The sequence below is a fragment of the Struthio camelus genome, chromosome 3 (assembly GCF_040807025.1).
Source record: "Struthio camelus isolate bStrCam1 chromosome 3, bStrCam1.hap1, whole genome shotgun sequence".
NCBI classification, from domain to species: Eukaryota; Metazoa; Chordata; class Aves; order Struthioniformes; family Struthionidae; genus Struthio; species Struthio camelus.
The window spans coordinates 8,126,967-8,196,736 of record NC_090944.1 but is presented as its reverse complement, the minus strand read 5'-3'; the positions used below and the strand labels follow the sequence as shown (position 1 = coordinate 8,196,736).

The following is a 69,770-nucleotide window of genomic DNA, read 5'->3' as shown; positions in this document are numbered from 1 at the left end:
AACCATCGATGGGAACCAATTCTGAGAAGAAAGGAAAAGAAAACTTCTGGGATGTGAGTGTTAAAATTTTAGCCTTAACATTTCACAGAATCACAGGCTCAGAGAATGGTGGAGGTTGGAAAGGACCTCTGGAGATCCTGGAGTCCAACCCCCCCTGCTCAGCCAGGGTCCTCTGGAGCATATTGCCCAGGATTGGGCCAGGCGGCTTTTGAATATCTCCAGGGAAGGAGACTCCACAACCTCTCTGGGCGACCTGGTCGAGTGCTCCGGAACCCTCTCCGCACCCCCAAAAAAAGGCGTAGATCCCCTCAACACCCCCACGACAAGGCCCAGCACCGCCAAAACAACGCCCAGATCCCCTCAGTACCCCGAAAACAAGGCTCAGATCCCCTCAGCCCCCTTACGACAAGCCCTCACCCCAACACAAGGCCCACACCCTGAAAACAAGGCCCAGATGCCCTAAGCACCCCGAAAACAAGCCTAGTTCTCCCAAAACAACGCCCACCACACCCAACACAACACCATGACCACTCAGGACCCCCACGACAAGCCCAGCACCCCCAACACAAGGCCCACGTCCCCTAAGCACCCCCAAAACAAGACCCAGATCCCCTCTCCACCTCCATAACAAGCCCAGCAAACCCTACACAATGCCCAGCACCCCCAACACAATGCCCTGATCCCCTCAGCACCCCCATGACAAGCCCAGCACTCCCAAAACAAGGCCCAGCACCCCAAAAACAAGGCCCTGATCCCCTCTCCACCCCCACAAAAAACCCAGCACCCCCAACACAAGGCCCATCTCCTCTAAGCACCCCCACAACAACACCCAAATCCCCTCAGCACCCCCAACACAAGGTCCAGATCCCCTCTGCACCCCAAAACAAAGACCAGCACTCCAAAAACAAGGCCCTGATCCCTTCTGCACCCCCATGACAAGCCCAGCACCCCCAACACAAGGCCCACCTCCTCTAAGCACCCCCACAACAACACCCAGATCCCCTATGCACCCCCAACACAAGGTCCAGATCCCCTCTGCACCCCCCCATGACAAGACCAGCTCCCCCAACACAACGCCCCACTCCCCCCTGCACCCCTGCCACAAGCCCAGCACCAGCAGACACCCTGACCAGAAGGCTAGCCTGCGAGTTTATTGTATACATGTGTTGGGAAGTACGACTAGCATCTGAAATACAAAGGGATGAAATGAAATGCAGCTTCCAGCAGCAATGATCTCTTGCACTGCCTGCAAGGGATGCCATGGGAAATGCATCCTTTGGCAAGAAGCATTTTATTTCTTCCTCTCTGTTTGGCTCTTGCTTGAAATGTTCCAGCAGAGTGGTCTCACCAGGGAGGTTTATGTTTCGTTCTGCAGGAGGAGGTGCACTGGAAGATACTTTGTAGAGCCATTGTTTCCAGAGGCTAGCCAAGTGTTGCCTCAGCTTTTCTTCATGCAGCTCTTCCTTCTTTAGCGACAAAGCCACCAGTTGCCTTCTCTTGACAAGCTCGTGTTCACATTCTGGCTTCTTCTGATGCCCTTTGCTCGGATTCTTCTCCCGTTCAATGAACTCGGCAGACTTTCTCTGTGTCTCTTCCACAAGTGCTTCTCTCAGATCTTGCGGTTGATTTTCAATGCTTGCTTTCCGCTGAATCAAAAGCCCACTGGCGTCATCTTCCCTGAAATACGGTTCCAAGTCTTTCCAGAGGGTCTCCTATTTATCTTGCACTTCCTCCATAAGGCTTCTTCGGGTCACATGCGGAACGTCTCCCTTTCTAATCCGATTGTTCCGTTTCATTTGCAAGTCTAGGATGTGGCTCCCCAGCTGCCAGGTCCACTGGCTGTCGGTTGTTCCTAAGCTGTTGTCTGCAGCAATTTCCCGAGTGTTTTGGAAAGGGAAAACAAACTTTTCATTCAGCAGAGCCTTCCACAAGTCACTCATACGAACTTTCAAGCTCGAGAGCCTTGAAATAGTGCCCTGCGATCCCTTCTTGGCAGCTTGGAGAATTGTGCTCTTTAACTGCTGCACGTGCTGGCTGTGTGTGGGGTTGGGTGGGGCCCTGGGTGGGTTTCCTTGCCACCCAGAGGTGAGCAAAGTAGTGACTGTGGCTGTTCACATCAAAGCGGATGACATTGCTGAAGCAGGTGACATGGCAGAATGCCTGCTGGGCGGCTGGGCGGCTGTCCCTGCCATTTCCTCCAGCTTTTCCTGCAGGCGTCTTTGTGCTTGCATGTTTTGTTCCTGGGCAGTTATTTCTCCAACATTGTGGTGCACAAAGCAGCAGCTTGGCGAAAGATTGACTTGCTTCATCCGGAGAAAAGCCTGCCCAGCTAGCTGAAGGACATCTTGCATGTCTCCAGGATTTTCTCCCAAGATATTGATCAGAGTCATGTTGCCAATGCCAATGCCAAAGGTGGCTAGCTCATTGTCATCATTAAGTGACTGCTTATTGGCCACCTCCATGGCACAAAGTCCTCCTGTGTCAACAATCAGCCTGTAATCAAAGTCCACGGCCTCTTGGGGTTTCTCGTCCACCTGAAGCAGCTGCATAAACGCTCCCCGCGTGCCTCTCCCCGCACTGATGTTCCACTGCAGACCAAACATGGCATTCAGCAGGCTTGACTTCCCCAGGCTCTGGATGCCAAGCACTGAGAGAACAAACGCTCTTCTCTCCCCTAGCTTCTCAATTAACTTGTCAAAGATTGCCCCAAGCCATCGTCACCGTACAGACGAAGCATCACCATCCACCACTTCAAGGGCATACCCTGAAACCGTCAGATCGACTGCCACTTCAGGTAGTTTGCAAAAACATTCATCTTTTGAGTTCAAGGATTCTAGAGCTTCACGAATCTGCCCTACTTCTCTCAAAAGACGCTTGAGACCAATGGATGAATCATTGACTGCATTGGAGAGGGCTTCTAACTTATTCATCAATGCTGTTTTCAGACTGGTTTTTTCATTGCTTTTCTTTATTTCCAGGATTTGATACCATCACTGATGATATTCTTTCTGAAGTTCCTCCAAGTGCTCAGAGGACAGGTCTTCCCTAAAGACCTTCCTCCACTGCAGCAAGTATTTCTTGGTGTCTCTTGCCTGTGCCTGGAGAAAAGCGAGGACTGATTTCATCAGCTGCTTGAGGGGGAACGCTCTGTCGAGTTGCTTTCTTCGTCCTGCACACTTCTCTGGCTCAGTTTGGCTCCCATGATGTTCTATGTTCTTGTTCCTCTTTTCCTGCAAGCGGGGGAGCTCTTTCTCCTTTTTACACCATGGGTACCATAGTTGTCCTTGAAGAGGCAGTAGCTGTGATTTGATCTCAAACACAATTTCTCCTTTGTCAAGAATCCCACCAAGGTTCTTGCCTTTGCTTTGGCTCTCACACACTCTTCTGCCTCTTTAGCCACAATAAATCCACGTTGGCGAGCTGTGTCCTGACAAGCATCAAGCCTTAAAAGGTTGTTTCACCTTGCTAGCAGATCTCTGATTGTTTTTACCAGCTCCTCTACTAATTCTGCTGTGTTTCTGTTCTGGATACCTCTTTTTACATTCTGGCTAGATCGGCCACATGCAACATTCTCTTCTTCAGTGAAAAGACAAATCAAAGGCTTTTGAGACTGCCACGGGTCACGTACAATGTTCACGCCTTTCTTGTCACTCTGGTCAAACTCAGCTAACTGAGAGCCTCCTTCACAGAAGAGATCTGCTGTAAAAACGGCAATTGTTGTTCATGACCTCTAGCATCTCCATGCAGGTTACAAAAAGCAACACAGCCGTCAAAAGTGTCATCAGCACTGCCACTGGCACAGGACCAAGAGATCTCCACAACACCTGTCGTTAGAAGACAGCCTTTGGTGCTGCCTTTGCAATGTCGATGGAAGAAAGTGTCGTGTTTGTGTTTAGTCGGCAGAGCATTCAGGAGCTGAGCCTTGGAAGAGGAAGGAGAACTCCCGATCCGTATGAAGGACACGATGAGTGTGTCTGCCTGATCAATCGGTTTGTTTTTGTGCCTCTGAATTGTGGTCTGCTCCTCTGAATTGTGGTCTGCTTTCCCAATTGTTCCGTCCCTTTCCAGCTCTTTTTAACTTGGCTGAGGGAACTCTCTTGGTGCGGTGCATGGATTTGGTAGCAGGAGGGGGAGCACCAAGTGGCACAAAGCGAGGTTTGTTGAAATGTACTGGCTCGTGAAATCAGGGGCACCATGAAACATCGCCACCTGGAGGTCCATGGCATGTGTGTGTGTGTCAGACCTGCTGTAACAGAGGCATCCCCTTCTTCACGCTCAGCATTGAAAAACTGACTGTCAATATCTGAGGCACTATCTGAGCACTCAGTGCCAAGGCTTGTTGCATTCGGAGTGCTCAGAACGCCTTCTTTTGCTTTGCCATGCTCCTGGCAAACCAGATACCTTCCACGGTAGTCCAGCATCAGCAGCTTGTGCCGAAAATGGAAGGGGTATTCACTGCCAATCCTGGGCTGGCTGTCACACAGGGCAGTCTTGTCGATAACCTGAAGATCTGCCCTCCCCCTTTTCCTTGCGTAGCAATTTTCTAGTCCCGGGTGTTTGATCAAGTGGAGGACCTCTTGGCCTCTGGAACGCTCATTCCTTTTAGGATCCTCCCACTGTTCTGCTGAGGGTGATGGCTTGGATGAATCTTTCTGCTCAGCCCCCTGACCGATATCAATTCTCCCCTGTTTTACAACTTCTTTCTGCAGATCACTGTTGGAGGCTACATAGTCTCCATTCACAGGGGAATTCAGATCTTGCTCCAGAGTGCCCCCAGGATCACATCCACCGCACTTTGTAAGGATCTCACGGACTTCTTCTGACAGCCAGTTTCCTATGTGATGGTTCATCTGAGCTAAGCATTTAAACTTCTCTTCTGGAGACATGTTTTTGCATGTTGCTGCTCTACTCAGCCCTGTCAGGAGCAGGAAAGCCTGAGTTCGGGGAACGGCTGGCTTCCTAAGACTCAGGGAGCATTCCTGCGCCGCCTTCTTTTCACTTCACATGGTGTTTCACTCTCGCCTCCCGCAGAGTCTTGCTCAGAGGTTTATTGACGCTGGCCCGGAGGTGGCGAAGGCGTCTAGCTCCGCGGGCGCTGGTTACTGGCACGTCTGCCCAGGCGCGGAGCCTGCTGCTGGCCCCAATCAGCTGGCCCTTGCCTGGCGCCTCCTGAGCACTCGCCGTGGCCCTCGCAGGAAGGAGGCGCATCTGCGGAGGCCCTTGCGCAGCCCTCTGAAGGCGCCTGCAGGGCAGGCTGGGCAGGCTGGGCACAGCAGGCAGGCCAGGGCCGCTGTGCAGCCGGCGGCTGCAGCGGGAGGGGAGGGCGCCTCCGGTGGTGGGCTCCAGAGCTGCATGGTGGGCCAGCGCTGCAGGGAGGTGGCACACGCTGGCTCCTCGTCCTCTTCCTCCTCGGACTGCCCGGCGGGTGAAACTGGCCGCACTGTGCCTTCCCCTGCCAGCGGGACGGGTGCCCAGGCACAGTGCAGGATGGACCGGCGCGGGATGTGGGCTGGCCAGTCGAGGTGTGGGGCTTTGGGGAGGCAGTCCAGGAGCTCGTGACCTTCCTCGCTCAGCAACACGGTCTGGTTGCGCCCAAAGCGGACCCGCCTGCGTGGTGGGGATGGCGGGAGGGCTGTGGGCACAAGCAGCTCACCCAGCACTCCTGCAGGTGTTGGGGGAGCGTCCAGCAGGATGGAGGTTGGTGGCAGTGGGAGAGGGCCATCCAACTTCCATCCATCCGTGTCCGGCTCAGAGGTCGGCAGGAGGTGGCGAGGGGACAAGATGTCCTCGCTTGTGAGCCTGGGAGGGAGAAAGGAGGTGAGGAGGCTGCCTTGGGTGCCCCAGGGGGAAGCCCTGGTGGCAGCAGATGCTAAAGGGTGCCAGGGTGCGGGCGGAGGGGGCGCTGGGGCCAGGGCTGCAGCAGTGGGCAAGGAGCAAAGGGGCTTCCCAGTTGGTGAGCAGCAGGCATGCGGCATGTCCTGGGCATCCCGCGCGTCGACCCCAGCCCTAGCCATGCCATGCCCTGCTCTTTGGGGGGCCCAGGCCAGGCGCAGGTCCGTGGCTCTGGGCTGCATCGGGCTCTTGCCTGCGGTGGGCCTGGCCAGGGCTGTGGGGCAGCCCCCCTGCAGGCCAGGCCTCCGCTTACCCTGCCTGCCGGCTGGCTGCACAGTCCTGCGTGTCCACCGTGGGCAGCAAGGAGGCTGCTGGAAGAGGAGGCAGAGAGGCAGTGAGCGAGGGCAGCCCGTCGGCGGAGCCCCAGCTGGGGCCGAGGGCGGTGGGCGCTGGCGGCGCTGGGCTGTCTTGGCCGGGAGGCGCTGCCGAGCGTGCCTGTGCTCTGGGCCGGGGCTGCTCACCTCCGGGCTCGTCCACGCTGCCGTTGCCCAGGCTGCCAGCACTGCCGCGAGGCCCCTGCACAGCCCAAGAGAGCGCTGCCTTAGTGGCGAGCATCCACGCTGCGCCAAGAGGCCCCCTGCTCGCGGAAGGGCTGCGCGGGGCACGCAGAGCTGAGGCTGGAGGCAGGCTTGCGCGCAGCACCGTCAGGCTGCCCTTGCTGCAGGTGCTGCCGTGGCCTCAGCCCTCTCGCTGCCCGCGCCAGCTCGGGGCCATGCCCAGGCTGACTCCTACCTTGGGCCAGGGCCTTTTCCCCGCCAGCACCAACACCACCGCTATGCACAGGATCGTGAGGACGTTGACGACCGAGGGCATGTGGGCCAGGCACACCACAAAGAGGCTCAGCACCACAAACTCGCCCACGACGCTCAGCCTCCGAGGCTCCATGCCGCCACCGGAAGCGCGCCGCGAGCGTGCAGCCTGCTCAGCGCTCCGCCTCCACGTCCTGCTCCAAGAGTGCCACCCAAAACACAGCACCCACCTCTGAGCACGCCGCCCCTTGCAGCCACCCTCCCCCTCCCCGACCAAGGCAGACCAGCAGCCCCCAAAGCCCTGCTCCCCACCGCCCCTCCAACGCCCCTCCACCAACCTCCCCCGACCCTGACCGCTCCGCTCTGCTCTGCGGCTCACCCTGTGCACGCTCCTCCGCACCCCAAGATCGACAGCGTCAATCTGACACCAGGAGAAGAGCCAAAGGCCACCGAGAGCAACTCTGCAAAAAGCAGGGCACGGTGCCCTCACTCCGTCGGCCTTGCCTGGCTGCCCGCTCCCGCGGCTGCTTTCCCACGTGTGACGCGGGGACACCGGGTGGTGAGCAGCAAGGGCGCAGAATGGTGCCCGAGCGTGGCTGGGCTTCGCGGCGGGGACGTTTGCCTGATTGTGGCACTTGTGCCCACCGAGGGAGCGTGCAGCGGGTGGTGGGCGCTGGGGGGGCGACAAAGCCAGGGAGAGCGCCCCGAGGGGAGGAGAGACTGCAGAGAGACGGAAGGAGCCACCTCTTACCCCGCTGCCTCGCTCCTTCGCCCCAGCTCAACACCACGCTCTCCACCTGCTCGCGCACTCGCTCGCACACTCGCTCGCTCGCTCGCTCGCAGGCAAAGTGACAGCGGCACTTCCCCCAGCCCCACCTCCAGAAAGACCCCGGCATTGTGATGCCATGGCGACATCACTTCCACACACCTGGTCTGCCAGGGCACCCCCAGGCCCCACCTGACGCTGCTCTCACCCAAACCCTGGCTGCAAGGCCAAACACTGGAGGGCACCGAGGAGCAGCATCCCTCATCTGCTTTGCTGGAGGGTGATCCAGGCCTTGCAGCCACCACTAGAGCAGCACCCTCAGCTTTGCACAAACTCCAAGCCCAGGGTGGGGCAGAAGGAAATGCCAAGTTCTGCAGCCAGGCAGGAACAACTCCATGCACCAATACAGGCTGGGGCCAATCGACTCCAAAGCTGGAAAGGCCAACAGCATCATGAGCTGCATTAGGGAGAGCTTTACCAGCAGGTCGACGGAGGTGGTCCTTCCCCTCCACACAGCACTGCTGAGGACACACCTGGAGTACTGTGTCCAGTTCTGCACTCCCCACTACAAGAGACACACGGAGCTCCTGTAGTGAATCCAGCAAAGGGCAACGAAGATGATTAAGGCACTGGAGCATCTGTCAGACAAGGAGAGCCTGAGAGAGCTGGGACTGTTTAGCCTGGAGAGGAGAAGCCTCTGGGGGATCATCTTAGTATGTGATTGGGGAGGGGGAGTAAAGAAGAGAGAGCAAGACTCCTCTCAGTGATGCTGAATGACAGGACAAGTGGCACAAACTGAAATACAGGAAATTGCACTTAAAGATCAGAAAATACTTCTTTACTGTGAGGGTGGTTAAACACTGCAATGAGTTCCCCAGAGAGTCCGTGGCGTCTCCATTCTTGTAGAGAATACAAACTTGACTGGACATGACCATGAGCAAGCTGCTCCAGCTGGCCAAGCTTCAAGCAGCGCGGTTGCACTCGAAGATCGGCACAGGTCCCTGACCACATAAACTATTCTCGAGTCTATGGTGGCATTTAGTATATATGTCCACAGCCTAGTGGGCAAGGGGTCTCCGCCCTGGGGGGTCCAATCTGTGCTCGGGGCTGGAAGTGAACCCCCAGGGCACGTGTGGCTGGGTAACAGAGGGCAGTGGCAGACAGCAGCTCTTCTGGAAGAGCTTAAACCAACTTTTATTGACAAACCAAAACAACATCATCCTAAAAACAACCCCAAGAGCTCCCCAGGTAGTGAGTAAGGGTCTTGCACACTTGAAGCTGAGAAAGGTGGATCTTCAACAGCTTAATAGTGCAGTGGGCTGAAGAAAGAGACCTTCCCTCCCTCCCCCAATATACACAGCAAGAAAAGCCCCAGCCCCAAGAAGTAGTGGTCAGTACAAAATAAATAGGCAAACCAGCAGACCACGCTGAGCTCACACTGCACCAGAGAACGTGGCTCCATGGGAGCCTTCAGGCAAGTCCCACCACCACTGCTGCTTTCAGTGGCCTTAGAAAGATGCTTGAGCTGCTGGAAATCTGCCTTCCTGGGGATGGGGCAGCCCAGTCTGCCCCTTGCAGAGCCCAAGGGCTCTGCCAAGTCTCAACTGCTGTTGGGGCAGGGTGGCTGGCGTGCCCTGTGGTGGCATCAGCCCCTGCAGTCAGGGGCAGTGACCTTCAGGGCTAGGAGGGGGGCAGCGGCAGTGCTGGCATGGAGGCCAGGCTTTGGGGCTGCTCTGTGCCTTGTCCCCAAGCCCGAGGGGCTGGCGTGCTCCCAGCAAGCCCTGCCTGCTCTGCCCCACGTCACTGGTTCATGACCGCTTTTAACGTGTCCTGTGAACAAGCATTTAGGCAGCATTCCCACAGCTCCAGCAACGCAACCCTAGTGCTCCCTCTGCTTTCTGCTGGGGCAGAGGAGCTGAGCTGCCCAGACGGGGCACCGACCTCTGCCCCCAGTGGGTCAAGGCATCTGGGACCCACAGCACGGGTGACCCAGAGTAGCCAGCCACGCATCTCTGCCAGCCCAGGTGAGGGACACAGGACAGCCTGGGGACCAGAGGCCTTCTCCAACCCCACTGCTCTGAGAGTAAAGCCAAGAAAGGGATCCACAAAGCAGAAACGCAAAATAGGAGGCACAGCAGCAGGGAGGAGATGTCCCTCAAGGTTGCTGCAAGGCAGAGGCGAGGAGAAGGGCATGGGGCTGGGGCAGGCGGTGGCGCTGGGCTAGGCGTGTGGGGGTGGCCCCTTTGCTTCATGCTCCCAGGAGCTTCTTGACCATGTAGCCTGGCATGCTGTAAAGGAAGAGGGCCAGCAGGATGAGGAGCAGCAGGGTCAACACTATTTTGATGATGAGCCACTTGTAGCGGGTGCAGGTGAGGCATTTGATGGACTTGAGGGGGTTGAGGAACCACATGAAGGATGTGTCTGGGCGGCTGTTGGGGAAGCAAGCATCTGTCATGAATGCCATGGCCACAGAAAGGGAGGGCAGGCACAACAAGCAATACAACCAACATGTGAGCCAATGCGGCGGCAGCATTGTGTCCCACCCAGCCACTCCAGGGTGCAGCAGGCTCTCTCTGGGTTGGGGCCACAGCAACCATCCCCACCCAGATGTGGCTTTCCTGTGGCTGCCCAAGTGCATGATCCTCCCCGGCTCACCGCAGTCTGCTCGCACCCTGGCACAGCCTTGACTTTCCTTTTACAAGCCCAGCTGGCAATGGAGAGGGGCACTGTCAGAGAGCCCACGATCTCCTTCCTTGGATAACCCTTCACGCAGTGAAAGAGCCTGACCTTGAGGATCAGGAGGGTTTCCAAGAGGAGCCAGCAGAATTTGTGCCAGAAGGAGTGCAGGGACTTGAGTGGGGGGTGGAGGGAGGGGGTCCTGATGAAGCTGATGTCCTGGCAACGGGTACCAGAGGGGAGGAAGAAAAGGTGGGAGGCTGGGAAAGGGGGATGGAGCTAGGAAGGGAGGGAGAGAAGGAAGAGACTAAGGAAAGGCAGGGAAGTAAATAGAGGGCACTGGAATGAACCAGGAGAGGTGACTCTGCCCCTTTTACCCTGCCCGCAGCCCTCATTCCTACATCCCCAGATAAGTGACCCCTTTCTAACCTTCCCCTGCCTGGCTACCTCCCCGGGAACCACCCGACGCAGCATCTCCCACAAATCCAGGCATCTGCTGGGGGAGAGGCGTCTCCTACTTACTTGGGTTTCTCCAGTGGGTCAGGCTCATTGCGAGCCAGCCCAGCAGGCGATTTCTCTGCCTCCTCTGCTCTCAGGAGCTGTAGTTCAGCTTCAACTTTTCCCTGCAGGGAGCAGAGAGAGGCCTGCTGAGACATGGGCAACGCTCTCCACCGCCGGCCCCAGAGACGGTGCCAGCCAGCGACATGGTGAGCAGAGGGGGCCCCATGTAGCAGAGGCAGGCATGAAGGAGCTCTGCAAAGGGGCCTCCGTGTACACAGAGGATGCACTCCCCAGGACAGAAAATCCCCCCGCTTCTCCCCATCCTTGCCGTCATCTCCAGCTCATCGTTTTCATCCCTGGCCACAAACGGCCACCAGCCTTTCACTCGCTTCTGCTTGAAGAGGGAAACCATGGCCAGCTCTGCCTCATTTGTCCCCATCTCCATGCTGCACTGCTTTGCAGTCTTAGCTCCCCGGGGAAAGCGCTTCAGGTCCAGCTCGATTGCCCCTGGTAGGAGAGGGCGAAGGATACATGGTGGCACCCCTCAACTGTGAGTCTTTGGCTGGAGGCGGGCTGGGCCAACATTTCCTGCCCTGGCGAGCAACATTTCCTGCCCTGAGCTGTGTCCTGGCATCCTCCCACACATCTATGGCCATGCATCCTCCGATCTCTCCACTATAGCCTGCTTTTTGGGTCACGTCCCCACCTCCTCTCACCCTCTCAATCATCTGCCCACGGCTTCCAGCCACCCTGCACTCCAAAACTAGCTTGGGCATAGAGCTCCCAGACAGGCACCTAAGGGAAAAAGCTAATGCCTTTGCTACAGGAGCAGCCTTTGAACAGCAGCATGAAGACAAGGCCTCTTAGCCTAACTGCTCTTACCTGCAGCATCCAAAGGCGTTTGTAGGACACAATTGGCTTAAAGACCAGGGCTGTCCTTCCAGGATCTGTTCCTACATAAACCTTGTCTCATCCCACATGCCTTCCTGCTCCATCAGCCATGTAACCTCCCCCTATCCCTCCAGCTTCCCTGTCACTCCAGCTCAGCTGGCCCTCCCCTCTTACCGAGGAAATCGTCGGCCGAGAAGTGGTCGGCATCCCAGACCTGCAGGGTGAGGCGAGCAGGGAGCTTGTCTTCAGTCTCATCCCAGGAGAACATGGACTCCTTCTTGGAGATGACCATCTTCTTCTCTGCCATCAGGTAGTCAAAGGGAAAGGTGGAGCGCCAGCTGAAGTTGCCCTCGCCAGTGAGTGAGGGGTAAGGGACATGTGTGTCTTGCTTGTCCTCCTGCTGGCCCTTCAGCCACCTGCAGGGCCCAGAGGGATGAGAGGGGTGGCACATATTAGCAGGAGGGAGGAGAGGGCAAAGGGCCATCCTGCGCATACAGCTGGCATGTCTCCAGGCCAGCAAGGCATGGACACACTGGAAGGACTCAAGAGTAACGAGCAATGGGCTAGGGTTGCTCAAATCACCATGTCAGCCTCGCCAAGAGACAACATGGGCATGAGGGCCCTAGAGGGAACAGGCTGATTGAGGGAGCAACACGCAAGCTGGTTATCGGGGTCCTTCTCTGGGCAGGGGGATGTTCAAGAGATGGAAAGGAGCAGGCAGCACTGCTGGGAAGTCTGGAGCAGAGCTTGCTGGAAGGAGCATTATGAATGTTCCTCAGCTTCTTCGACATGACAGGACACCTCTGTTCCTCAGGGAACTCTCAGATTTGTGTGAGTCTCTTGGTCCTGAGGGGCTGCAGCCAGCAGGGACATGGGTCCGTGCTTAGACACTTAGTACAGGGTTGTTCCCCTGGCCTCTGAGCATGCTGACACTCCCGCTCCGCCCTGCAAAACACACAGGGCAAGCAATCCCACCCCAAGCACAAAGGGAAGGCCTCTCACGTTTCAGATTGAGTCATCGCAGAAAAGCCACCCATGCATAAACCACTTACTTACCGGCCTTGAAACAGACAGTGACAAGACCTTGTCCCCCTCACGCACATGTACACAGACACAAATTTCACACGCCTGCCAGTATGCAGCAACGGCATGAGAGAGCATGGGTCCTGCCAGCATGTTAAAGTTCATCGCTCCAAGGGCACCTGCCCTCTGTGCAGCATGGCACTGGGAATGCCGAGGCAGGCACTGCATGCACTGCCCTAAACAACCCTCCACTGCACTCTGAAAACAGGACCAGACATAGAAAATGGAACACGTTCTCCAAGAGCAGCATGAGGTGCAAGACAAGGAGACCTGGCCCAAAAGCTCAGGGTAGCTTTTGGGAAGCAGTGAGCAGTTTAGCAGAGCTGTGGGAAGTCACTGCATGGTGTGATGTCAGCCATCAGCCTTAGATTCTGCTACACTAATCTGACCTTCCTCCTCATGCCTCTTTGCCATGACATAGGGTTTAAGCCTTTGGAGAAAGCTTGTTTTCTTGCCTGCTGCACATTGCGCTATGATCTAGTTGCATCTTAACCTGTGCGTGTCAATTCAAAATGAATGAAAGGATCTGGGAAATCCAAATCGACTCTTGCTGAAGCAGGACAGTTCAGGCAGCTCCGCAGGGACGGGAAAGGGAAATCTGGGGACCAAATTTGGCAGAGCCCATGCTGAGGGCCAGTCTCAGAGCCCTGCTATATGAGGACAGGAGAAAAGGGACTCACAAGCACGTTAAGGTAAGTCGTAGGCCAGGGCTCACTCAGAGATGGTCCACAGGTACCATCTGCCCCATGCTGAATATGGGGAGGGTCAGTGGGGTCTGAGATCAAATAACCTTCTCCACCCACGCCCCCCCCCCACCCCCCCAGATTTAGCTGTATCCTGGCAGCTCAGGAGAGAAATGTCTTGTAAAGAATTGGTATGTGAAGGTGCGGGTTCTCTTGTCTCTAAAACAGGGGAGTTTTGGAAGCGGTGGATGAGAGAGAAGCAGAGAGAGGGTCACCACCAGGAAGCTACCTGGAATTTGGATCCAGATGCTGGAAGTGGAGGCATGTTGGGCTGAAGAGCCAACTGGGGACACCAAGACCAGAGCCAAGGGGGACGGAAGCACTGTGCCTGCCAGGAGCTATGAATGTCGGGAAGCAGACCTGAGGCACAGACGAGTAGAGGAACAGCCCGCACTCAGGTCCTGTCCAAGGGGAGAGGGGCAGAAGGGAGCAAGCAGCAAGACCTCGGCTATTACCCCCTGACATAGATGTCAGACATCTTCTCTCCCACCAGGAAAGCATCATCTTCCAAAACCACCTCATCCGTGTTCCAGATAATGACCCGCAGCTCAAAGCTGGGCAACCAGGCCAGGCAGCACAGACAGACACACACAGTACGTCAAGCAGCCAGCAAGAGAGACACAGAGGCAGAGACAGAGCACAGCACATAACAGCAGCACTGGCATCATCTGGCCCTCCCCATGGGGAAACCCTTCCTAGCTGCATCACAGAACCCCCCCTCTCCAAAACCAGCCCTGGGGCCTAAGTGAGCACCAGGACCCCACCACGAGGAGAAGTGGAAGTGGTGGCACTGGCCAGCCACATCGTACATACCCCGCTGACAAAAACGTCCCTGGATTTCTCGCCAGTCAAGTAGTCATCATCCTCCAGGATGACCTCGTCTGTGCTCCACACTATCACTCTAAGCTCATATCTGGCAGCAGGAAGGGAGACCAGGAGGTGAGGCACAGAGGGGGGAACAGAGGGAAGGGGCAGGAGGAGATGGGGTGGGCAGAAGGGAATGGGATGATGCTGCAGGAAACAGGGCGGCAGGAACGCCAACTGCAGGGCTCTCTCGCAGCCGTCTTGTCCTAGGGACCAACAGGGCAGGAACACAGAGGGAAATGGTGCCTCAACTCCAGCACATGGGGCACTACTGAGCATGGCTGCCCCTGGCTGCATTGCAGATAAACCTCTGTTTTTTCCAGGCTGCTTCAGCAACTAGAGCTTTCTCTGGCTTCAGCTTTCCTGCAGCTGCCTGCCCTGCTCTTCACATCCAAGCTACGGCCCTCGGAGATCAGAGGAAATTGTCTCCACTTTCATTGTGCTTTGGAGCCAAACACCAGTCGACTGAGCACAGGAGTGCAAGAGATTCCCACGAGGATGCAAATACGGCCTCTGCATCCCAGCCCCCGGGGACGGGCAAAAGGGGCCCAAGGACACAGTCTAGCTGGGTAAAATTGGCCTAGCATGGATGCTGAGGAACGCAATGTCTTCCTTCTGTCTAAAGGACTCCTAGAGGGGCTGAGCATCGGAGGGCAGAGGCGGAGAGGACAGGAATGGGAAGGAGAACTCTCTAGTTCACTGTCTGCTGCCTGCTCTGTCCTACCTGCCTTTACCAAGTCTCTCCCAGTGATCCGCCTGGTGCCAGGGCCCTTCCTTGCCCAGAGCCCCAGCCAGACTGGGAAACTCTCCCCTCCAGCCAAGGGCCTGTGGACGCCCTGACCTAGGCTAACCCCTGCCCCTGGGGCTGCGTTCGGGCTGGCTGCATTGGTCTGCCCCCTTCCCCATACCAGGCACTAGCTAGCAATTTGAACTCCTCGTCTAGACAGACACAGAGAGGTGAGGAGCTGCAGGGAACTGAACAGATGGGAACTGAAGCACCCTGCAAGGGCAGCTCCACAACCTGTGGGGAAGCGGAAGACAGCATTTGATGCCTCCAGTCTTGGGATCTCTGGCCATGCCAGTCTGGTTGGGGGTCCCAGGCACATGGCTGTGCTGAGCTGGGCCATGGAGAACCAGTAGAAGAGTGGGGAAGCAGGGCTCCAGCCCCAGCCACGGGTTTTCCCTGGGGTTTGTTGGCTGGCAGATTCCTTACTTCTTTGGTTTCCTGGGGGAAATATCAATGGCAGGGCCTGGTGCCAGCATATCCATGGGGAACATGTCAGGCAGGGGGGAAGCAGGGGACCCAGAGACTTCGGGGTATGAAATAGGTGCCAGCTGAAGATGAAGAGGCATTGAAGATTTAGTCAGCTGGGCTCAACAGGCCGAGTGTTAAGGACTGCTATGTCCAAGTGCCACTTTTCGTAGGCTGCCTCCCTCCCCACGACAAGGGGGGTTGCAGCTTGTCTGCCCAGCTGAGGTCTCTCCTCCCTGCTTGGAGGCTAAGCAGGCCCTGCCCTTCCCCCGGATCTTGGGCTGCGGGGACCTGTTCAATGCCCGGCTTGTCAGGGTTCAGCAATGGACGTGGCTCCACGTGCTCAGGGACCAGCCTGCAGCCTGCGTGTGGAACGTCTTCCCAGTGGTGCAGCACGGTCAGTGCTAGGCGTTCCTCTGCCTGCTTCTTCTGTCCCGTGTGGGTAAAGGGAGGACTGAGTGTGGAGAACTGGGCAGAAGAGACACCAGGGACAGCAAACAATCCCAAGCAGGACCCAACCTCCTACTGACAGCAGGACCTCCAGTCTGGCTTTGCAAACTTCTGCTGACATCCTCTTCCCCAAGGCCACACACACTGCTCCTGCTGGCTACCTCTTCCAGCTCCTACCAACTTCAAGGCAGCAGAACTGCCTAGTAGTTGCTCCTCTCCGTTTCACTGGGCCCACTTTGTTCTTGCACCAACACTCCCTAACTCCTCTTTCTCCCCTTTCTACTCCTAGGCACTCACAGAGAAGGTCCAGATCCCCTACCAGGCTGTATTTTCCCACGCTCAACAAGCTCTATATCCACCGACACTGCTGCCCCCCTCCTCTGCACCCCTCCTGGTCTGCATTCAACTGTGTTGCACATATACGAGTGATTTGGACACAACCATTGTTTGGGGATGCAGCTATATGGACAGTGGCTTCCTAAGCCCTGCAAGGGCCAGGATGGGCTATCTGCATTGGTCCTTTGCCATAAACTGCCAGCAGGAAGGTTTCAAAGGCAGCTTTGGTCATGCCATGCCGTGGATGCTCACCAGTAACTCTGACAGCAACCTGGGTCGTCTATAAGACACTGTCTAGCTGGTGACATAACGCAGGCCCCACACAAGGGGGTGGCTGGAGAGACATTGCAATGCTGCAGGGGGTGATGGGATTCAGTTCTGGATGATGAGGGGACACCCCATGCCCCTGCTCCCCTCCCCACCTTCACGCCATGGGGTGCGTACCATTTTCATCCTCCATCTCCGTGGCGCCACTGAAGACCCTCGTAGCCACTTTCACTCTTCCTCCTGGACCAAAGGGCGGCCCATCCACTTGGCCCTCTTTGCACAGCTTGCACAGCATTTGGGAAGGCTTCATGGGGTCACGCCACATGTTATACCCATGTCTGTGAACAAGAGCACAAGGTCAGACTTGGAGGAAGAAGGAATTTTTGTTTCCATCTGCCAGAAACGCAAATGTTACTGCCCCTCAGGAGCCAGGATTCATCAGGGAAGGATCTGAGGCTCCACATGTCAAACTTCAGAGCAAGGTAGGGCCATCCGTGCCCAAACTCTACGCTTTGCCGATACCTTTCCACCCCAGGCCCCTCACTCTGTGCTGACCCAGACCTGCAATCCCCAGCGCCCTCCACTTTGCTACTGATGCTCAGTTCTGCTGCTCCGGCCCAGCTGCTATTTCAGCAACCTCTTCATTTCTATATCCAGACCTACCAATGCCCCTCAGTCCCTTCCTCACCGCCCTGTGCTCCTGCTTACAACCTGCTCTCCTGCTACCCCACTGTGCTGGTCCCAAAGCCCACGTTAAGACTGAGGGCACAGCACAGATTCCCTCATCATCAGGCAATGAAAGAGGGAGATCCCTACAGGAGATCTAGGCCTAGTGCGGAAGATGAAACTGACACGGGTCCAGACACCAAGTTGCACAGGGAAAGCTTGGCTCATACATGGCATAAGGCTGTGACACCCCACAAGTAGCTCGGTGCTTGCTGTAGTAGTGGTTCTCCAGGTCAATCTTGGTCTCTCCAACGAGGTCGTCGGTCCCCACCAAGTCCCAGTCGTACACCGCCACCCTCAGCATAGACTCCATGGGAAAGGTGGCCTCAATGTCAAAGGACCTGTGGCGGGAGAAAGGGTGGAGAGGGAGAACAGGCTGTAGCCATCCAAGGGTTTGGATGGCGCTCAAGACACATGCATGGGTGAGGTGGGTCTGCTCCAGTCTCTGGACAGTGTTTAATTGCACCTCCCACTGCAGTACATTCAGCTTACGTGTTGTCACTAATTCTCTGCGCGGACTGCTTCTGAACTAGCAGCCCTAGAAGGGAGAGCGATCATGAGGATCGCTTGACGTGGATGTCCCAATAGCCCTGAAACTAAATGTGTGTGTCACTGGAGAGCCGGCGATGCTGTTACTTGGGTCCAGGCCTAGCGCTTCCTAAAGTAGGCACCTATCTTGACCAGATACGGATAGCTCTTCAACACTCTTGACAGCGTTGACGAGACTGCTGACAAAGCAGGACAGATGACTTCAATGGGGACAGCTACACTGCACCCAAGGAAAGTTCAGGGCGATCAGTCCCATCTTTCGACCCCAAGCTGGGGCTATGGGATGGGTAGGGTGCAGGCCCAAGGGCTGGTGAGCCTAGCTCACTCTTCAGGGTGAAGACAGGTAACAGGGCTGGGGCAACTCACTCACCAAAGACAGGATTCAACTGTTGGGAGATGTAGTTCTCATCTTTGATGTCTGTCTTCCCCAGCTTGATGGCAATATAAGGATCAGCTTTCCCATTGATGTCAGCTGGGGGCAGGTCTGTGGCCTGTAGGGAAAAGATAAGATAGGTCAGCCCAGTCAATGCTAGGGAACAATTCAGGGACAGTCCCTATTCTCCATCCCTGAGACCAGCTGGCCTTATCCTTGGATTTATTAGGGCCACAGGCTTCTGTAAGCAGCCCCTGTAAGCAGGGGTAAGTATCCTCAATCTCGCCAATTCAACCTCTTCCCCATCTTGGCACACAACAGCAGACACCCATGCCAGGATATGTCCAGTGATGAAGCCAGTCCTGGCTGTTGGTGGTGCTAACCAGGCTGGAAGCTACCATTTAGGGTTGGGGTCAGTGGTGCGGAGTCTAGTTGGAGGCCTCTAGCTAGCAGTGTGCCCCAGGGGTCAATACTGGGTCCAGTCTTGTTCAACTTATTCCTCAATGACCTGGATGAAAGGACAGAGTGCCTCCTCAGCAAGTTTGCTGAGGATGCTAAACTAGGAGGAGCGGCTGACACACCAGAAGGCTGTGCTGCCATTGCGAGGGACCTGGACAGGCTGGAGAGTTGGGCAGAGAGGAGCCTCATGACATTCAACAAAGGCCAGTGCAGGGTCCTGCACCTGGGGAGGAATAACCTGGTGCATGGTGCATGGGCACCAGGACAGGCTCAGGCTTGACCTCCTGGAAAGCAGCTCTGCAGAGAAGGACCTGGGAGTCCTGGTGGACAAGTTGACTATAAGCCAGCAATGTGCCCTTGTGGCCAACAAGGTCAATGGTACCCTGGGCAGCCTTAGGAAGAGTGTTGCTAGCAGGTGGAGGGAGGTGAGGGCCTCCCCCTCTCCTCAGCCCTGCTGAGACCACACCTCGGGTGGTGTGTCTAGTGCTGGGCTCCCCAGTACAAGACAGACATGGAGCTCCTGGAGTGAGTCCAGCAAAGGGCCACTAAGATGAGGAAGGGCCTGGAGCATCTCTCCTAGGACGAAAGGCTGAGAGCGCTGCTACTCTTCAGCCTGCAGAAGAGAAGACTGAGGGGAGTCTCATCAATGAGTCTAAGCATGTGAAGGGAGGGTGACAGGAAGACGGGGCCAGACTCTTCTCCATGGTGCCCAGCAACAGGACAAGAGGCAACGGGCACAACCTGAAACATAGGAAGTTCTGTCTGAACATGAGGAAACACTTCTTTCCTGGGAGGGTAACTGAGCACTGGAGCAGGTTGCCCAGAGAGGCTGTGGAGTCTCCTTCCTTGAAGATATTCAAAAGCCATCTGGACACAATTCTACGCAACATGCTGTAGGTGACCCTGGTTGAGCGGGGGGAGTTGGACTAGATGATCTCCAGAGGTCCCTTCCAACTTCAACCATTCGGTGATTTTGCAATCACAGAATCACAATCTCACCTGCTATCCCCTTCTCAGGGCAATGAGATGTAGCACTGGATGGGAAACCAGGTTAGTGGGAAACGTAGGTGAAAGTAGGTTGCATTTATAAAACAACAGGGACAAGGGGTTGGCAAAGAGCCACCCAGGTGCTTCCAGCAGGGCTGAGATTTCTCAAGATATCTTATCTTGACATAAGAATGGAGGTCAAGAAGGACTTTTTCCAGAGTGCACTCCATATAAAGAGACAGGCATTAGCTGGACCACATTGATTATCACTCGGCATGTGTCCCACAAGGTGACAGGCCCTTCAGCCAGATCTACTAATCCCTGCCTCCTCCTGGTTTGCTCAGCATATGCCTCATTGATTATCTAAAGGGGATTATGTAAAGAACCAGAATCTCGTAGTCTGGGCTGATCCAAATTCTTCTCTGAAGTTGAGCACTACAACGGACACCTCCATCCATCCTGTAGGCCAGGTGTCTGGACCTCACACAGGCTTAGTATCCCAATGGGGAGAGCACAAAGCTAGGAAGACGCCCCTTTCAAGGGCCCATCAGTGAGCTGCTTTAGTCCTCATGCTGCATCCTTGACCTTGGTGCCATCTGCTATCAGGTGGATGCTGGCACCAACAGCACCAAGAACTAAAAGTCAACTTCTCTGCAGCTTCAGCACCAGCTCTGGGTGTGAGCACTGTAAGGGAACACAGCATCACGCCTTGGCATACAACGTGGTTATACTCACCCGAACAACACAGACTCGGACCAGCACATTGATGGGGTCATTGCTGGGGATCCCCTGGAACATGCCCAAGTCGGGGTCGTATCCTGCCTCCTTGCCCATATCATCAGGGAGCGGCACTTTGTAGACACAGATGGAGCCCTAGCACAAGGGAGTGCACAGCCTCAGTAGTCCTGCTGCTCCCGAGGCTCGGAGCGAGCAGACCCATCCCAAACCACCCTTCCTGAGAGCCCACTTTCTCTCCTTGTTTCTAGCCCTGCGCTGTAGTAGACAGGCGAGGTCTGGAAGCTTCCTCTGCCTCACAAGCACCCCCTGCAGAGGATACAACCCTGAGCAGAGCAACTGGACAACGTGAAGGACACCTGCAGAGGAATCAGACTAGCAAGGTGCTCACAGGCAGGGAATTCCAGGAATACAACTGGCAGAAAACCAAGAGCAATGGAAATAAAAGGTGCTGTCAAGGCAGGGGCTGGGAAATCCAGGAACTACCACGTGAAACACAGTTCATCTCCATGCTCCCTGACCGTCTGATCACTCCCTCCAGCAAGAGTTTAACTTGCATGCATTGGTGCAACATGGCAGGCAGCCCCGTGCTATTGGTGAAAAATAGTCTGCAACGATAACTCCAGGCATGACTTATATCCACAGCGGGTGATAAAGAGGATCTGCTTTGCCCTTGGCCTTCTGTAGGAATCACAAAAGATCTGGTTGCTGCAAAGGACTGCCCTCTGCAATGCACTCTGTGAAGCCATCTGACTCCTGGGGCTATCCTTGGAGGCTTACCCTCCCTGCAAGGAGATGTGGTTGAGTCAATGCAAATTGGTCTCTCTTACATCCAACCTCCTTTCAGCTAATGCACCTTCAAGGAGAGAACCCTATAGGCAAGGCTTTCCCAAGCTGTCCCTGCCCTGACCCAACTCAGCAGCCACACTCACTCTGAACCTCCCCACTAGCCGCTCCTCTTCTGTTGCGTCGTCATCATTGTCCCCGATCTTTCCACGGAGCAGGTTGAAGGTGTGCAGCCAGTCCTCAAAGTTATCAAACTCTGTTTCCAGCTCTTTGTTGAAGACCTGTGATGACACAAAATTAGAGGGGAGCAGTTTAAAAAAAAAAAAAAAAAGAAAAGATCCAGTGGTCACCCAAGGACAATCAAAGAGATCATGGACATCACCATTCCCAGTGACTAATTCTCTAGGATGCAAAGGGATCTCCAGGTCATTGGGTTAGACCTTGATGACATAAGCACCTTCCCAAACTGATCATGTATAGGAGGGAACCTCAGCTGAATGGGCTGTGTAGCTATTCCCCTTATGTGTATAATCCGGGTTCAAATTCCTTCTCAGGCCCAGAGTCACAGATTCTATAGTAAAGTCCATGGACCACTAACCTGAACCAGGGCCCTTTCCTGCACTGAGTCTTGGCCAGGCTAGCTATGGCCCACAGGAAGCTCTCCCCCACCCAGGGCCCATCCAAACTGCCCATGGGATAGCCTTGCCCCAGGCTATTCCCTGCCCCTGCCCAGCAGTGGGATGGGGCTGGGCACATTGGCCTGGAGCCCTGGCACCAGGCCTGGCGCCAGGGTCCTGGTTTGGGTTGCTGATGGGCAATGCCTGGCCCTGATCCATCTCCTACTATAGCTGTAGACTCTGATTCCACCGTGGGGAGGGTGTTCTCACCAACTTAGAACTTCTTCCTCCACTCTCAAGACCAAGTTGATGCCTTTCTCATACTACTCATTAAGCTACACGATTGCCTGATCCTTCAGTGCAGTTACAGAGAGCAAATCATAGCTCCCCCCACCTTTGGTTTTTTTTCTCCCCTGTAATTCCTGCAAGTACTTCTGGTTCCAGCTGCATTGTGTGGGACAAACCCCTCCAAGAACTACATACAGTGATGGCTGTGATTCCTGCTGCCATGAGGCATGTTGGGTTTCAGCCCCACATACAGCAGCTGGTTGGGCACTCAGGATGCCAGTCACCTCAGGAGCTTTAGACATCCACTGGCTGAACATGGGAGCTGCCTGATCAAATGGGGGCATCTCTGGATGGGCAAATCATACAGTCATATGGGAACTGAGGTGGGAAGGGACCACTGGCATTCAAAGTTAGAGAAGCTTGCCCAGGGTCAAGCTCCCATGTCTCCAAGGACTGAGAGCTCTGCAAAGTTGCAGCACACTCATGATGAATCAGTTCATTGTAGGAAACAAATGATGCTTTATGTCCAACAGGAATTTCCTTTGCTGCATCTTGCGTCCATTTCCTTCTGCACTCTCCTTTGTCCTCTGCCATATCCCCCTGCCATGTACCATCAGGTACCTGAAGATGACAATTCAATCCCCCATTCACCTTCTCCTCTCCAAGCTGAACAAACCCAGCTCTCAGCCTCTTCCTCTTCTTGTATGCCACGTCCTCCAGACCTGTGACCAGCCTGGTGGCTTCCACCACTGGACTCACTGCAGTAGGTCAGTGTCTTCCTTGTGCTGGGGAGCACCAGTCAGGACAGAGAAGCCAGAAGGGATCTGACAAGTGCCAGAAAGAGGGGAAGAATCCCTCCCCTCAACTCGCTGGCCAACTCTTGCTAACACAGCCCAGCATGCACTTGGCCTTCACTGCTAGAAGGGTTCACTGCTGACTTTTCCTGTCCCCAAGATCCCAGGTCCTTTCCTGCAAAGCTAGTTACCCTGAACTCTCCGTCTATGCAGAGAATTTGACAGTCCCAAGGCACATCTCACCCAGTGCTAGATACCCCTCACACAGGTGAGATGCATCCAGCAGGGGTGTTTTCCACTGTGTTTTCCACATGGCTAGGATCCGACTTCCATCCTGCTGCTGAGCAGGCAGAGCCGCCTCCTCCTCCCCCTGCCAACACACATACCTTCAGTTCATCAATCTTCAGCTTGTTCTGCTTCTCAGGAAGCTCAGCGGCTCACTGCTGCTTCTCCTTGCTCTTCGCCTGACCCTTGGAGCCTTTCATGGGAGAGTCATCCGGTTTGATTTCTGAGTCCAAGGGGAAGCAATGGGGATGGAGGAGATGGAAACGAGGGTGAGGTGGAGCAGGGGAAGACAGGGAAGGGGAACATGATCACAGGCACTCAAACAGGAGGAACATGAAAGCTGACAGCTGCTACTGCCTGCAATTCCCATCTCAGTCCCACAGAAACCCTTCAACCTCTCTCCTGTCTTTCCTCAGCTCTGGCCATTGCTACCCAGCTCACAGCATTTCCAGGAGCCCACAGATCTCCGTGTAGGGAACTCCCACAGTTGACCCGAGCAGGAGTCATTTGGAGGACTACGAAACATGGACTGAGAGCCTAGGCTCTGCCTAGTTTCAACAGCACTGAAAATATCTGATCCTGCCCATAGCACCCTCTTTTCTTCTTTCCACTTGTCCTGCTGGGCTGCTAGTACAACACCCTTCCCAGTCTTCCCTGAAGGGCTCATTTCCCCATCTCACTCTGGTCTCCGCTACGTCCTTTGAAGCTGACAGCAATGGCGTTGGAGAAAAGAGAAGGGAGTGAAAAACATCAAGGGCACCTGGCTGGGCCCTGCTAGGTGCGCCCATGGAAGAGAATACTTCCTGTGCCCAGACCCCTGACACGTGCACAGCTTGCAGAGCAAAACCCCTGCCTAGGTGTGGCTGAGGTGACAATGCTTGAAGCTCAGTGCCAAAGCACAGACTGCTGCTCTTCAAGGGTGACGCCAATGACTAGCTGCAACAACAGGCTCTTAAGATCTCTCTCTCTTCCGAGTAGTCACCAGCCAAGGACACAGTACAGTCTACCTAGAAAGGCATGCTCAAAGGAGGCTGCACAACACTGCACGCTTCTCCCACTCATGTGCAATCCCCAGCCCTCACTGCCTCTATCCCGCCAGCTTTCATGGCTGCTGCGCAAGGCAGATGAGAACAGACAGATGACAACAGATAAACCTTTAATGCGGAAGAGGAAAGCAGGAAGGAAGGGCAGTGTAAAAGGGGAAAGTGAACCCTGCTCAGAATGACTGACAGAGAACGAGGAGGCATACAAGGACACCCCCCCAACAGCTCTGCTACTACAGCAAGCCCAGGCAGAAGCTGCTCAGAGTCATCGCCAAGCTCAGCAGCACCTGGCCTCATCTTTCTCATGATACAAAGGCTAGTCTTCCAACAGAAGCCAGACTCTCTATTTTTCCCACCTAATGGAGTCTGCATGAACAGGACAACCACCCCCTCTCCTCTGAATTCACGATCTATGGAGAGCAGGGGAAGCAGGCAGCGCTGGGAACTCAGTGCTATCTGCTGCTACCCTTCTTTACTCCACTGCCCATTTAGTCCATAGGGTGGCCCTTTGCTGAGCCCCTACGCAGAGGCTCCTAACCTTTTCCCTCTGCCCATTCCCATCTCAGTCTTCATGACTGAGCTGGCCAATCATGGCTCCTCAGGGAAATAAAACTTACCAGCCCTACTGGCGGCACTGCCAAAGAGCCTGCAGGGTGGACAAGGTCACCCTTGGACAGCAGGTCCCAGCTCACTCATGTTCACAGCCCATAGTACTCTTGGTATGAAATTGGCCTCACCCAGCTTGAGGCATCTGCAATGCCCCATCTGAGCTACTGTCCCCCAGACTCCTTGAGAGAAAAACACACTCAGGGCACACTTCATCTCAGGACAGTATCTAAAATAGGTCAGAGAACTGGCCTGGAAATGCATAGTTTTCTCTATTGCCCATTCTAGAAAACCAGAACACAGCTAGAAAACCACACATTCTAGAAAACAAATTCTAGAAAACCAGAACACTTTCAGCTTTAGATAACAGATTAAAAAAAAAGTGTAATCTGAAAGTGTAAACAGATCACTCTTCAGCTTTACACTGAAGATAAAACAGTCAGGTTAGATGGATCCCAAACATCTTGCCTAGTTGACTCTTCCCTGGCAAAACTGGGGCAAAAGGAGGCCTCCATAAAGCCTCCCTCATGGTGACGAGGGAAAACCCTGCAAATGCGATATTAACGTATCTGTGCCTTGGTGTTCTCAATAGACTTTGAGCACACAGCCTTGCAGCTCTATAAACACATGGGCAAGGGGATGTGACTACTAACTTCTGAAGGCACAAAAATGCCTTCAGTCAATAACACAGATCCTAGTCACTAATCTCATTACTTCCACACAGCCTTCCTTCCAGCAGGGATGAGCTGGAGGCTGCCACAATGCCACACTCGGACTGGGAGTCCCCTGGCATTTGCAGCCTGATACGTCAGCCCAACACAATCCATACCAGGTCTGCATTCACAAAAATTGATCCCGCCTGGAGATATGCAACACAGCACGAGTATCTGATTGAGCAGAAGAGCAATTGCATGCTCGGAATTGGGTGCCCAAGCACCAAAAGGAACTCTGGTCCTACCCTTCCCTGCCCCGTTTCCTCCCTTGCTTGCAAACAGCTCACCCTCAGCAGTCTCCATTCCCTCCTCCTCCTCTGCTTCTGCTGCGGCTGCTTCCTGCTGCCAAAGTTGCTGGGGGAGAAACGAAATGAACAACGAGTGGCCAGTTGCACTGAGCTCTCTGTGCTCATTGAAAGTGCCTAGCTTAGGGGTCGCAGCTCTCCCTTTCTCCTTTGAGCAGGGAGCTAGGATCTAGCCAAACTGGAGAAATCAAAGTTGTTCAACACAGTCTTCAACAGTGACGCTGCTAAATAACTGTGCTCTCAATACAAACGAGACACAAAATAAGTACACTCAAGGAAAAGAAACCCTGCTCAGCTCTGCCAGGTGAAAGCCTGGTTGACAGTCAGGCAAGGCTGGCGAGAAAAGCAGCATGGCCCCAAGCCTTTGGCCACAAGGCTGCCCCGGTCTCTGCAAGAACAGCCTATTAGACAGCTAAAGCACTTTTGTGTCTCTCTTGCACTTGTCTAAATTGTGTGTCCATCCAGGAAGCTGGACAGAGCCCAGGCAAGTGGGGATGGCTCTAGGGTATCCAAGGAGCAGTTCCCAAGGCCAGGGATGTTGCCAGTGCAAAGAGCCTTTAGTTTTAAAGGTGGTTCTGTGTAACAGCAGAGGATCAGGCCCCACAAGAGAAAAGAAACACCCTCTCCCTCACTGTACAATTTTTCAGCACTGGTACGCGAGCAGGAATTCTCACAAAGGCAGGGCTCAGCCATGAGCAGGACTGTGTGCGAGGGAGTCTCTCTCGCAGGGGATGGGGCAGGAGGACGTGTCTATGTTTGCATGGCATCCTTGTGCACTTGGGCAGTTCGCAGCTGAGACACTGGGAAGACGACTGGGCTGGTACCAGCAAGGGAAACAGAACGAGCACCTGGCTGGCGCAAGCCCACGTGCCCCTTACCAGCTCGGCAATGGTCAGGAAGGCAACAGGCAGAAACAGCAGCTGATCGCTGCTTTTCTACCACCCCATTTTTCACACCGGGGATGGGGACTTCAATACACATACTTCCCCTCCTTCCTTAGGCCAGTGGTCCCAGCCTTAGTGCTGGGAATGGGCACTGTTTGCATTTCAAAAGCAGTCCACTGCTGTGCTGTCCCAACAGATGTTAGGACTGTGCTGTTCTGCTGGAAATAGCCCAGACCTTGCAGGCAGGGAACATCTTCCTGCACCCCTCCACTGCTCTGCACCCACTCTCCTCCAATGTCTCCATTGAAGCAAAATACTTGGACCACCAGTCCAGCATGCTCTCATCCGGCTCCTCCTCTTCTCCTTCCTCTCCTCCTCCTTTCTTCTTCTTCTTCCTTTTCTCCTTCTCTTCCTCAGACTGCAGGAACAAAGGAAGCAAAGACAGAGAAGAAGAGGGATCAGATGGAAGCAAGATGTCTCTCAAAGGGCCAAGGAGATGGGTAAATCCCTTGAGAAGGCAGAACCCTCCTGGCTGGGCTGTATCATTAGCACCTGCCACCTTTTACAACCAGAGAAACTGAGGCTCCGAGTAGCAAAGGGAGCTGCCCAAGGCTCCAGAGAGATAGTGTCAGAGTCCTAAACCAGAGATGTCCTCATCCCTTTTCCACCATCCCTTTCACTCATGCATTTCCCAGGCTGAAGCACCTGAAGCTTACATGGTACCAGGCCCCCCTGTCCCAGCAAGGTATCCTGAGCCCGCTCAGTGCATCACCATTAAGCCTTTGGGAGGTGGTACCACAACCACATAGCTGTGGTGGGAATAATCATCATGCACACTCGCAGGGTGCTGTCTCTCCTGCTCCTCCCAGCCCAACTATGCCCTGAAGTGCTCACCAAGAAGTATTCCCAAATTTGCAGGGACCAAGCCAGTGCTATAGCTACGGTCTAAACAACATAGCTCTGTCTTTGCCTTGGCATGAAGGGGCCCAGGTCCCTGCTTGCTCGGGGAGGGGTGTGGAGGACGCATGAGGGCGGCTGGTGCCATGGTGGCCACTGCCTTGCTTGCTGGGTCAGGGCCCTCCTGTGTCTCTGCTGTGCAGCCCAGCCCAGCTCCACTCACGCCCAGCAGCCAGAGGACAAGCAAGGCACAGGATCGTTCACTGAAAGCCACACAGAAGGGTAGCATAGGCTGTGGAGGGGTAGAAGCACACATGCAAGGCAGATCCGTCACTTACCACCTCCACCTTCACCACTGCATCCGAGTTCTGCCGCCAGGGCTAAAAGGGAACAGGGAGAGGGAACAGCAGGCTAGTGGGCAACTGCACCGCCAAAAGGCAGCAGAGTACAAATGCACACAGACACACACGTGCACAGTGAGCTGCGAGAAGTCACAAACAGCTCCCCACGGTTGCAGGAAGCAAAGGCCTTGAAGGAACAGCCCTGGCTGGGAAGCTCTGCATACAAGGGAGACGTCTGCTGGGACACATCAAACCCATCTCCTCTTGGGAGAGCTCTGCTAATGAAGAACCCCAATCCCAAACAATGAGAGCACGGGCCTGGAAAGATACCTGGGCCTTCAGTATGGATAAAGATTGCTTTGCTCCCTTGGAGCTTCTTTTTGTCTAGCTAAGGAGGTTTGCAAGTGTTTGTGGTACATTTCCCAAAGCCAAGAAGCATGTGCATGCCAGGGCTTTTCACACATGCACACATGCTCTGGGGGTCCTCCTGAACACAGCTGGGCCAACAGACTCCTTGTGAATGCAAATGCAAGTGACAAGAGTTTTTTGTGCACCTGCTAGGAACTCTAGGTAGAGGTGCATTTCTAAATCCACCAAGGACTTGTGGGTTGTACGTGTGTGTGTGTGTTTATGCACATGTGCATCTGTGCAGAAGTGGCTTTGTATGTGCTGTGGTCTTTCTGTAGATGTGCCCATGAGGGGCCATGGATATGCATGCACATTTGGAGCCCGCAATGTGCCCATAGGCACATGCATGCACACATGCTGCTTGCCTGCAGAGGAGGACATGTCCCTACAAAGGGCTTCCTGTAGAGAGACAGGCATTTCTTTTGGTAGAGAGCGCTCTGGAGTAGACAGCTACAGGAGGGTGCTCCAATTTCCATTCTGGGCAAGAAAACGGTGACAGGCTTATTCAACACGTGAGCAAAGTCTGACTCCTCGGGGACACATTGCTTGTCCCATGTGCAGACTGCTGATTTTTCAGGGCAGACCCAGTAGGTCTAAAGGGCTCTGCCTGCATCAGGATGACTCTGTGTGCCTGGATCAGCCCCGTGCCACATGCATCTGAGGTGCATGCATCTCGAGTCTGCACCATTCACAGAACGATGGTTCAGACAGAGCAACACAGGGGCAGGGTTATGCTCATGGGGGCTCATTCCTATTTAACTGTCTTCACAGGAAAACGTACCAATACCTCATTTTCTTAGCCCAGGACAGGCTGTCTTGGGGCAGCAAGCACCAGCTGAGTTCAGCCAGGACAGGACAGGACGTGACTGATTAGTGCAACTAACTATGACCCCAAGGCCTTTAATTCCAGGCATCAGTCCAACTACATGCCCAACAGCACAAGGTGGCCTCTGCTTGCGGGGGGATCACCCAGTTATTGACAATGCAGTGAAGACAGACATGCTAAAGTAGTGCCGACACACGGATACTCACAGCTTCCAGCTTCACCATGGTCTCCATCTTCTTGATGGGAACCTCAGGTTCCACCTTGACAACAAGCTCCCCCGTGGGGCAAGAGGGAGGACCTCTGTCGGCCATTGCCAGAGAGCCATTGAGCAGTTCAACTGGACAGAGGACAGAGAAAGACAGACAACAAGAGAGAAAGGATAGTGCAGAGTGGAAACTGAGAGCTCAAGTGCGATCCTACAGGATTCAGACAGGAGTGGCGTGTGACCCTCTTGTTCAGAGAAGGACCAAAGCAGGGAAGTTAGTACACTGGTTGGGATTCAAACACTGGCCACCTCAGTGCCAGGAACACTGCTGGTCTTGCTGCTGTCCCCATGACTTTTCAGGTCTCCTTGCTACAAATGTCCACAGGGAAGGCATCTCCACCTAAGCAAGCCATCCCAGGCTCTCGTTATAATCGCCAGAGATCTAAGTAATTCAGTCTAGTCTAGAGCACAAGGCCCGTGCCCTGGACAGAAAAGCTACTTGCAATGACACAACGATGAGTCCAGCCCTCCAGGCTGCATTAAGTGTATTGACTATATCTCTTCCACGGGAGCCTGAGCTGTCTGTCCTGAGCAAATTCATCTCCCAGTCCTGAGGAACAGTTGGAGATTGTAGAGCCATGGAAACACAGCTGTGTTAGTGGTGAACCAGGCTTTCTTGTCTGACAGGTATCAGGAAGAGTAGGCAGTTATCACAGTGAGACCCATGGATCAAACCAATCAAAAGGCAACGATGACCTCATGCCCCCACGGCTTCCCAACCCCTTGATGTGAACCTTGAATCCTAATTCATTTAACAACCAAGCAGACAATGCCCCATAGTCCTTACAACCCACTACCCATCTCCCTTCTTTTCTATATCGCTCACTCGTGTGCAGTGCCCCACCAATGACCCACACCAGCCTGTCCCTCTTGGCCCAAGCCTGGTACCTGTCATATTCCAATGGTGGGCTGCCTTCTCTGGTGGGCGACAGATGAACTTTCAGACGGAGCTGACAGCACGGGACCCCACTAGGGTATAACGCCCAAAAGCCCGGCACTCCACCACTCGGATGTGGAGGGGCGGGTGAAGCAGTTCATTCTCTGGGAGGTCCTGGAAGCAAAGGGGTCCTAGTTATCAAGGGCTGCATGTAGGCTACAGCATGTCTATTGTGGTGGTTGCCAGTAGGGACTCAAAGAGAGATCATGTTGGAGGAAGAGGTCTCATGTAACTCCAGCAGAGCTGGGCCTGGGAGCCATCACAGAAAGGGGATCCCCAACTAGGCTGGAGATCACTTCCTTTACTATCGTGGGCAAACGGAAGCAAGGGGCCAGCAGCCACAATTTGAGCTCCAGCCAAGCCTGGATTTTGGCCAAGGGCTCAGAGGAAAGAGGCAACACTCACCACTCCCAACCGCTTGACTGAAGTGCTGAAGTTGGCGCTTTTCTTGTAGTTCTGGATGAGAGCTGACTGGACCCCCTTTCCAGTACACTCAATGTCCACACGGGGCCACTCCACCTGAGCCACGTTCACTCTCTTCAGGTCTCTGAGTCCCCAGAACAACATCTAGGGCAGCAGGAGGAGGAAAGGCATACAGGTGAGAAGAACTGCCCCCAACTGCTGCCAGACCTCTTTGCTGGAGCCAAAGGAGTTGGCTTTCCTCATCCCCTGGGAGCAAGGATCCCTCACGGCACACAAAATCACCTGGGCAGCAATGGAGCCCTCAAGCTTCTTTTCCTTCTCCATGCGGCTCTGGCATGCAGCATGCTCTCTCACTGACCCCACACAAACCACCCCATGACTCACCTGCAACAGCCTAACATCTCCTTTCCGATGCCCTCAGCACTCCTCTCCTAGCCCTCTTCTGCCCTCAGACTCCATAGAGCAGGACCACATCAGTTTAGTTTAGCCCATCTGCAGTGGCTCTTCATTCAGCACTGGCAGCATTTTGTCAGAAACAGGGAAATGACTGCCTCCTCCCCTTTCCTTTCTTGGGATAATTAGACCAACACCATGATTAAAAGTCCCCCTGAAACGAGCTTTTTCCACCTCCTGTCCCCCCATGGCCATATTCACACTGCGCACCAGAGGAATAGTATTTCTTTGACCAGATGAAAAAGTCTGCAAAACGTGGACGTAGGATCTCTTTAGAGCCCCTGGGGATCCGATCAGCAGCATCTCCTCCTAGCAGAGACACCTACAACAGCCGGGTGAGTCATGCACCAAACCTCACTGTCTCTATTGCCCACATCACCATTGTCTACCAGGTCAGCCTAGGGTGAGGAGCCCTGATGGATGTGTCACCATATCTCACTAGAGAGAAGCAGCAGGCATCCTGTCCTTGATGTCCAAGATAGGTCAAATGAGCTTCAGGCTACCAATCTTGGGTTTTTCCCCTCCCACCAATACTAAGGGAGAGTCAGCGTGACTACTTCAGGTGTAGGTGTACACCCCTAATGTGCATTCCTCTGAATTTCAGACCAAGTGCCCTCTACTGCAGCTCCTAGGCTTGCTATGGTGCCCACAGTTAAGAAAGCAAGCAAGTAGTAATCCAGTCATCCTGCTTTTTTTTTTTTTTTTTTTTTTAGGGCTGCTGCAGCTTAACTCCCTGTGCAGCTAGTACAGGCAGGTCCTTGCAATCCAAACATCTGGCTGTAGGTGCTTAACTTGTCATCAGAACCTCTAAGATCCCTCCTGGCCTTCAAACACCCACTGACAGAGTCTTCTGCCTTACATCACCCTCGCCTAACAGATGGAGCCCTCATAATGGGATCTGGTCGAGGCCATGACAACACAGTACCTTCTGCTGTGTAGCCATCTGGCTGTGCAGCATTCAAGTCTGGCGCCCCAAGACGAACCCCTCTGCTGTCAACGCATTTGCCTCCACTCTGTATTTACTCAGCACCAGACGAATCCCCAGTGGCACTGGCAGGATGGGACCCCTGTCAATGCCTGGGGGTCCATCGACACGAGGCAGGTCTGACTTGCCCCCAGCTCCAATCTGGAAGAGATGCATCACGGATTAAGGTCTGCTTTTTTGAACTGGGGGAACCGGCACACCCTGCTCTCCTGCACTGGGTCTGTAGAGTCTTAGACGATTCAGCAATCCACTGACTGTACAGTACAGGCACTTTGGGAAAAGGTGTTCATAGGAGCAGAAGAGGTGGTGCTATGCTTCCACACAGGGCACATTCAGCAGCAAAGCAAACTTCCAAGCCCACCCACTAGTGCAGCTGACAGGCTGATACGGACAGGCTTTGGCCAGCTCAAAGCCTGAGCAAAGCCAGCAGGTCTCTACTCCACCACCTTCAACCACTCCAGGCATCTCCTGCTCTGTCTAGTCAATGGAAAGAGAGGGATACCTACAGAGAGAGATTAGCCCCCACCCTGAGCTCCTTGTCAAAGATGCTTAGCATACACCATCTTCCTCTATGAGAACTCACACCCCTTTTACCTGGGACCTTCCCATTGACATCTCTTGAGAGAACCAAGACTCCCAATGACAGCTTCCATAGCCCAGGGATGTTGCAGAGACTTTGTGCTGCTGCAACGCTTTAGTAGGGTTCCCTGCCAGAAAGAAGCTGGCATTCATTGCACACCAGCATAACTCTGCAGGAGCTGCCCTCACACTGAGCTGCGAGTAGCTATACTACACCCTGCTAGCTTTTCTAGGATGCATGAACTAACCACTCTTTGCAGCACCTCAGAAACAGAAGCATGGATTAAACGCGGTTCTCCCCCACACCCCCTCCCGCTCTCTTCCCTCCCTCGGTCTGGGATGGCTCTGTCCAGCTGCTACCTGCAGTAGCTCAAAGGCAGCCAGCAGGTCGCCTGCTGTGGAGTTGCCCCGGTATATCTGGTAGCACTCCAGCTGCGGAGGGAACCGTGGAGGGCAGTACTGTTCATCTGACATCTTCACCACAGGTTTGGCAAAGGTGCGGCCCATCAAGTCAGCTTTGCCCTGGCCAGGCAAAGACAGCACTCGCGTTTTTAGCATCGGGCTTCTTGTCTGCCTTGAGAGACCAACCAAAGGTCTCCACAGTTAGCCCCACAGCACTCCCCAGTGTGGGCAGAACAGGATCAGTCTGCTGCACGTACGTGACCAAAGCTCAGTGCCACCTTCCACTGGTGCCTTTCCATCCACAAGGCCTTTCCTAATGCACCAACTTCTTTAAGGAAGGTGAAGGAGGTGGCCCAGGGTTGGGGCAGCAATGAGGCCAGGACTGAGCACTGCTCTACAGGGAGAGACTACAGTAATATATCCTTGCCTCCAGCCTCACCTGAACTCTTGCTTCTGGCTCCAAACATAAGACACCAACGAGTGCAAGAGATCAATTAGCAGCAGAGGCTCCTAGTTTCTTCTGTGCCCTGGGAAACAGGGAGGAAACATCTTCCACAGGTCAGGAAAAACACTTCTTCTCACATCTGCTGCACCAGCTGCCTTGCCAGGAGTGATCTCAGTACCTGAATCAGAAATGCTTTCCTCTGCTGAGATTCATCTTACCACTGGGTCCTGCTCATAGATCTCAATGACAACTATGGGAGGGTCGTCCCGCATTTCGTGAGCTTCTCCATATAGCTCCACATTGTCAAAGACCAGCAGCTGGTCTCAGCTTGGGCAAAGGCTTTCATTGAGAACCTGGAGGAACAGAAACAGCATTTACCACTACAGCTAGGAGTAGCAGCCAGGGCCTAAGGCTCTGAACAACGGGAGCAGAGAGGATATTGATCTCAGTTTTCCTGCACCAGGACTTTTGCAGCGCTGCGAGCAGCGGGGAGGTTACTTTGAAAATATGAGGGGATTTATCTTGGGCCACATTACATGTCCACAACATAAAGGCTCCCTTACTTCATGGTAGGCACCCCAGGATCCCTGACTAGGGAGGGGAGAGAAAAGAAATCTCTTTATGGCACCGCTTGTCTCTTCCTAAGGTGTATGGCTAAAATAGATGAGATGTATTTTGTCTTGTAAAGGTCCTTTTCTCCCCACTGCTTATTCAGAGAATTGAGGCAGCCCTGATGCAGATGTGGACACTGTGGCAGTCTGCAGTCTATTGGGTATTAATGCTATTGCCAAGCAGTGCTTTGGATCACAGATATTTACTGGATCATACTGTGAAGGCACCTGGGGCTAAACCCATTAGAGGGTTGATGGCTTATGGGGCAAGAGACAGGAAAGAGCCACATTAGGATCTGAAGCCTGATCCAAAGGAAGGGGAATTACAGGTCTAACTCGCTTGGCAGATCTTGACCCAAGATACTTGCAGCTCCCAGAGTTCACCCCTTGCTCTGATGGTCTAATTTTCTCTGCCTGAGCATCTGCTTCCTTCTGTCAAATCAGGACAAAACAGTACCCTGCAAAGGGGCAGCCACAGGGATGACCCCATTTCCGTGAATGACCCCAGGCCTGGCCTGTCTGAGCCAGGCCACAGGCTGCAACTTCAGTGCTGGCAGCACCGGTAGGCTGGCGCTTGCTCTGTAGGCAAGTGAGCCATAGCGCATCTCCCATGGACTCTCCCAGGAAAAAACAGCAGGCAGGCACAAATTATTCCCAGCTTCCACAAGGTTTGCTAAAGCTCGGCAGCCTTCAGCACAGGAAGAGATGGCACAGAAACACCTCCTGCTTCCTGTAGGGTCCAGTTTCTCTTCACCAGGCAGCTGAAAGCTCAGTCACACAGAAACGGGGTGGCTGTGTGCTTGTGCCCAGGGACATGCAGTGAAAGGGCTGTTGGACTTGCCTGCAGCTGGGGAAGAGACTTCCAACAGGCTTCCTTTGGGTGCAAGGTTGCTCGAGATAGCTAGTCAGGCCCCAGTGCTATGGCTGCTTTCGCACCCCAGGACCCCACGGTCAACCTGATCCATGATTCTGCAGGAGTCAGGAGACCCAGCCCCATGGCAGGGCAGCAGGATGGACAGATGATACTTGTCCTATCACATTCAACCCCAGGGATTGCCCACTCCTCCAGGTCAGGAAATAGTGTTCACCTCGGTGCATTGGCTCTGCGTGAGGAAGACGACTCGGGCAAAGGGAGCCAAAAGGCCACTACTCTCAGCAGCAAACAAACTCCTGGCCTGGTACATGTGGGCTCGCAGCTCAAACACCTGCTTCTCTGTGACAGAGAGAGGGGGAAGTGAGACAGCTTGGGATGCATCCCTGGAGCTTAGCCATGGAGAGCAAGGTCTCAGAGGCACACTTTTGCTCAGGGCCAACACGGATGAAGGAAGTCGGCTTAAAGCATGGATCCTGAATGGATATGGACTTCTTCAGGGTCCTGCTCACGATGTGCAGAATGACAGCTGGGAATGGGGTAAGGAGAAGGGTGCAGAAGTCCCCCACCCCAGCTCCCCATGGGAACAGTGGGAGACCTCAGACTGGCACATGTGGAAGTATTTCCCATATTTCCCCCTCAGTTCCTGCAGGTCCTTGGCCCAAGTGGTGTTGAACCAGGCTCCCGCCTGCCTTTTCCATAGCCTGCCCTCTTACTCGTGTAAAGGAGGCTGATGCGTGGAAAGGATGGCAGGTTTGGGCCTCTGGCTGTCATCTTCTCCTCAAAGCCACAGGGCACGCCGCTCAGGAAGTCGTTGCGCTGCTTGTTGAGGCCCAGCCACAAGTAAATCTCCATCTTGGCCTGAACTGTCCAGTCTGCAGGTCCAAAGCCCCTCTTCCCAGGTAGCTGGGCACAAGGGACAAGAGAGTTTACAGGGACATAGGAGAGGCCTTAGAGATTGGACAGACCACCTCTTGCAGTGCCCACCACCTTCTGCGGCCTCACCTTGTACCGCTGCTCCTTAAACCCAGGGACCCACCCCTTATCATTCTGGATCATGTCCGCTACTCTTTCTCATGCATCATGTTCTTCCCAGCACACTGGCTTCCTCTTCTCAAGCCACTAGCTCCCCTCCCAGCAAACTCAATAGGACATCTCTCTCCTTCCAGACCTCTATCACCTACCAGACCCATCTGGTACCCAGCTCTCATCTCCACCCCCATCCCCCCCATTCTGTCTCTGCTTCACCTCCCTCCTTGTGGTTTCAGCTCCCCCAAGGAAGACGGGCAGGCACCTTGAGGAAGACGGTCTTCACTTTGGCCCAGTCCTTTCCCATCTCCTCATCCACAATGCAGCAGAGAATATCCTTGCAAGGGAGACGCCTGTAAGCAATGCGTTTGTTGTTGCTCATCATCCAGATGAAGAGGTCAGCAATGGTGTGCTGGGGCTGTGAACACCAACAAAGAGCCCTGTCAGCATCTTAGCCCTTTCTGACCCCTGACACACCGGCAAGGTGAAGCCTAGCAGGAAAGAAACTGGGATTTACATTTGTTCTGATAAAATTTAAAAAAAAAAGAGATATTAACTCCAGATTGGAAGGCTGAAGATTTTCCCTTTCTCTTAGTTCAGTGCCCACGAGGACTGTAGGGCAGGTGCCCTGCACTTCCATTCCCTACAATGGAAGCAGCTCCCTCTCTGGACATCTCCTATCATGCCTTAGAGCCTGCTTTATTTTCTGCTGTGGCAAGCCAAAGCAGAGAAAAGAGTTACTTTATAATGGGCTATTTCACCAAGCCTAGGAGCCTCGCCCATATTGGCAAATGAGAACAGCAAGTGCCAAAACTACAACTTCCACGTGGACCAATAACCCCAAATGGCTGCAGCCACACAGACCCAGGTAGAAACTGCACGAATTTCAGAGGAACTGCAATTTTCTGCAGGAAGGAACAAAAGATTTTGCAGAAATAGCATCTTTTTGGAAATTTTGTGAGCAGCTCTAACATATTCGGCTATTAACTGTCACCCATGAGGTGGAGTGAAGCAAGAGTACACCGCAGTGATAACAATTAGATGGCTTCATCTGAAAGCTCTCCAAAGAGCTACCTACTTAACATTTTTCTCTAATTAGCAAAAATCAGAGATGGCTGCAGGCTGCTCACTTCAATATTGGGTGGACATTTGCCACCTTCTGGGGGCTGCTCCCCTGGGGAATTGCACGGCCTTGTCACGGCTCAAGGCAGGCAAAACCATCCTCTAGCTCAACTGCAAGAGGACCCAGTTCTGTTACTGTCTGGGAAGGGCTCTTCAACTTATATTAATGCTCATCCTTCCCAATCCAGGAGCGTATAGGCAAACCTGGGAGGCATGGGGCAGTTTATAGACTGACTATGCAAAGTTGCCAGATGGTGAAAAGTATACTGGTGACCTATTTCAGGCCAGGGCCCTGCCTCAGGCCCTGGGCCAGGCTGGGAAACGCCCCCACCTCAAGGGGTCCCTCCAACCAGCTCCAGGGATGCCCTGTCCAGGGCTAAGCCTGGCCTCACCTGCGGACGGGTTAGGGCTGGGCATTTTGGCTTGGGCTCACGGTGCACCAGGATGGACAGCCAGGGCTCAGTTCCCACCACAGACTGGTTAATTAGCACATGAGATATAACTGGTGTAGTCAGTGGAGGGAAGTGGTCATGCTGCCTTGGCTGAGCACCTCTCTTCAGACCACCTAATAGAAGTCTAAGCACCTGTCTTGACACAGGAGGAACATACAGGTCCTTTAGAAAAGGAGCAGAGCCCAACAAAGGTCTTTTCTTCTTGGACTGGCTCCTTGCAGAAGACCTGTGTCACTAGGGAACTCTCCTGCACGCAGGATTTGCCCATAAGCTGACCCAGCTAACAGGCACTCTCCATGTGGAGGGCAACTCACCTCATCAGCTAACAACCAGAGTTTCTGGAGGAAGTTTTGCACCAGCTTCACCTTGTCTTTCATGGTGGTGTTCTTCACCTGCGAGCACAGAGTCGTGGCTTGCTGACCCATGTTTTCCTGTGATTAAAAGGGAGCCCAGGACACATTGTGAATGAGAGCACAATGGAGCACAGAGAAGGCAAAAGCAGCAGACAGGTCTCCCCGCGTTTAGGAAGGCGTGGTGAGGACACAAATGCCTTAGTCCTGCCACGTGCATCCAGATAATGGTACTTCTGGCGCCCCTTTGTTAACCTCAGCAGGATATAGGAAGGGTCCACAGCACAGAGGTTTCTGCCCCAGCAGGGCCTGCCATGGGACAGAGAGGTGTCAGTTGTGCTTATGGCATTTTGCAGTGGCTTCAAGCCTTGTCTTAAGCATAGCCTCTCCCCTTTCCCTGACTCCACTACAAATCAGCATCTGGCAGTTCAGAAGAGGGGACATAGAGGCTTCCACAGGTCACATTCATCACTCTGTTGTATGCAGCTGGCTAATGAAGCTTCATTGTGTCAGCTGGATAAACCACTTGGTCTTTGCACAGCTCCTTTCCAATAAGTTGGCCTACCAGCTCCAAATACCCAGGCTAGGGTTAGCCCTGCAGCATCTATACTCGGCAGAGTCCCCTACGTTCCTGCTTTCCCCTCTCCTGAACTCTTTGACAATAAAGCGACTCCTTTTCTGCACTCCGGGATTTCTTCCCAATAAAAAGCAGAGCGTGATGGAGGGGACGCAGTGGTGTGGACCCAAGGGTCATGTGGGACCTGTGCAAGACAGGAAGTGCTCTTGGGTCCCCCTCTTTAGCAATAAACCTCAAACCACCAATCCGCAGAGACTGGAAGTCAAGACCCCTAAGGACCAAGGTTCCCTACCGCATTGATGGGGACCAGCCCCATTCCCGAATCTTCCTCCCCAACTGAATCACACTTACCAGCTCCCTCATGCAGGACTCGAGTCTTTCTCGATCCAGCCTCATGCAGGAAGAGTGGTGCTGGTCCTTGTCAGCTAAGGTCACAAAGCACCTGATGGAAAAGCTCGTCAGCATGAATCCTGCGAGAGCCTGCTGGCTCTCTGCAAGCAGCCTTGCCAGGCTGGATCTCTGCTAGCAGTAGGGCACTTGCCTACACGGAAGCGCCCTTGTTCTTTCAGTGTGCGCTGCAATCGCAGCCAAGTGGCCTATTTACACCCAGCACTCAATGACGTGCATGAGGAGAAGGTACCACTCAGGCACTAGCCTGTGGAGGCCACAAGACTGAGTCTGTGTGGCTTTCATCACTGGCTGGGGGTCTTTGGAATTCAGAGGCGAGTACCACCTTGCCCATGCTCCAAGGCAGAAGACAATCAATATGGTGGTGTGCTAAGCCAAGAAAATGATTGCCTGTCATCTCGGAGCATAACGCAAGGGGAGCTCATGCTCTCAGTCCCATGATCTTGCCCATATCCCGGCTGAGAGCACAGGTCTGTGGTGGGCAGCTTTTGCTAGTCTTTTACTCACAAGCACCCACTGCTCAGCTCCTCCAGGACCCCTCGGAGCCAGCGCTCCAGCTGTGGCTTCTCACTCTTGATCGTTTCCTGCACATCACTGAGGCCTTCCTCCTGGAATGGCAATGGGGGGGAAGCAGTGAAGGGGGCAGTGGAGCAGAGCCCCACAGCAGGCTGAGGTTTAGCACCACAGCCACTCCATGAAGAGCAGCCCTGGCACTGCCAATAGCACACACCTGCTTCTTCTCCAGGCTTTCCTGCCACAGAGCTCAGCTCTGGCACATGTTTGGCTGGGGGAGGTTGGCTTCAGTTGATGTGAATTTCACCTCTCTCCACCTGCAGGCATCACAAAGGCTCCTCAGCAATCAGTTCAGGCTACAAAGGAGGCTCTGCCACAAAAGGGGCTCACTCCAGGAGTCCAGGCAGGTAAAGTCTCCCACCTTCCTTCAGCCTTCCGGGGGACACTCTGGGTCTGACCCACACCAAAATTCATTCAACCCCCAGGGTTTGGCCATTCATTCTGTGGAGTGTTTAGTATTGCGGAGCTTCCTCTTTCCTGGCATGAGTTTGATAAAGGCTCTCTGCAACGGTCTGGCCCTGCTTTGTAACAAGCTGCAGAGACATGCAGGGAGCCTGGATGTGCCAGGAATGGCCTACCCCATCCCCTGAGCCAGCTCCATCCCCAGCACATACTGACCACCTTGTCTGCAATCTTGTCCATGATGGTGGCATTATACAGTCTCCGGCGCTGGTCTGGCCACCAGCTCTTGATGTACCTGCAGGCCTTCTTCTCAAAGTATGGCACGTGGAAGCAGTTCCTGCAACAGGAAGCAGAAGGATGTTCTGTGGTAGGACCACTCCCAGACAGGAATGGCCATTGCCCCCCACCTCTCTCAGCATGTCAGAGCGCTGGGATGGGGAAATGGATATACATGAAGTCAGGCCAAGAGGAAAGGCGCTGGGAGTAGCATATATGAATTGCACATTCAAGGACAGAGACTCCATCTCTCCTAGCACCCTTCCACATCTGGAGTACTGTGTCCACGTCTGGGCTCCCCAATACAAGAGAGACATGGAGCTCCTGGAGTGAGTCCAGCAAAGGGCCACTAAGATGATGAAGGGGCTGGAGCATCTCCCCTAGGAGGAAAGGCTGAGGGAGCTGTTACTCTTCAGCCTGCAGAAGAAAAAATTGAGGGGGAATCTCATCAATGTGGACAAGTATCTGAAGGGAGGGCGTCGAGAGGAGGAGGCCAGACTCTTCTGTGTGGTGCCCAGCAACAGGACGAGAGGCAACAGGCACAAACTGAAGCACAGGAACTTCCATATGAATAGGAAGAAAAACTTGCTGACTGTGAGGGTGACAGAGCACGGGACCAGGTGGCCCAGACAGACTGCAGACTCTCCTTCCTTGGAGATATTCAAAAGCATCTGGACACAGTCCTGAGCAAAATGTTGTAGGTGACCCTGGTTGAGCGGAGGTGGGGGTTGGACTAGATGATCCCCAGAGGTCCCTTCCAACCACAACCATTCTGTGATTCCTAGCACCAGACCGGTCCCCACCCAAGTCCACAGCTAGGCCAGCCATGCCTGGGGGGAACTTTCCCCTCCCAGCCAAGGCCCACCCAAACTGCCCCCAGGCATGCCCTGCCTGGGTTAACCCCTGCCTCTGCCCAGGGAGGGTTGGGGCTGCATGCATTGGCCAGGTGCTCCAGTGTGACAGCGCATGCAGGCAGACACCATGAGCGAGCACAAGTGAAACCAAAGCACTAACACCCTATTCTGAAAGCCAGCGAGCATTTCTTATAGACCCCCCTGGCCTTCACAACAGGCAGAGGTCTCTGCTGTTTGCAGAGCTGCCAGATTTCCATTCGTCTGTGGGATGGACGTGGCATGGAGAGACAATAGTCATGGCACAGAAAAGGGGGGGGAAGAGCCAGGATCACAGGCATGCCCTGCAGAACAGGTTCATGCTTCTGGTTTGCCCAAGGCAGCCTGAGCATCCGCTGTGAGCCAGGATTCACCCTGGATAAAGCCACTGCAGATCCTGCTGCAACTGGAATCACCCTTAGGTTACAAAACAGCTTCACTTCATCTTGTGAAGCTATCTGGGTTATTTTTAGCCAGAAGATGTCAGCAGAGTCCCACAGTTGATGGTGAAACTCCCTGTGCTCTGATAAGGGAGTAGGAAAAGCAAAGCCCAGGGGAATACGCTCTGTAAAACATCTGTGCTTTCCATCTCCCTTCTGCATTCACCTTCCCAATGGGCTGCTTAACAAGTGCAGCAACCCCAGGCAGACAGTTCTATCTAGAATGCAAACAGCCTTGATTCAGGTTAGTCTCTTTCATTTCCCAGTTGAATTAAGTCAGTCAGTTAATTTTGATTAGCAACATCTATCTGCTGGTATAATAGTTACAATAATCCACTTTCAATACATCTCATCAGGTTAAATCCGATTAGCCTTCCTGAGTACAAGTCCTTTCTATTCAAATCTTGGCCAGGGATGACGTGCAGCTTAGACATACCAAGACCCAGGTCCTGATCCCATTTGCTTCTGGGCTTTCTGAAAAGCCTTCTGAAGCTCCAGGTGCTTGGGGTAGAAAGCATCGAGTAGACTCACATTTGTAGCTGTCTGGATCATCTGTCTTTTAGGGTAATTTCTACCTGCACATTGCAAAGAATTGCCTCAATTCTACAGATGGAGAAACTGAAGCAGAGAGAACAGAACTCATCTGCCCAGTGAAACTCACCAGTTTTGGCAGTCCCAGGAATAGGATCTACTTTCCCCATATCCTGATTCTCTGACACTGACACACGAGAACGAGGCATGCCAATAGTTAGAGGGAATGGGAATAGACAGACTGACCAAAAGAGAGAGAGAAGCTACAAATCTAGACACTGAAAGGATTTTAAGACTTTTACCCCAAACTCCTGCTAACCCATTCTCATGAACTTCCTCCAGCAGTTTCTGTATCCTCCCCTCTCTGTGTTTGTGACCTCGGCTAGCTTTTCAGATCCCAAGCGATTCCAAATGCACCTTGCCCCAGCACAAATTACCTTAATTACTGAAATCTATGCCTTATTTCAAGGTAGACTTTGCCAATCTCTAAATGGTCTCCATGATGTTTTCGTTATGTCAGGCAGCTAGAGAAATCAAAGACGCAAAGCCCAGGCATCTCCCTCCCTCTTTCCTCCCTGATGGGCAGAAGTGCGTTTGTGCATTCACACATTTGCTGTGGCATCAAAGGGTCCTAGGCAGGGACCTGTCTTTTAGGCTGGTTTTCTGAATGTCTGAAACTTGCATGTGCAGCAGTCCATCTGCTTTTTTTAATGCCAACCAATGATTTTTGAATCCACTGGTTAACTTTCCCCTAACTTGCCACAGAGGTAGAGCGTTAAAGGTGTGGATAGCTAGGAGCGCTGGGCACATAACTGGCTGCGTAGATGAGAGAGGCCCTCTGTAGGGTAGGCTGAGAGGTCAACTCAACCTTTATGAGACAACAGGCAATCGACAAGAGTGCTCAGCACTGTAGGCAATGGCGGTGGGTGTTCAGCTCTTCTTAGCTGTAATACCCAAGATGGGGTCTCTACAAGCACTTAGCTAAGCTCCCTTCACAGGGCACAGAGAGCTAGTGGCGGCTGCTGCTGCTCCTAGGACTGGTTGGCTGAATGACTCTCCAGGTTCCTGGGACTGCACTGACTCCATCTCTGCTGACTCTCGGGGGAGCTCAGATACCTGGCACACAGGCCAACACCTTCGGACAAGGAACTAAGTCACATCTCTCCCCACGAGCTTTTAGGTCTGCTGCTCCCATCAGCCTACAGACCGTTCAGAAACCAGATGCTAATTCCCTCTCCTGCAAGGCAAGGGAGCACACTGCCTGTCTGTTTCCCAGCTGCTGGCAGGAGACAGACCTCTCCTACCTCATTACAACACTGCAATGTCCCTTCCCTCACTTTCCCCTTGCCATGTTCAGCAATGCAGCCCTCTGGTGGCCAGGTGGGCACTCTTACCTGTCTGTGACCAGGGGTTTCATGGGTTGAGATGAGGAAATGGAGACCAGCTCTCCATCCTCATCACCATCTTCCTCACTTGAGTTCTGGAGCAGCTCAGACTCTTCTTCGTCCCCATCCCCTCCATCTTTCTTCCTCCGCAAGGTAGGTTTGGCCATGCCATCAATCTGGTTCCCATAGTTACCTCAGGAAAGAAGTCACAGGGCTATAACTCACACTGGGGTTAAACGGCCTCAGTCACCTGCCTTTAATTCAGGCTGGGGAGCAACTTCCTCTGCAGGAACCATGGGGGACAGTGGAGTTCAGCTTTCTGAAACCCTGACCAGGGATTACAAACTAACAACAGAAATCTGTCCTCTACTCATGCCCCCTTCCAAGCCACTAGAAACATACATCCTTCCTTTGGTGGTTAACCTCTGGAAACGCAAAGCCAGGTGCTCTCAACTGAGAGATGGAGCAGATCCACTGCTGACAGGAGATCACGCAGCAAAGAGCTCATCTGGGGACACGCATGGCTTGTGCCAATGAAGTAGCCATCACCTTCTTCCTAAACTGAGAGCCTCGGATGCTCTGTCAAATGTTAGCATGGAAAGAGGGGGTAAACAGCCTGCTTTTGGCCTTGGCTCCTGCAGTCTCTGCCGGGCATGTTTCAAAACCAACCTCCTCAGAAAACCACCAACCTATTGTGACCTCAAAGTTGATGGGTTTGTCACCAATCTTCCTGTCGATCATGGTAGCTTCCAGGAAGGCTCCAAAGAGGAAGAATTCCTCCATTTTCCCAGTACAGTTCTGCAGGAAAAACCCAGGCAATTAGGATTCAAGGTTAAGGTCAGCTGGATGAACCCTTAGGAGAACAAGCCACAGGGCAGGGGGTCCCAGAAGGCCACATTCGGCACCTTGAACACCTACACAGGCTCTATGAAGGGGAGGTGCCACTGTCTAGGTTTTCATGGAGACTATGAGGGTTTTCTCTCCCTCTGCTCAAGCCTTCTAAGAGATAGGTGTCTGGCTGAACTCGGTGTCTAGGCTCACTGCATGTTCTTTTTGAATGACCATAAAACCTGAAAAAATCTTTGCAAGATTTGTTGTCGTGCTGGGGGATCCAGCACATTTAGTGCAACACTAAATAAAATCCTCAGTCTATGAGACCTGGCATAATTACCAAGAGGACTGAGCAAACTATCACTAACACCCAGCACTTGTCACTGGCAACCGAAGGGTCAGGGAAGACTTACATCGGCAACTGATGGGGCCTGCTCAACTTGCACCTCAGTGGAGCTGTTGATCTCTGGGTTGCTGGTATCCAAGATCTCCACAGCAAGGCTCATCAAAAGCCTGGCCCGGAAGGAGACACCTTCACCCAGACCCTCATTCAGATCCTGGTGCTCATCCATTAGGGTGTAGTTCCGAGTGGAGCCATACATGTTCACCCAGGCAGGGCCAAAGGTGGGCAGGAAGCCTGCAGGAGACCAGACACACACGTAGTGAAGGGGATGTGCAAGAAGGAGGGCATGGCTTTGTCTCAGGGCTCAAGCTGGCTCATGGAATGGCATCACTTCCCTGCTCTGGGTAGGGTAGTACAGGATTGAGCATGCGTGTGTGCGTGCGCGCACATGGAAAATACACACATGCAACAATACATGGAGATGATTTTGTGGTGACAGCAGTGAGGGGGATTGTGCAGCTCACCACGCCAAAGACACACATAACTATTCCGATGGGCAAGCCACCCAGCATGAGGCAACAGAGAGGAGAAACCCTCATTAGCCACCTTCATAGAGCCCTCTCTGGTTTTACATTGGTCCTGTCCACGTGTGCGCTAGTGCATTTGTGTGTGTGTGTGCGTTTGTGCATGCGTGCATGTGTGTGTCTGTGTGAACATGAGAGCCTGTCAGATATTCATCCATTCATGGCCATGAATTTTCAGGAAGGGCCAATTGTTCTTGGGTGTCTTTTCTTTCAAGTTTCTGACTGGAGGCATGTTATGGGACTTGGTTTTCAGGGAATGGGTGCCCAGTGATCTCAGAAAACCACTGCAGGGAATAAAGGTCTCTCCTACTGGCCACCAAGGAGCAGCTGTCTCCAGGGCTGGGGAAGGAGCCTGGGCTATTTTGCTAACTCTCTGCCAAAGGGAAGTCTCTCTCTACCATGAAGAAGGTGTCTCAGTCCTCCCCTCATATTAGCTTTACCTTTGTCTCCTTCATTAGAGATCTTCCGCAAATCAATGAAATGGGTCCCAATGGCCACATCGTTGACTTTGTCAGAGTCTCGGATCTGGATCTTTATCCTCTTGCACAATGGGGGGAACATTTCTGTGAAGACTATTTGCTCATTCCAGAGAGGCTCATAGCTGCTCTTCTGCACAGATGTCTTCCCCTGCCAAGTGGGAGGAGAAAGCACATGTTTCACAAGGGTCTGAGCCCACAAGCCACCCACCTTCTTTCAGACCTCAACTCCTCCCCTGCTAATGACCATGATAGCAACATGTGTTCTGCTCGGGACTTTCTTCTCCCAAATAGAGACTGCTGGAGACTGCAGACTGATGCAACCCCCTCGTAGTCTGGGCAAGAGAAGGGAACGTGGTACATGACAAACAAGCAGCTTTGTCACACAGTTCAACATCTACATGCCAGGACAGCTGAGATCATCCTTGGCCACGTAGTCCCAAACCTGCATAATGGCTAGCCCTGCTCACGTTATCATGTCACAAAGGTATAGCAAGCAGCTCACTCACCTTCTGCCCTGCAAAGAACACCTGCACATAGGGGTCCACCAAGTCCTTGTTCTCCCCAATGAGAGCCTTCTTCACATTGGCCATGAGGCTGGTGTTCATACGGGGCAGCCCCTCAGCTCGATAGATCTTTATGTAGAAACGAGCCCATTGCCGCTCCGGAGGGACCCCATCTGGAAGGAGGAGGTTCCTGCAACATCAGAAAACAGGACTCAAAACAGCTCCTGGGCCTGGCAGGTTTGTCAGGAGAGACTTGCAGAAGAGGGAGAAGCTGCCTCACTTTTGGAGCACAGGCTGTGAGGAGGTGGAAAGGTAGCCATTTCTGCAGCCCTATATTTTATCATAGTCCTGTTCCTGCCCACCTTCCTGATTCAGGACGGGGAAGGGCGGTTTCATAAGGGAAACCTTATGGCAACACATTGAGGTGCCTCAGAGACAACCTGCATCTTTTTAAAGGGATACAATCATTATCAGCAGTGGAGCCGAGGGGAAGACTAATCTCTACCTAGTTTAGACATCTGCAGCAGCCCAGATGAATGGGATGTTAGAAGGGCCTTTACCTTTGGAAAAGGCCCTCATACCCTGCCAGGGTATAAGGAGAACTGGGGTGGTTATACTGGAAGGAAACTTGAGCTCCGTGAAATGGCTTCTCGTGGCAGGTCTTGCCTCTTCCCTCTTCCCCGAGAGCTACAGAGGATGCTGTGAACAACAATTCTAAAGGAACTTTGTCCGCGATAAAGTGGGATAATAGCATGACTACAGCATGGAACAATAGTCCAAAAGAGTTCACATGCTGCTTTAAGCCCCTTGGTGCCCAGCAAGTCAAGAAGGCTGTACTAGCATTTTCATACTAGCGTGATAAGCTTAGTTGCTGACTACTTGGGCAGAGGCTGAGAGATGGACTTGCAAGTCTGTGATCGCACTTGGAGATATTTAATTGACTTGAAACACTCAGGGCTACAACTACGTTTTAAACTCGCTTGACTCTTCTTGCATGGCCTTTCAGATGCTCTGGGGAGTTGAAGAGCTCTGCCCACTCATGTCACCTGGCAAACACTTACACAAACTGCTCCTCTCTGTCCTTGCACTGGGTAGGGAGACCTCAGCCATCATTTCCCATCTTCCCTTCAACCTCACTTCTGTGGCTCCCATTCAACGGCCAACTGGAGCAACAGCTAAAAAGCACGGACATTATGTTGGTTCACATCAGGCTGGTGCTGGTATGCAGAAGTGAACAACCAGCAGCAGAGGGTCTGAACTGATATAAAGGACTGGTCTGTAGTGATGTGACCAGGATTTGCATCAGTAATCTAGCAACTCTTCTCTTTCCAAGAAACAATCTAGTTGGCACTTCTGATTGCAGTGCACAAGTTAAGCATGCCTATTAGAGGGGCTGTCAGCCTAATTGGGAAGGGGTGCTGTCCTTACTGAATAATCCAAAATAAAGTGACACAAAAAGCTCATAGCTCATTCCCAAGGAAGGATACAGGAAATCGGCTCTACGAATCCTTACCCCTCAATATCATCCTCATCTGTCTCATTGGCTTTGTGTGGTGTCTTGATGTTGTCCCCTTTCCCTACCACAGCAACGTCACACTTCAGATAACCTTTAAGTCCAGCAGTGAGATCCTCAGGGTCAGAAAGGATGGCCCATTTGTGATAGAACTGGTGCTCTGAAAGCCATGGAACAAGACAGACATTTATCAGAATTACAGGAATTACTGTGAGCACTGGGCATGTCTGTCCACTTGACTGCAGAAGCCTGCATGCATGCCTAAGAGACATCTTCAGGTGTGAGGAATTCCAGACAGAACCCCCTGAAAATCCATTGGGAGAATCTGCCTCATGTTGAAGACAGAGAAGCAATGGGATAAACTGCCTGTAGAGGTGTGGAGTTTCCATCACTGGACATTTTTAAGGCCTAGTGCCTCTTAGATGGGCGAGAAAGATCTCATCCTTCTGTGGAGTGCATCAGAGGAGACGCTCTCTTAAGGTACCTTCCAGCATCATTTGCTGAGCACCCCTGAAACGGAAACTTAGCTCTCAGGACTCTTCAGAGGGGCAGAGTGCTACAAAAAGGCCTGATGCATAAGCTAAGATAAAATCCCAGTGATTTTGGATGTCTCTTCTCTAAAGGGAAGTTTCAGGTGTTCCTTACGCTGGCATGCTGCAAGCCCTGGGCCCTCCAAGGAGCCATGCTCTTCTGTACAGAACAGACATTTCTTAGTCTCCTCTCCTGCAGATGGGTTTGCTTCATCAGTCTGCCAGACACGTTCAAGATGATTCACTGATTCAGTGACTTTTCAGGCAGAAGCTCAGCAGGGAGCCTGTCACGGAGTAGGGCTGATCCTTCCCAAGAGCAAGGGTATGGACTGAATGACCTCTCCAGGGACCCTTCTGGACCTCCTTTATACTAATCCCAACCATGCCTGCTTTCGCTGCGCACAGCGAGTGCAGGATGCTGAAAGCTTCCACATTTCTTTTATGGTTCTATAAAACAGGCTTCCCTGAAACAGAGGTCCTCTAAACAAAGCCCACGATAGCACAGTGGATTTTAGTAGCACTCATTGGGCCCCTCTGTGCTAAGTCAAGGCAGGCTGTAGCATCAGTGAGCAACATGACATTCTCACAGAAGCTCTAATTAACCTCTCTTTCTTTGCACACTGGGCATCTTCCTGTCTTGGTCTAAAGGCCAGCCACACAGGGCTAGACCTTCAGCTCTCGGAAAGGTCAACATCTTGCCTAAGCAAGCTAATCTAAGCTTCTTAGGAGGTCAGTGGAGAGAGAATGGCACATCTGAGGACAATTCTACCTGCGTGCATTATGCCTTATCCTAGAATGGGATATACCATCTTCTGGAGAGGCTGAGGGCTCTTTTCGGACTGCAGAAGGAGCCTAGATGACATGCTTGCACCTGGGATACTAAAGACATTTATTTGATGGTGAAGGTAGGCATCTATATGACCACTTGCAAATTGTGGTGACATACCAGGCTGGGTGTAAACAGTTCCAACATCCATCTTGAAGGAGCCTACCAAAGTCCCACTGCGCAAGAGATTTTTTGAGTGGATCACCTGAAAAGTGAGGGAGAAAAACAAGTCAGAGCTTTTTCTATGCCCAGGCATGCTGGGAGGGGTAGGGCTGTTTCTAGAACGGTTCAGTGTCAAACATTAAAGGATTTGATGCATCTTGCTTAGTTTGGGCAGGAGACATAATCACTCTGTGAAGCACAGTGTGGTTGGCAGCTCTTGTTTAGCAGTCTTGCAAGCAAGTGTACACTTATATTCAATAGAAAAAAAAGTAAAAAAAAAAATCATCTCTGAAACAAGATGCAGTGTTCCAGCCACTATGGCAACAAACACTGAGACATTCTCCTCAAGGAAGTGTCTCAAAGATGCTTGAAATCTATGCTTTAATTCCCTTCCTGGGAGAAATTACACAGCCAGACTATGCATGGGATAGATGTGGATGCTCCTAGCCAGCCTGCTTTGATCTGTGAATCTATGAATCTCCTTCCTAGTCTTCCTTTGCGGCTCTGGGGAGAGCTGGAGTGTCTGTTTTGCTCTCATTATTTACACTTCTGAATTTCCTCAAGAGCTGCACCCACTCTCATGCTTCAGGGAATCCACTGGCAGCCTCAGGAAGCTCTTGCTTCTCCCCAAGCCTAAAGAGACATCCTGAGACAGGCTTAGTTTTACCTAGCTAGGAAATACCAGAGAGCAGCCACAGAAGAAGATAGGGAACACGAGTGGAGGGGTGTGGCTGCAGCAATAAGGACACTGACAGAGGGATTGGGGGGGTCTGCAAAGGAGGTGAGGCTCGTAGGACATGAGGGCTGAGAGAGAGGGACTGAGCACCTCCGCTCCTGCCAGAGGTCTCGCATCAAGGGTCTTAAATCCATCCCAACAAGTAAGTAAAATGGGTTGGTTTCCACCAAAGCCCACTGAAAAGGACAACACAACCATGCTCACTTACGGACAGCTTGATGATCTTATCGAACATGACATCTGGGGGAACATGGAAATCAAAGACGAAGTACTGAAAGAGAAGGAGCATGCGTGAAAGCAGGGAAGCAGGCATGGGCTCCTTCTGAATTGAAGGACAACATGGTCCATATCCCACCAACAGAGACGTGTCTGTGCAGAGGAACAGCCTGCAGTTCACGTCACAGCTGGAGAGGGACCCATGTCAGCCCAACAACTGACAGCATCAGTGATCTGAGAAACTAAAATAAAGCATTAACTTCTTGGAAAAACTGAGAAAGTGGGCACAGGCTCATTTAATTTGAGACTGATCGAGTGAGGGGTTTTGTTTTGCTTTGGTTTTTTGTCACCATTTTGTAAAATACCAGAGGGCCAAGGTTTCATCCCTCCTTCTGCATGGTTTGTGATTTCATCTTACTCCAGCAAAAGGTAACAGAAGAAAAAGAAAAAAAAACAAAGTCAAATAAATGTCATTTGCTGTCAAACTGCAGTCTAGGCCTTGAGGAGCAACGAGCCTGGAGCAGCACCTCAGGAAAAATCCAGCTCACCTCATTGTAGTAAGGGCAATTAGTCGAGTCCTTCATGGACGTGCATTTCTTTTCATCTCCAACCTCCACACAGGCCACGGGGTCCATGTTGAGCCCAACCAGCTGCCGTGCCTCAATGACTGTGATGCTGACCTGGGGAGAGAGATTCATGGACCTCCACCTTGGCTGCCCTAAACTGTGTCTCCACCTGGCTCTCCTCTCCAAGGTGCTTTCAGTGCCGGGGTGGCAGCTGGGTAGTCTCTCTTCATCACACAAAAGAGACAGGGCTGCTCCTACAAGCCTGAGAGAGCTGCGGCATGGCATGGGAGGTAGGAGCATCAGAGCAGCCCTGTCCGTTCAGATGGCTCTTCTGCTCCAAGAGCACGTAAGGCACAAAGCTGAACAGATTTAGCTAAGCTGCAGGAGCAGACACTCTGCTACTGATGCCCTAACTGGCTTAACTTGCTTCTGCTAAAAAATACAAGGGGTAAACCGCTCATAAAAGGAAGCTGATAAAAGACAGCTGAGCTCTCTAAAGAAGAGGACAAGACTGCCTGGCATTGATTGCTGCACAAACTGACTTACTGCAGAGGAGCTGAGCTGCAAATGCAACCTCCTACCCCTCACCCAAAGCTGCACCAGCTTAACAAACCCAGCTCAAATCCCTTCCTCATTTCAAGGGCAGCAAGGTAGGTGCGAATACTCTCAGACTCCTTCTGAGGAGGTAAGCAGCTAAGGTCACCGCTCTGTTCCCTCACCATTCCCAATGAAGAGCAGCCTTGTGATACTCCTGTTTGCACTGGCCAATTAACTGAACCTCTTGCTCTGTCTTGCACATAATTCGTCTTGCACCTTCCTCCTTCTCCTTACATTCCGATTATACTATTCCCGAACCAGGGACACTCAGTCCTCGTCGTCCTCGCAACTTGCTTTAGGCTTTTTATGCGTATAATTAAACCTCTTCCACATACTGCTCTACTGCATCTTCTGATGTCAACTGGTCTCTCATGGGATTTAGAAGTGGACGCCGTATGTGGTCTACAATAAACCTTTAACAACAAATCATTATTTGCATTGTTCCCAGACATCCCTAGGAACGTGCTACTGCACTAACACGCAAGGACAGAAAAGTAAACGGCTGCCGAATCAGCATGACTCAGGGAAAACGAGAAGAGGAACAAGATAACAGCAACCAGGCACCAACCTACCAGAGGAAATCCAACGAGTACTGCCAGCCAGGCCTCGTCAATTGGGAACGCTAAAACAGGTACTGAAAGCCTTTGGAAATTAAGAGAACTGTGTTGGAGATTGCCTGCTTCAAACCCTGATTAAGCTGGGCTTTCTGGGCTTGTCACAATGGACAGCAAATCCAGTTAACTACTTGAGATATAGCTTATCACTCTAGCATTTAAATACCAGCTTTTTGAAAGTCATCCTCCCACAGGAACAGTACCTGAAACAGTCGTTCACACGTGAGCCAGCCTTCAGACTTAACAAACAAATTGTCAGTTGCTTTTGTGAGCGCAGTACATTGAAACCCGCGCTGGACTCGCTCCCAACAACGCCATGCCAAGGTCCATAACCTGCTGCACGGGGAGGAGGCACAGCCTCGGTGGGACTCCAGCAAGCCTAGGCCTGCTCAAGTGACTGTCAGTCCTTCCTCCTGGTCCCAGAGCTGTCCCACAGGCCATCGGGGACAAAGGCTTCAACTAAGAGATTCAGCTCCTCAAGTAACTACTCTGCTGATAGTTGTGGTCCAAGAAAGCGTGAAAGAAAAGTTCTCAACTTGCCTCTTCCTCCCCTTAAACACTCCCTGTGAAATGGTCTCTCCCTGGGCTCTGAACCCCCCGAGCTGAAGTTGGGGGCACAGCGTTGTCACCTACCTGATAATCCATCGGCCTCCCAGCACTCGGCTCCATTTTGATATCAGGCTTGGACCTTCCAAAGGGCAGGAAAAAAGACCTCCGTCAAACAACAGAGGAACTCACTGCAGACTGTGACAGAGCATTTCCCAGGGTTACTCCTCACAGTGCCAGCTCCCTTGGCATGAGAGGAATATAAACTCCAGGGGCTGTGAAATGCCACTGAACATTCTTTGTTCAAGCGTTTCTGAAAACGGTTGCATGGGGCAACGTGATTTCCAGCATAGCTCAGCTCAGGGGACACATGGCTCTGGGGAGCAGGCACGTCTGAGAGTTTGCCATCACCTCCTGGCTTGCACAAGCTCACATCTGGCCTTCACCTCTTGTTGGAGACACTGGTGGTTACAGCCGTGACGGAAGCCAAGGAGACTGTGTCTGGGTCCAGTCCACCTCCTAGTCTCATGGCTTTTCGGCCCAGGTCTTCTGCTTCCAAAACAGCAGGTTCCTCTGCATAAAGGCACACAGACAAAAGAACGTCTCTTGTTGTTTCCACTCGGTGGATAATTAAAGACTCCGAGAAAGGTAACCAATACATCCTATCAACCTCTCCTGGAAATACAAAGAACAGTGGTCACCTGGTCAGGTCACAGACAACCTGGTTTAAAATGGATTTTAAAAGAGGTTTGCGTAGCGTGACACATTATTCCACCTGTGCTGTGTGCCAGCACAGTTTCATGAAGGCAATAAGCTTTGGAAAACTGAAATCCGACAAATGAGCAATGCAGACTTCACGAGGTAAAAGAGCATGTGAACATGTGCTGCAGCTCTAACTGCCATAAGGTGATGCACTGCTGAGGATGAAGGGAGGTGGGGAGCTGCTTTAGGGTCACTGGTTTGTTTCGTTGGCACAGGGGGAAATACTACCAAAACCACGCATAGAGCACAGACATCGCTTTTGGGAAACAGGTTTCCTACCTCGTGGCTAATCCAAGACTTGGATCAGTTGCTTCACCATAGTCTGGCCCGGTTCTGTGAGATAATACAGAAATAACCTTGGGCCTCAGCTGAAGTGAGGGGGATCTAGGCTGGATGTTAGGAAAAGCTTTCCTAGGTGGAGAGAGGCACTGCAGCAAGTTGTGTGTGAAAAGAGTGTCCTCATTTCCACTGAGGGACCTAAGCAGATTCCATCCTGCCACGTGTGGGTGGAGGGACAGACCAGCACCTTCCCAGCTCTGCTTGCAGTGATTCAGTGGGTTTGTTTGACCCGAGCAGAACTGGCAATCTGCCTGGGATGGCAGAAAGAAGCAGACCACCACTCAGGAGGGATGCTGGGAGGACTACGCCCTGTGGAGGGCAAAGGGGGAGGAAGGATACACACAGCTGTGAGGCAATGACCACATGAACAGTTGTTGCAACTGTTCCCCCACCACTGGTAAATCTACATGTGAATGTACTCCACAATCTGGAAGTACAGCCTTTTCATGCCTTTGCATCCCAGATGGCTTTCCTCATCACCTTAGGTGAAGTCTCCACCACAAGAAGAACACCCTTTCACTGGGGAGGGCAGGAAGATCACCAAGGTTTCAGTATTATGCCTCTACAGTCTGCCAAGGCCTCTACCTCTATAGTGTCTCAGGCCAAATCCCTCCTTTCTTCTCTTAAAAGCTGGCTGAACAACAAAGATTTGCCCATGAAGAATATCTAAAGCAACATTTGGTCTTCCTCCACAAAAAGGCATTCCCCAATTTCTTTGTCACTGAAACATCATAATTTGAGCCGAATGGAAACAACAACAAATTTCCGATCGCTAACCACCTTCTGCCTTTCCAGAAAGGTGTCCCATTTCAGCACTGTAGCAGGTATCGAGACCTTGGAACAGACAACCTTGAGGCAACAGAGCCCTACCTCTCACTGTGCTGCTGCAACGCTATTCATGCGGGTCTCCATGCATCACAGAGAAGCAGTGAAAGGGCTAAATCACGCTTTTTGCTCTTACACTTGCAAGTAATCCTTAAAATAAGCCAGAAACTGCCCACCTGACTTCCAGGTTTCACCATGATCTCACAAAGCGGGTGAGATCTGGCAAAGCCTTCAGTGTAAGGCTCTCTCCATCTATCCCTGCTTGCCAGTTCCCCCATGGAGACCCTCTCTCCAGCCTTCACCCTGTCCACCAAATGCTCCCTGTCTAATCCCTGAGTTACCAACAGCGTTGATGTGTGCCACTTACGGGGCCGGGAGGGGAGTCTCATCCGTTAAGTGGATGGGACCAGGGGCTTTCCTGGAACAGCAGTACTGGATCAGGGAACAACCTCCTCCCAGCACCTACCTTGCTTCCGATGATCATCCTTTGGTGGACGCGTCTTGCCAAGCTTCATGGCTGAAAAAAAAACTCCTTTCCCAGCTCCGGAAGAAGACGTGGGAAAGAACTCATTGCATCCTGTACTTTTAGTGGTGTTCTCTGTGACACAGGGGACAACAGGAGGTTTCACAGAATCACAGAATGGTTGAGGTTAGAAGAGGGACTGCTAACTTCCTGCTCACTTCCTCCCCCAGCTCCTTTATCTGGCAATACAAAGGGTCAACCACAGCACACCTTGCACAGGAGAGCTGACTGTCAGCCCAGGCCTCACAGAAAGGCCCCAGGCACTGCCTGCAGCCTGACACCTGCAGAGCTGCATCTGCTGTCTGAGGGTCTGTCTGGGTTGAAGCCTCACACACAGCTGAGGCAGCACCTCCAACTGCCACTGGGGAAAGTGCTCTGCAGCATGTCATGACCATGCCCCAGGGAAGGACACACCACTGCAGAAAAGGGAGAGGCACCTTCTTTGCCTGCTGCCCAAACTGCTGCCTCTGCTGGCCCCACTCTGGGAGCTGGGCTCTAGGCCTGGCTCTTATATAGGCCTCTGCCCAGCAGTGACTCACAAGGGTGCTTGACCCACCCAATCAGGAGCCACCTGAAACAAAAGCCCCAACTCCCTCTGACCAGGCCAGCCCAGAGAGCTCGTTAGCAGCAGCCCCACCTAGCTAGAACTTCCCAGAAGTTAAGTTAAGTCAAGGCCCCCTGCAGTAGTCCTTGCCTAGCTCTCCCTTCCTGCTAGCAGCAAGCACTGTCTAGTTCCTCGGGGGTCCCCAGAAAGCCTCCCCAACTTCCAACAAGGCCCACAAAAGGCCCAGGCAGAGCCCAGACACTGCTGCGCAAACTGCTGCGTCTGTTTGCTGCCTCTGTTTGCTGTGCTCTGCAGCTCATCACTGCACCATGACAAGAACAGGTGCGTTTTCACCAAAACAGAGCTGGCCATGCCCACCTCTCTGCCTCTGGGCTGCATCCTGCTCTGCCCCGGCCTGTACCTCCCCCTGCTCCTGGGGCATCTGCACAGGCCACAGGCACACACTAGTGCCCTCCCCATTCCAGCACCTGCCACAGGGGCAGACCTCTGCAGCCAAGGCCTCCCCTTAACCCTGCCTCCCGCCTCTCTGCCCAAAGCTCCCCGTCTGCCGGGGGGAAGCAAGGAGGCTGCGGCAATAAGAGCCACACAGAGAGTGAGGGAGGGCAGCTCCTCCGTGCCCTTTGGGGGAGCTGGTCTTGTCATAGGTTTGCTCAGGGGATCTGGGCCTTGTGTTGGGGGTTCTGGGCTTGTTGTGCGGGTGCTGAGGGTCACTGAACTTTGTGTTGGGAGTGCTGAGTGCATCTGCTTGTTGTGTTGGTGGTGCTAGGTTTGTTTTCGGGCTGCTCAGTGGAGCTGAGCCTTGTGTTGCGGGTGCTGGGGTTGTCATGGTGGTGCTTAGGGGATCTGGGCGTTGTGCAGGAGGTGCTGAGCCTTTTGTTGTGAGTGCTAGGCTTGTCGTGGGGGTGCAGAGGGGATCTGGACCTTTCTTATGGGGCTGCTGGGCTTGTTTTGGGGGATCTGGGCCTTGTGTTGGGGGTGCTGGGCTTGTGGTGGGAGTGCTGAGAGGATCTCGGCGTTGTGTTGGGGGTTCTGGGCTTGTTGCGGGGGTGCTGAGGGTCACTGAGGCTTGTGTTGGGAGTGGTGGGGTTGTTGTGGGGGTGCTGAGGAGATCTGGGCGTTGTGTTGAGAGTACTGAGGGGATGTGGGCCTTGTGTTGGGGGTGCTGGGCTTGTTGTGGGTCAGCTGAGGGGATCTGGGCGTTGTGTTTGGGGTGCTAGGCTTGTTTTCGGGCTGCTCAGTGGAGCTGAGCCTTGTTTTGGAGGTGCTGAGCCTTGTATTGGGAGTGCTGGGATTGTTGTGGGGGTGCTGAGGGGATCTCGACCTTTCTTGTGCGGATCTTGAGGGGATGTGGGCCTTGTGTTGGGGGTGCTGGGCCATGTTTTGGGGTTGCTGAGGCGATTTGGGCGTTGTGTTGGGGGCACTGGGCTTGACGTGAGGGGTTGCTGAGGGGATCTGGATCTCTTTTTGGGAGTGCTGAACTTGTCATGGGGGTGCTGAGGGGATGTGGGCCTTGTGTTGAGCGTTCTGGGCTTGTTCTGGGAGTGCTGAGGGGATCTAGACCTTGTTTTGCAGGTGCTGAGGGGACCTGGTCCTAGTATTGTGGGTGCTGAGGGGATCTGGGCGTTGTGTTGGTGGTGCTGGGCTTATGGGGGTGCTGAGGGGTCTGGCCCTTGTATTGGGGTTTCTGGGTTTCTCAGGGTACTGAAAGGGATCAGGGTCTTGTTTTGGGTTTGCTGGGCTTGGTAGGGTGCGGAGGGGATCTGGACATTGTTTTGGAGGTGCTGGGCTTGTCGTGGGGGTGCTGAGGGGATCTGGGCATTGTGTAGGTGGTGCGGGGCTTGTAGTGCGGGTGCAGAGGGGATCTGGGCCTTGTATTGGGGGGCTGGGCTTATGGGGGTGCGGAGGGGATCTTGGGCTTGTGTTGGGGGTGCTCGGCTTATGGGGGTGCTGAAGGGATCTGGGCGTTCTGTTGTGGGTGCTGGGCTTGTGGTGGGATTGCTGAGGGGATCTGGGCGTTGTTTTGGAGGTGCTGGGCTTGTCGTGGGGGTGCTGAGGGGATCTGTGCATTGTGTTGGGGGAGCTCTGCTTGTTGTGGGGGTGCGGAGGGGATCTGGGTGTTGTGTTCGGGGTGCTGGGCTTTGTTTTGGGGGTGCTGAGGGGATCTGGGTGTTGTTTTGGAGGTGCTGGGCTTGTGGTGGGGGTGCTGAGGGGATCTGGGTGGGGTGTGTGTTTGTTGTGTTGAGCTTGTGGGCGCGCAGAGGGGATCTGGGCCTTGTGTTGGAGGTGTCGGGTTTGTCATAGGGATACTGAGGGGTCTGGGCCTTGTCTTGGGGTGCTGAGTGGATTTGGGCTGCATGTTTGTTTTGTGTTGAGCTTGTGGGATTGCTGAGGGGATCTGGGGCTTGTCATAGGGTTGCTGAGGGGATCTGGGCGTTGTGTTGGAAGTGTTGGGCTTGTCATAGGGGTACTGAGGGGTCTGGGCCTTGTCTTGGGAGTGCTGGGCCTTGTGTTGGGGCTGCTGAGGGGATCTGGGCTTTGTGTTTGTTGTGTTGAGCTTGTGGGAGTGCTGAGGGCATCTGGGGCTTGTTTTGGAGGTGTTGAGCTTGTGTTGCAGGTGCTGGACTTTTTGTGGGAGTGCAGAGGGGAGCTGGGCGTTGTGTTGGAGTTGCTGGGCCTTGTTGTGGGGTTGCTAAGGGGATCTGGGCTTGTTTTCGAGGTGCTGGGCTTGTGTTGCGGGGGCTGGCCTTGTTTTGGGGGTGCAGAGGGGATCTGGGTGTTGTGTTGGGGGTGCTGGTCTTGTCATGAGGGTACTGACCGGGATCTGGGTGTGGTGTTGGGGGTGCTGGGCTTGTTGTGGGGGTGCTGAGGGTATTTGGACATTGTTTTCGAGGTGCTGGGCTTGTGGTGGGTGTGCAGAGGGGATCTGGGCTGTGTGTTTGTTGTTTTGGGCTTGTGGGAGTGCTGAGGGGATCGGGGCCCTGTGTTGGGGGTGCTGGGCATTCTGTACGAGTGCGGTGGGGATCTGGGGCTTCTATTGGAGATGCTGGGCTTGTGGTGGGGATGCAGAGGGGATCTGGGGCTTGTTTTCGAGGTGCTGGGCTTTGTTGTGGGGGTGCCGAGGGGATCTGGGCCTTGTGTTGGGGGTGCTGGACTTGTCATAGTGGTGCTGAGGGGATCTGGGCTTGTGTTGGGGGTGCTGGGCGTGTTGTTTGAGTGAGGAGGGGATCTGGGGCTTGTATTGGAGGTGTTGGGCTTGTTATGGGGCTGCTGAGGGGATCTGGGCTGTTTGTTGTTGTGTTGGGCTTGTGGGAGTGTTGAGGGGATCTGGGGCTTGTCATAGGGTTGCTGAGGGGATCTGGGCGTTGTGTTGGAGGTGTTGGGCTTGTCATAGGGGTACTGAGGGGTCTGGACCTTCTCTTGGGGAGAGCTGGGCTTGGCGTGGGGGCTCTGATGAAAGCTAGGTCTTGTTTTCAGGGTGTTGGGCCTTCCTTTGGGAGTGCAGAGGGGATCAGGGCCTTGTTTTGGGAGTGCTGAGTGGATTTGGGCAGTGTGTTTGTTGTTTTGGGCTTGTGGGAGTGCTGAGGGGATCGGGGCCCTGTGTTGGGGGTGCTGGGCATTCTGTACGAGTGCGGTGGGGATCTGGGGCTTCTATTGGAGATGCTGGGCTTGTGGTGGGGATGCAGAGGGGATCTGGGGCTTGTTTTCGAGGTGCTGGGCTTTGTTGTGGGGGTGCCGAGGGGATCTGGGCCTTGTGTTGGGGGTGCTGGACTTGTCATAGTGGTGCTGAGGGGATCTGGGCTTGTGTTGGGGGTGCTGGGCGTGTTGTTTGAGTGAGGAGGGGATCTGGGGCTTGTATTGGAGGTGTTGGGCTTGTTATGGGGCTGCTGAGGGGATCTGGGCTGTTTGTTGTTGTGTTGGGCTTGTGGGAGTGTTGAGGGGATCTGGGGCTTGTCATAGGGTTGCTGAGGGGATCTGGGCGTTGTGTTGGAGGTGTTGGGCTTGTCATAGGGGTACTGAGGGGTCTGGACCTTCTCTTGGGGAGAGCTGGGCTTGGCGTGGGGGCTCTGATGAAAGCTAGGTCTTGTTTTCAGGGTGTTGGGCCTTCCTTTGGGAGTGCAGAGGGGATCAGGGCCTTGTTTTGGGAGTGCTGAGTGGATTTGGGCAGTGTGTTTGTTGTTTTGGGCTTGTGGGAGTGCTGAGGGGATTGGGGCCTTGTGTTGGGGGTGCTGGGCGTTCTGTGCGAGTGAGGTGGGGATCTGGGGCTTCTATTGGAGATGCTGGGCTTGTGGTGGGGGTGCAGAGGGGATCTGGGGCTTGTTTTCGAGGTGCTGGGCTTTGTTGTGGGGGTGTCGAGGGGATCGGGGCCTTGTGTTGGGGGTGCTGGGCGTGTTGTGCGAGTGCGGAGGGGATCTGGGGATTGTATTGGAGGTGTTGGGTTTTTTATGGGGCTGCTGAGGGGATTGGGGCCTTGTGTTGGGGGTGCTGGGCCTTGTTTTGGGAGTGCAGAGGGGATCTGGGCCTTGTGTTGGGGGTGCTGAGGGGATCTGGGGGTTGTGTTGGGGGTGCTGAGGAGATCGGGGCCTTGTATTGGGGGTACTGAGGGGATCAGGGGCTTGTTTTCGGGGTGCTGGATGTGTTTTGGGAGTGCAGAGGGGATCAGGGCCTTGTGGTGGGGCTGCTGAGGTGATCGGGGCATTGTGTTGGGGGTGCTGGGCTTGTGGTAGGGGTGCTGAGGAGATCTGGACTTTGTTTTCGAGGTGCTGGGCCTTTTTTCCATGGTGCAGAGGAAATCTGGGCATTGTGTTGGGGGTGCTGGGCTTGTGGTGGGGGTGCTGAGGAGAGCTAGGTCTTGCACTGAGGGTGCTGGGCTTGTTGTGGGAGTGCTGGGCCTTGTTTTGGGAGTGCAGATGGGATCAGGGCCTTGTTTTGGGGGTGCGGAGGGGATCTGGGCCGTGTGTTTGTTGTGTTGGGCTTGGGGGAGTGCTGAGGGGAACTGGGGCTTGTTTTTGGGGTGCTGGGCTTGTGAGGCAGGGTGCTGAGGGGATCTGGGCCTTTTGTTGGGGGTGCTGGGCGTGTTGTGCGAGTGCGGAGGGGATCTGGGCCTTGTATTGGGGAGAGCTGGGCTTGTCATGGACGTGCTGATGGGATCTGGGCATTGTGGTGGAGGTGCTGAGCTTGTCGTAGGGGTACTGAGGGGTCTGGGCGTTGTCTTGGGAGTGCTGGGCCTTGTGTTGGGGGTGCTGAGGGGATGTGGGCCTTGTGTCGGGGGAGCTGGTCTTGTAAGGGGTTTGCTGAGGGGATGTGGGCCTTGTTTTGGGGTTGCTGAGGGGATCTGGGGCATTGTGTTGGGGGTGCTGAGGGGATCTGGGCTTGTTGTGGGTGTCCTGAGGGGATCTGGGCGTTGTGTTTGGGGTGCTGGGTTTGTGTTGCGCGAGCTGGCCTTGTTTTGGGGGTGCTGAGGGGATCCGGACCTTCTTGTGGGGGTGTTGAGGGAATATGGGGCTTGTTTTCGAGGTGCTGGGCTTGTCATGCAGGCTGCTGGGCTTTTTCTGAAAGTGCAGAGGGGAGCTGGGCGTTGTGTTGGGGGTGCTGGGCCTTGTTTTAGGGGTGCTGAGGGGATTTGGGCCTTGTGTTGTGGCTGCTGGCCTTGTCATAGTGGTGCTGAGGGGATCTGGTCCTTGTGTTAGGGGTGCTGGGCGTGTTGTGCGAGTGCGGAGGGGATCTGGGGCTTGTATTGTTGGTGTTGGGCCTGTTATGGGTGTGCAGAGGGGATCTGGGCTGTGTGTTTGTTGTGTTGAGCTTGTGGGAGTGTTGAGGGGATCTGGGCTTGTTTTGGAGGTGATGGGCTTGTGTTGCGGGGGCTGGGCTTTTTTTGGGGGGTGCAGAGGGGAGCTGGGCATTGTGTTGGAGGTGCTGGGCCTTGTGTCGGGGGATCTGGGTGTTGTGTTGGGGGTGCTAGGCTTGTCATGAGGGTACTGAACGGGATCTGGGCGTTGTGTTTGGGGTGCTGGGCTTGTGGTGGGGGTGCTGAGGGGATCTGGGCATTGTTTTGGAGGTGTGGGGCTTGTAGTGGGGATGCTGAGGGGATCTGGCCATGTTTTCGAGGTGCTGGGCCTTTTTTTCCGTGGTGTAGAGAAGATCTGGGCGTTGTGTTGGGGGTGCTGGGCTTGTGGTGGGGGTGCTGAGGGTATGTGGGCATTGTGTTGGGGGTGCTGGGCTTTGTTGTGGGGGTGCTTAGGGGATCTGGGCCTTGTGTTGGGGGTGCTGGACTTGTCATAGTGGTGCTGAGGGGATCTGGGCATTGCGTTGGGGGTGCAGAGGGGATCTGGGCGTTGTGGTGGGGCTGCTGAGGTGATCTGGGGCATTGTTTTGGAGGTGTGGGGCTTGTAGTGGGGGTGCTGAGGGGATCTGGCCATGTTTTCGAGGTGCTGGGACTTTTTTCCGTGGTGTAGAGGAGATCTGGGCGTTGTCATGAGGGTACTGAACGGGATCGGGGCATTGTGTTGGGGGTGCTGGGCTTGTTGTGGGGGTGCTGAGGGTATGTGGGCATTGTGTTTGGGGTGCTGGGCTTTGTTGTGGGGGTGCTGAGGGGATCTGGGCATTGTTTTGGAGGTGCTGGCCTTGTGGTGGGAGTGCCTAGGGGATCTGGGCTGTGTGTTGGGGGGTTGCTCATGGGATCTGGGCGTTGTGGTGGGGCTGCTGAGGGGATCTGGGGCTTGTTTTGGAGGTGCTGGGCTTGTCATGCAGGCTGCTGGGCTTTTTGTAGAAGTGCAGAGGGGAGCTGGGCGTTGTGTTGGAGCTGCTGGGCCTTGTTTTGGGGGTGCTGAGGGGATCTGGGCCTTGTTTTGGGGTTGCTGAGGGGATCGGGGCATTGTGTTGGGGGTGCTGGGCTTGTGGTAGGGGTGCTGAGGGGATCTGGGCATTGCGTTGGGGGTGCAGGGCTTGTGGTGGGGTTGCTGAGGGGATCGGGACGTTGTTTTCGAGGTGCTGGGCTTGTAGTGGGGGTGCTGAGGGGATCTGGCCTTGTTTTCGACGTGCTGGGCCTTTTTTCCGTGGCGCAGAGGAGATCTGGGCATTGTGTTGGGGGTGGTGGGCCTTGTGTTCTGCTTGCAGCAGCGATCTGGAGCTGTCATGGGGGTGGAGAGGGGATGTGGGCTTGTATTTCGGGTGCTGGGTCTTTTTTTAGTGGGGGTGCTGAGGGGATCTGGGCATTGTTTTGGAGGTCTTGGGCTTGTCCTGGGTGTACTGAGTGGTCAGGGCCTTGTATTGCGGGTGCTGGGCTTGTTGTGGGGTTGCTGTGTGGATCTGGGCTGTGTGTTTGTTGTGTTGAGCTTGTGGGAGTGTTGAGGGGATCATGGGCTTGTTTTTGAGGTGTTGGGCTTGTGTTGCGGGTGCTGGGCTTGTTTTGGGGGTGCAGAGGGAAGCTGGGCATTGTGTTGGAGGTGCTGGGCCTTGTGTCGGGGGATCTGGGTGTTGTGTTGGGGGTGCTAGGCTTGTTTTCGGGCTGCTCAGTGGAGCTGGGTGTTGTGTTGGGGGTGCTGGTCTTGTCATGAGGGTACTGAACGGGATCTGGGCGTTGTGTTGGGGGTGCTGGGCTTGTGGTGGGGGTGCTGAGGGGATCTGGGCGTTGTGTTTGGGGTGCTGGGCTTTGTTGTGGGGGTGCAGAGGGGATCTGGGCCTTGTGTTGGGGGTGCTGGACTTGTCATAGTGGTGCTGAGGGGATCTGGGCATTGCGTTGGGGGTGCAGAGGGGATCTGGGCGTTGTGGTGGGGCTGCTGAGGTGATCTGGGGCATTGTTTTGGAGGTGCAGGGCTTGTAGTGGGGGTGCTGAGGGGATCTGGCCATGTTTTCGAGGTGCTGGGCCTTATTTTCCGTGGTGTAGAGGAGATCTGGGCGTTGTGTTGGGGGTGCTGGGCTTGTGGTGGGGGTGCTGAGGGGATCGGGGCCTTGTATTGGGGGTACTGAGGGGATCAGGGGCTTGTTTTTGAGGTGCTGGATGTGTTTTGGGAGTGCAGAGGGGATCAGGGCCTTGTGGTGGGGGTGCTGAGGGGATCTGGGCGTTGTGTTGGGGGTGCTGGGCTTGTGGTGGGGGTGCTGAGGAGAGCTAGGTCTTGCACTGAGGGTGCTGGGCTTGTTGTGGGAGTGCTGGGCCTTGTTTTGGGAGTGCAGATGGGATCAGGGCCTTGTTTTGGGGGTGCGGAGGGGATCTGGGTGGTGTGTTTGTTGTGTTGGGCTTGGGGGAGTGCCGAGGGGGTCTGGGGCTTGTGTTGGGAGTGCTGGGCTTGTGGTGGGGGTGCTGAGGGGATCATGGGCTTGTTTTGGAGGTGCTGGGCTTGTCATGCAGGGTGCTAGCCTTGTTTTGGGGGTGCAGAGGGGAGCTGGGCATTGTGTTGGAGGTGCTGGGCCTTGTTTTTGGGGGATCTGGGTGTTGTGTTGGGGGTGCTAGGCTTGTTTTCGGGCTGCTCAGTGGAGCTGAGTGTTGTGTTGGGGGTGCTGGTCTTGTCATGAGGGTACTGAACGGGATCGGGCCGTTGTGTTGGGGGTGCTGGGCTTGTGGTGGGGGTGCTGAGGGTATGTGGGCATTGTGTTTGGGGTGCTGGGCTTTGTTGTGGGGGTGCAGAGGGGATCTGGGCCTTGTGTTGGGGGTGCTGGACTTGTCATAGTGGTGCTGAGGGGATCTGGGCATTGCGTTGGGGGTGCAGAGGGGATCTGGGCGTTGTGGTGGGGCTGCTGAGGTGATCTGGGGCATTGTTTTGGAGGTGCAGGGCTTGTAGTGGGGGTGCTGAGGGTATGTGGGCATTGTGTTTGGGGTGCTGGGCTTTGTTGTGGGGGTGCTGAGGGGATCTGGGCATTGTTTTGGAGGTGCTGGCCTTGTGGTGGGAGTGCCTAGGGGATCTGGGCTGTGTGTTGGGGGGTTGCTCATGGGATCTGGGCGTTGTGGTGGGGCTGCTGAGGGGATCTGGGGCTTGTTTTCGAGGTGCTGGGCTTGTCATGCAGGCTGCTGGGCTTTTTGTAGAAGTGCAGAGGGGAGCTGGGCGTTGTGTTGGAGCTGCTGGGCCTTGTTTTGGGGGTGCTGAGGGGATCTGGGCCTTGTTTTGGAGTTGCTGAGGGGATCGGGGCATTGTGTTGGGGGTGCTGGGCTTGTGGTAGGGGTGCTGAGGGGATCTGGGCATTGCGTTGGGGGTGCAGGGCTTGTGGTGGGGTTGCTGAGGGGATCGGGACGTTGTTTTCGAGGTGCTGGGCTTGTAGTGGGGGTGCTGAGGGGATCTGGCCTTGTTTTCGACGTGCTGGGCCTTTTTTCCGTGGCGCAGAGGAGATCTGGGCATTGTGTTGGGGGTGGTGGGCCTTGTGTTCTGCTTGCAGCAGCGATCTGGAGCTGTCATGGGGGTGGAGAGGGGATGTGGGCTTGTATTTCGGGTGCTGGGTCTTTTTTTAGTGGGGGTGCTGAGGGGATCTGGGCATTGTTTTGGAGGTCTTGGGCTTGTCCTGGGTGTACTGAGTGGTCAGGGCCTTGTATTGCGGGTGCTGGGCTTGTTGTGGGGTTGCTGTGTGGATCTGGGCTGTGTGTTTGTTGTGTTGAGCTTGTGGGAGTGTTGAGGGGATCATGGGCTTGTTTTTGAGGTGTTGGGCTTGTGTTGCGGGTGCTGGGCTTGTTTTGGGGGTGCAGAGGGAAGCTGGGCATTGTGTTGGAGGTGCTGGGCCTTGTGTCGGGGGATCTGGGTGTTGTGTTGGGGGTGCTAGGCTTGTTTTCGGGCTGCTCAGTGGAGCTGGGTGTTGTGTTGGGGGTGCTAGTCTTGTCATGAGGGTACTGAACGGGATCGGGGCGTTGTGTTGGGGGTGCTGGGCTTGTGGTGGGGGTGCTGAGGGGATCTGGGCGTTGTGTTTGGGGTGCTGGGCTTTGTTGTGGGGGTGCTTAGGGGATCTGGGCCTTGTGTTGGGGGTGCTGGACTTGTCATAGTGGTGCTGAGGGGATCTGGGCATTGCGTTGGGGGTGCAGAGGGGATCTGGGCGTTGTGGTGGGGCTGCTGAGGTGATCTGGGGCATTGTTTTGGAGGTGCGGGGCTTGTAGTGGGGGTGCTGAGGGGATCTGGCCATGTTTTAGAGGTGCTGGGCCTTATTTTCCGTGGTGTAGAGGAGATCTGGGCGTTGTGTTGGGGGTGCTGGGCTTGTGGTGGGGGTGCTGAGGGGATCGGGGCCTTGTATTGGGGGTACTGAGGGGATCAGGGGCTTGTTTTTGAGGTGCTGGATGTGTTTTGGGAGTGCAGAGGGGATCAGGGCCTTGTGGTGGGGGTGCTGAGGGGATCTGGGCGTTGTGTTGGGGGTGCTGGGCTTGTGGTGGGGGTGCTGAGGAGAGCTAGGTCTTGCACTGGGGGAGCTGGGCTTGTTGTGGGAGTGCTGGGCCTTGTTTTGGGAGTGCAGATGGGATCAGGGCCTTGTTTTGGGGGTGCGGAGGGGATCTGGGTGGTGTGTTTGTTGTGTTGGGCTTGGGGGAGTGCCGAGGGGGTCTGGGGCTTGTGTTGGGAGTGCTGGGCTTGTGGTGGGGGTGCTGAGGGGATCTCGACCTTTCTTGTGCGGATCTTGAGGGGATGTGGGCCTTGTGTTGGGGGTGCTGGGCCATGTTTTGGGGTTGCTGAGGCGATTTGGGCGTTGTGTTGGGGGCACTGGGCTTGACGTGAGGGGTTGCTGAGGGGATCTGGATCTCTTTTTGGGAGTGCTGAACTTGTCATGGGGGTGCTGAGGGGATGTGGGCCTTGTGTTGAGCGTTCTGGGCTTGTTCTGGGAGTGCTGAGGGGATCTAGACCTTGTTTTGCAGGTGCTGAGGGGACCTGGTCCTAGTATTGTGGGTGCTGAGGGGATCTGGGCGTTGTGTTGGTGGTGCTGGGCTTATGGGGGTGCTGAGGGGTCTGGCCCTTGTATTGGGGTTTCTGGGTTTCTCAGGGTACTGAAAGGGATCAGGGTCTTGTTTTGGGTTTGCTGGGCTTGGTAGGGTGCGGAGGGGATCTGGACATTGTTTTGGAGGTGCTGGGCTTGTCGTGGGGGTGCTGAGGGGATCTGGGCATTGTGTAGGTGGTGCGGGGCTTGTAGTGCGGGTGCAGAGGGGATCTGGGCCTTGTATTGGGGGGCTGGGCTTATGGGGGTGCGGAGGGGATCTTGGGCTTGTGTTGGGGGTGCTCGGCTTATGGGGGTGCTGAAGGGATCTGGGCGTTCTGTTGTGGGTGCTGGGCTTGTGGTGGGATTGCTGAGGGGATCTGGGCGTTGTTTTGGAGGTGCTGGGCTTGTCGTGGGGGTGCTGAGGGGATCTGTGCATTGTGTTGGGGGAGCTCTGCTTGTTGTGGGGGTGCGGAGGGGATCTGGGTGTTGTGTTCGGGGTGCTGGGCTTTGTTTTGGGGGTGCTGAGGGGATCTGGGTGTTGTTTTGGAGGTGCTGGGCTTGTGGTGGGGGTGCTGAGGGGATCTGGGTGGGGTGTGTGTTTGTTGTGTTGAGCTTGTGGGCGCGCAGAGGGGATCTGGGCCTTGTTTTGGAGGTGTCGGGTTTGTCATAGGGATACTGAGGGGTCTGGGCCTTGTCTTGGGGTGCTGAGTGGATTTGGGCTGCATGTTTGTTTTGTGTTGAGCTTGTGGGATTGCTGAGGGGATCTGGGGCTTGTCATAGGGTTGCTGAGGGGATCTGGGCGTTGTGTTGGAAGTGTTGGGCTTGTCATAGGGGTACTGAGGGGTCTGGGCCTTGTCTTGGGAGTGCTGGGCCTTGTGTTGGGGCTGCTGAGGGGATCTGGGCTTTGTGTTTGTTGTGTTGAGCTTGTGGGAGTGCTGAGGGCATCTGGGGCTTGTTTTGGAGGTGTTGAGCTTGTGTTGCAGGTGCTGGACTTTTTGTGGGAGTGCAGAGGGGAGCTGGGCGTTGTGTTGGAGTTGCTGGGCCTTGTTGTGGGGTTGCTAAGGGGATCTGGGCTTGTTTTCGAGGTGCTGGGCTTGTGTTGCGGGGGCTGGCCTTGTTTTGGGGGTGCAGAGGGGATCTGGGTGTTGTGTTGGGGGTGCTGGTCTTGTCATGAGGGTACTGACCGGGATCTGGGTGTGGTGTTGGGGGTGCTGGGCTTGTTGTGGGGGTGCTGAGGGTATTTGGACATTGTTTTCGAGGTGCTGGGCTTGTGGTGGGTGTGCAGAGGGGATCTGGGCTGTGTGTTTGTTGTTTTGGGCTTGTGGGAGTGCTGAGGGGATCGGGGCCCTGTGTTGGGGGTGCTGGGCATTCTGTACGAGTGCGGTGGGGATCTGGGGCTTCTATTGGAGATGCTGGGCTTGTGGTGGGGATGCAGAGGGGATCTGGGGCTTGTTTTCGAGGTGCTGGGCTTTGTTGTGGGGGTGCCGAGGGGATCTGGGCCTTGTGTTGGGGGTGCTGGACTTGTCATAGTGGTGCTGAGGGGATCTGGGCTTGTGTTGGGGGTGCTGGGCGTGTTGTTTGAGTGAGGAGGGGATCTGGGGCTTGTATTGGAGGTGTTGGGCTTGTTATGGGGCTGCTGAGGGGATCTGGGCTGTTTGTTGTTGTGTTGGGCTTGTGGGAGTGTTGAGGGGATCTGGGGCTTGTCATAGGGTTGCTGAGGGGATCTGGGCGTTGTGTTGGAGGTGTTGGGCTTGTCATAGGGGTACTGAGGGGTCTGGACCTTCTCTTGGGGAGAGCTGGGCTTGGCGTGGGGGCTCTGATGAAAGCTAGGTCTTGTTTTCAGGGTGTTGGGCCTTCCTTTGGGAGTGCAGAGGGGATCAGGGCCTTGTTTTGGGAGTGCTGAGTGGATTTGGGCAGTGTGTTTGTTGTTTTGGGCTTGTGGGAGTGCTGAGGGGATTGGGGCCTTGTGTTGGGGGTGCTGGGCGTTCTGTGCGAGTGAGGTGGGGATCTGGGGCTTCTATTGGAGATGCTGGGCTTGTGGTGGGGGTGCAGAGGGGATCTGGGGCTTGTTTTCGAGGTGCTGGGCTTTGTTGTGGGGGTGTCGAGGGGATCGGGGCCTTGTGTTGGGGGTGCTGGGCGTGTTGTGCGAGTGCGGAGGGGATCTGGGGATTGTATTGGAGGTGTTGGGTTTTTTATGGGGCTGCTGAGGGGATTGGGGCCTTGTGTTGGGGGTGCTGGGCCTTGTTTTGGGAGTGCAGAGGGGATCTGGGCCTTGTGTTGGGGGTGCTGAGGGGATCTGGGGGTTGTGTTGGGGGTGCTGAGGAGATCGGGGCCTTGTATTGGGGGTACTGAGGGGATCAGGGGCTTGTTTTCGGGGTGCTGGATGTGTTTTGGGAGTGCAGAGGGGATCAGGGCCTTGTGGTGGGGGTGCTGAGGTGATCGGGGCATTGTGTTGGGGGTGCTGGGCTTGTGGTAGGGGTGCTGAGGAGATCTGGACTTTGTTTTCGAGGTGCTGGGCCTTTTTTCCATGGTGCAGAGGAAATCTGGGCATTGTGTTGGGGGTGCTGGGCTTGTGGTGGGGGTGCTGAGGAGAGCTAGGTCTTGCACTGAGGGTGCTGGGCTTGTTGTGGGAGTGCTGGGCCTTGTTTTGGGAGTGCAGATGGGATCAGGGCCTTGTTTTGGGGGTGCGGAGGGGATCTGGGCCGTGTGTTTGTTGTGTTGGGCTTGGGGGAGTGCTGAGGGGAACTGGGGCTTGTTTTTGGGGTGCTGGGCTTGTGAGGCAGGGTGCTGAGGGGATCTGGGCCTTTTGTTGGGGGTGCTGGGCGTGTTGTGCGAGTGCGGAGGGGATCTGGGCCTTGTATTGGGGAGAGCTGGGCTTGTCATGGATGTGCTGATGGGATCTGGGCATTGTGGTGGAGGTGCTGAGCTTGTCGTAGGGGTACTGAGGGGTCTGGGCGTTGTCTTGGGAGTGCTGGGCCTTGTGTTGGGGGTGCTGAGGGGATGTGGGCCTTGTGTCGGGGGAGCTGGTCTTGTAAGGGGTTTGCTGAGGGGATGTGGGCCTTGTTTTGGGGTTGCTGAGGGGATCTGGGGCATTGTGTTGGGGGTGCTGAGGGGATCTGGGCTTGTTGTGGGTGTCCTGAGGGGATCTGGGCGTTGTGTTTGGGGTGCTGGGTTTGTGTTGCGCGAGCTGGCCTTGTTTTGGGGGTGCTGAGGGGATCCGGACCTTCTTGTGGGGGTGTTGAGGGAATATGGGGCTTGTTTTCGAGGTGCTGGGCTTGTCATGCAGGCTGCTGGGCTTTTTCTGAAAGTGCAGAGGGGAGCTGGGCGTTGTGTTGGGGGT

General features: G+C 54.2%; 1 protein-coding gene across 1 annotated transcript; it reads right to left on the bottom strand.

Moving 5' to 3' along the window:
- Positions 1-9,655: 9,655 nt before the first annotated feature.
- Positions 9,656-55,388, bottom strand: LOC138066526 (otoferlin-like). Its single transcript, XM_068936392.1, is given in 42 exon segments — positions 9,656-9,836; positions 10,606-10,706; positions 10,913-11,091; positions 11,650-11,891; positions 14,104-14,214; positions 15,379-15,500; positions 15,709-15,852; positions 16,649-16,808; positions 17,367-17,537; positions 18,112-18,236; positions 20,300-20,437; positions 21,232-21,366; positions 23,171-23,292; positions 25,719-25,785; positions 26,892-27,038; positions 27,856-27,885; positions 29,299-29,429; positions 30,246-30,408; positions 30,700-30,861; positions 32,177-32,296; positions 33,095-33,256; positions 33,800-33,934; positions 35,281-35,405; positions 35,780-35,969; positions 36,358-36,510; positions 37,981-38,097; positions 38,945-39,035; positions 39,509-39,609; positions 40,193-40,313; positions 43,508-43,691; positions 44,188-44,296; positions 44,743-44,966; positions 45,697-45,883; positions 46,242-46,428; positions 47,752-47,911; positions 49,228-49,312; positions 50,214-50,276; positions 50,770-50,901; positions 52,632-52,686; positions 52,991-53,117; positions 54,937-55,068; positions 55,343-55,388. Coding segments are annotated over 42 exon segments (5,637 nt in total).
- Positions 55,389-69,770: the final 14,382 nt, after the last annotated feature.